This window comes from Phacochoerus africanus, chromosome 9 (genome assembly GCF_016906955.1).
Source record: "Phacochoerus africanus isolate WHEZ1 chromosome 9, ROS_Pafr_v1, whole genome shotgun sequence".
Taxonomy (NCBI): Eukaryota; Metazoa; Chordata; class Mammalia; order Artiodactyla; family Suidae; genus Phacochoerus; species Phacochoerus africanus.
This window is the reverse complement of record NC_062552.1, coordinates 12,116,408-12,188,496: the sequence shown is the minus strand read 5'-3', so window position 1 is coordinate 12,188,496 and position 72,089 is coordinate 12,116,408. Positions and strand designations below refer to the sequence as shown.

At 42.2% G+C, this 72,089-nt stretch overlaps 1 protein-coding gene and 1 pseudogene across 1 annotated transcript; both read right to left on the bottom strand.

Moving 5' to 3' along the window:
• Positions 1-17,722: 17,722 nt before the first annotated feature.
• LOC125137042 (uncharacterized) lies at positions 17,723-17,862 on the bottom strand (annotated as a pseudogene).
• Positions 17,863-44,620: 26,758 nt separating this feature from the next.
• On the bottom strand, positions 44,621-65,368 carry MYLIP (myosin regulatory light chain interacting protein). Its single transcript, XM_047795112.1, has 7 exons — positions 65,060-65,368; positions 63,753-63,943; positions 51,561-51,746; positions 49,883-50,080; positions 48,951-49,115; positions 47,573-47,993; positions 44,621-46,184 (listed from the first exon to the last, which is right to left on the bottom strand). Exons 1-7 carry the CDS (start codon positions 65,144-65,146, stop codon positions 46,095-46,097), a joined length of 1,338 nt encoding a protein of 445 aa, XP_047651068.1. The 5' UTR covers positions 65,147-65,368; the 3' UTR covers positions 44,621-46,094.
• Between the last annotated feature and the right edge of the window lie 6,721 nt (positions 65,369-72,089).

The following is a 72,089-nucleotide window of genomic DNA, read 5'->3' as shown; positions in this document are numbered from 1 at the left end:
CAGCTTCCCAGAAGTGTTCATTATGCCTCCTTCTGTCATTAACAGCTGCCCTTCTGATTTCTCTGAATTTTTTTTAAACTGTATAAATGGAATTATGTATTTGGACTCTGTCGAGACTGGCTTCTTTGCGAGATTCACCACACTGATATCTGGAATTATAATCTGTTCATTCTTCTTCCTGAGAGCATACCACCAAATGGATATGACAATTACTTTGTCCATTCAACTCTTCATGAATGTTTGGGTAGCTTCCAGGATGGATGGTGCTGCAGGCAGCGTTCTTCTACATTTCTTCTGGTGAACATACATACACGTTCAGCTGGGCATATGCCAAGAGTGGAATGGTTGTATCACAAGGCATACATATGTTGAGATTTAGAAGACAAGGACAGACTGGTCTTCGAGGTGGTTGTACCAATTTACGCTTCTATTAGGTGTGTACGATAGCTTTCTTTGTTCCCCACTCTTGCCAAAACAGCATTTTTCTTGTACATAAGTTTTTTATTTCTGTGGGATAGGTTGTCAGAAGTTGGATTATTCAGTCAAAGTATATACGTGTTTTTAACTTTAACAGATGTGACCAGACGGTTTTCCAAAAACGTCTGTGTAGCTAAACATTTTTTTACTAGGAATATAAAAGAATACATTTCTCCCTACATCTCTGCCAATAATACATATTAGTGCTCTTTTTAATTTTTGCCATTCTGATGGGTGTAAATAAAATAAAATAAAATATTATTTTAATTTGCACTCCATATTATTAATTTTTATATTTGCTGGCCACTGGATTTGATCTACAATGAGTTGTCTTTTAGGTAGAGGAAGGTTATTGCATTAGTTTTCTTTGAATATTTGAAAGCTCATATTCTAAGGGATTTCATGTAGTCTGTGTATCTTGTGAAAGTGGAGTTGGGACCAACAATGGACCTTTTAAGATCACATATTTTAAGTTAAATTAAGAAAGTTATAGTATTATACCATTAAACACACACACATTACACACACACACACACACAAAACACACCACCTTTCTGTAAAGTTGTAAATTCTCTAGCTCTGTGTGTGTCCATGATGAGGCTGCCTGCTTATATGTCAGGGCTGCGTTGGGGGTTCTTCTGCAGAGTTGGAGACAGACTTGGGTAAGGGGTTCCAAAACCAGGCTTAACTGAGAATCAATTTAGAAACTTTAAAATGCAGATTTCTAGCATCCTGCCTTGAAGATTTTGCTGAAGAAGGCCAGGAGAAGCCCAGGAATATGTATTTTTACAACACTAACCAAGTGATTCTAATTAACTTGTGTACTGACCAACATTTGAAAAACATTGGACCAACTGACTTCTAGAATCTCCTTGAATTTCAAAATGATCGCTGTTACCTGAAAAAAAGCCTAACAAGAATCAGATAATAAAGGGCTATATATAACCCGATCCTCAGTTCCTCACCCTCTATCCATTCTTAGGAAACACAAGAAAGATATTTTCCTCCTACAAGTGAATGTGTCTTAATAATCTTCATGCGAAAAACAAAAACAAAAACAAAAAACCAACTTTCTGTGAAATTATGAGTTGCAGCTTAATAATTTGTAGACAAAGCCTCTTTGGAATCCTGCAGTTGAGTGTTGAGTGAGGGTGCTCCTGAATTAACTCTCAGAAGTTCATTCTAGAAGGAGACAAATAAATCCCCTGTTTAAACTGAATAACTATTAAAGACAATGAGTTTGGGAATCCCAGATTTGACTCACTCTCACCTCAGTCTTATCTCTAAAGCAAGGACAACATTACAGCAATTACTGCTTTCAGGAGATGTGCCCTCAGGATTAAATGAGATAGGATAGAAAGGGCCAAGTACAGCACTTCGCACAAAAGAAAAATCTTCTAGGTATTAATCTCCTTCCATCCTTTCCCTTTCAATGCCAGCAAAAGTCACTCTGTTTTTAATACAGTTTATGCTCCTCTTTCTACAATTCAGTAAGTGAGAAAGTAAGTTTGATTATGAGACAGTTTAAAAATATGACAAGCATTTCAAAATATTTGGCTCCTTTTTTGTTAACTAATGACAGTACATAGTGTTTTTAGCTCTAGATGTTGATCAAACAGTTCAAAGATATTTAAAGTATTTATATTCAGGGAAGAGAAATATTTGGTCTTCATAGGAACTTTTTAAAGGTCATGAAAAGGAAGGTTATTTTCAGAATATCCTCATTTGTTCCAAAAGGATTGAGTAAATTCCTCCAACCTTTTGTGTGTGTGTGTGTGTGTTTAAGCTTGCACCTGAGGCATATGGAAGTTCCCAGGCTAGGGGTCTAATTGGAACTACAGCTGCCTGCCTAAGCCACAGCCACAGCAATGCCAGATCTGAGCCACATCTACAATCTACACCACAGTTCATGGCAACACCGAGTTCTTGATCCACTGAGCAAGGCCAGGGATCGAACCCAAAACCTCATGGTTCCTAGTCGTATTCATTTCTGCTGCGCCATGACGGGAACTCCCAAGTTCCTCCATTCTTTAACTTCCAACAAGTTATTTTGGGTTTCAGATTTTTTTTTTAAGGTCTAATATTCAATTACTCTTAAGCTTAATTTTTATTACTAATTTCTTCTATTAATCCAGGACATTGAAGCCACAGTTTGCCCAAATGTCCATTAAAAGAGTAGGAAGTTGGACCATGGTCACTGAGTCTTGGGTTGTGTAAGGAGCAGTTTACCTTTCAGTATAAGAGGAAACACCTAGAACTATTTCCCTTGGACTAGGTGAGAAAATAGGTAAGTCAGGCTCAGTTTTAACCAAGTTCCTGGAGATAGGGAATTGGTCTTATTCGTTTTTATAAAATAAGTGCTTGACACATAGTACGTGCTCAATAAATGTACCTCAAATAAATAAATGAATGAATGAATGAAATCAGAGGTAGGAACTAAGAATTGGAAATAAGGAAGTTAAAAAGGTAAATTAAAGCACACCATCCTGATTAATCTTTTTCTAAGAATATGGAAAACCAGAAGACCCCAAACAGGCTTCTTATATCATGGTCCAATACAATGGCATATTGTTAAGCAATGAACGAAGAAAGTAATCTCCAGAATTCTTCTTGTAAGATCACTGCATAGGCCTGGAAGAAATACTTCAATAAGCCCTTAGAGGCAGTACGTGAGAACCCCCAGGGACAGGATATGGGCATAGTTGCCTGTATAAGGCAAGTGAGGAGAGATTTATTTCTAATTCCAGAATGGTGTGGGGAGCAGAAGAGGGACTGTAGAGGAGCCCAAACTTGCCAGAACGCCCCTGTGCTACAGCCGAAGGATGGCCACAAAACTTTCAGGGAAGTTCAAACACTGATGTGGTTGACCTTCTTGCTGAAACAAGAGAAGAGACAGCTTGGCAAGCTGTTTAGAAGAAAGCAGACCTCGAGGTGAGAGCGTCTATGTTCAAAGCAAAATGAACAACCTACTCTGCAACTCATACTTTGCTTTCAAAAGCCTCATTATTTTAATGCATTTCCACAAGATCCTTCTGATGTGGCCCTTTTTGGAAATCTTTTGGTTGTGTAGAACTATAAGCCTCCATAAATAAAACTGAAAAATTTTCAAGTTGCTAAATTTTATTTTACTTTATTTTTCCCCCCCCTTTTTTTTTGGTCTTTTCTAGGGCCGCACCTATGGCATATCGAGGTTCCCAGGGTAGGGGTCCAATCAGAGCTGTAGCCACCGGCCTATGCCACAGCCACAGCAACGCCAGATCCGAGCCACATCTGCGGCCCACACCACAGCTCACGGCAACGGCGGATCCTTAACCCACTGAGCAAGGCCAGGGATCAAACGGGCAACTTCATGGTTCCTAGGTGGATTTGTTAACCACTGAGCCACGACAGGAACTCCAAGTTGCTAAATTTTAGATGTAATTTTTCATTGGTTCCAATATGGTTCCTTCTCTCTTGCTATGATAAAGTAGACTCTGTCATTCCCGTCATTCTTTTTTTTTTTTTTTTGGCCGTGGATGCAGCATGTGGAAGTTCCCAGGCCAGGGATCAAACCAGCACCATGGCAGTGACCTAAGCTGCTGCAGTGACACACTGGGATCCTTAATCCTCTGCACCACAAGAGGATTCTGACCCTGTCATTCTTATTTGGCATGTTTGGGCTCTATATTTTTTGGACTTTCAAATGCTTTCTCCGCCCACCTTGTACCCTTGGGCATCTTTTCTCAAAGACATTTGTTTGGCTATGAGCTTCATGATGGCAGAATTTTGTTGCACGAATAAATGAACAAATAAATGTTTATTCCTCAAGCATAAATCAGTCATCATTCTAAACATTTCAGTTCAATTCATTTCAACTCAATTCAATTTAAATTTTTATAACCAGTTAAAGAGCGAGAAACTGGACAGAGCGACCATATTTTTCTTTGACTCCACAGAGGTCCAGACCTGTTGGGAAGGTTCTGCCAGAGGAGCAGCCTTGGGTCACTATTACTGGTCAAGTATATAGACTTTGAACAACAGGAAAACCAGCATAGAATGCGAATGCTTAATTCTTTTTTTTTTTTTTTTTTTTTTTAGGGCCATACTTGTACATATGGAAGTTCCTAGGCTACGGGTTGAATCAGCCTTTGCCACAGACGCAGCAATGCAGGATTCAAGCCACCTCTGCAACCTACACTGCAGCTCATGGTAATGCCAGATCCTTGACCCACTCACCGAGGCCAGGGATCAAACCCACATCCTCATAGATAGGATGCCGAGCCACAACGCCTTAGTTCTAAATCAAGGACTTGTACTTTCTTATCAATGTTTCATGGAATGGAGATGAAAAGGAAGGCTGACCATCTAGAAAGGACAGGTAAAGGCTAAAATGGAACAACCATCAGGGAATCCAGTCTTTTCAGTGACGTAGGGACATGTGGACACAGACGACAGTCTACCAGGCACATCTCCCTGTCCAGTGACACTGCCATCTCTTATATGATCAAGACCAGGCCACCTCACAAACGTGGCATTAGCATAGGCCCAAACAAGCAGTGTTAAAATTCCTCAGGAAAGCTAGGCCTCATTAACACAGAGCCACAGGAAGGGAGAGGACTGGGAGAGAGCTGTACTCAGTAGTGGTTTTAACAGGACAAGAATCAGGAGCAGTGTCTCCAGTCACATTACATCCTGGACTGCCCTGAATCTCTCACTTAACAATGTGTGTCTCTGGTTCTAACAACGTATAAACAGTATTTCTGATTTCATGTTACAAAGAGGTGTCTGGGGACTGGTGCAGTTGGAAGTACCACGAGAGCATGAGATGAAAAAAATCAAATTCCTTAGTGCCAACAGAGAGCCCCTGAATCGGATACTTGGATACTTCATGTTGTGCCCAGAAATCCCCCCAAATGGTTATAATTAGCTAGGACAATCCTGACCACCAATCACCATCATCACAGAAGAGCAAACACTCCATCTGAAACCCTAGAGGAACGCTAGGTCTTCATATAATAAAGTCCCAGGTAGTTTTCAAGAGTTCTTATTTCTGCTTCCTCCTACCCTCAACCACCCCTCCCCCCCAAAAAAGCATCAAATTTCTCAGGCATTTCTGTTTGGAATAACTTTATTAGACCTAAGCCTCTCTAAGTTTTAGTCCAAAGGCTTCAACTTTCATGGTTGTAATTTACATGGATTCTTAGTTGTAAGTTTCTTAATCAAAAACATATAGTCTGGAGAGCCCTTAAAGGATGAAAAAAAGGTTATTCTAGGAAGGATGTGTATCTTGAAACTGGCCCCAAGGCAATGGATGGGCCCAAATCTCTCCTCCCTTTTCTCTTCTAGTTTTCCTAATAGGTGGCAAGGTTCCCCTTTCAACAACCAACCCTCAGTTCAGCTTGTGACTTTTAGGGCTTGTCTTGGTTTAGCCATGGTCAAGGAGACCTGTCTCAGACTCTCTTTGCATAGCACGAATTTTTCTCTTATTTCCCTAGTCTAGGCTTAGAACCACCAAGTGGACCTCAAGAGACGCCCATCTTCATATAATGCCAACATGATTAATGCCATTCTCATCCAACTGAGATCATGGGATACTATCTGGCATCCATGTGATACTCCTTTCTCTCTTATCCTGGAATTTTCACAAATATACAACATGTCCAACCCTCTCCTGTGGCATTTTCTTTACCATTCTCATCGTGATTCATTTTAAAGAGATGCCTCAAACCTCCCATCTGTTGCTTTTCTAAATAGCTTGTTTCGAAAGTATACTAATTCTTTCCATGGGCAACTCTGGTTGCTTTCATCTAAGGAGGTCCGAATAGTTTCCCTGTAAATGGAAGAAGGATGCTGGGCTCACATCTAAGAATTCCAGGCCCCAGGGCAGTTAATTACTAGCAGAGTGCCTCAGTGAACTGTTTGTCCTTGTGTTTCAAAGAGGCATATTGGGTGGAAGGCAATTTTCCTGAGTGGAAAGATGAATGCTCTGAGGCCCCTGGAGCCAACCCTGCCTCTGGCATCACCATAAAAGGAGAGAGCTTCCAACCACAGAAGACCATTCGATACCCCTCCCCAGTCCCAGACACAAAAGCGGGCAAACCTGGCAAAAGCACACACTTTCCAGTTACATGCAATGAAAACCATCTGCAGGCGGTCATTCTGACATCATCCAATTGGAAAGAACACTCATTTTGAAGTCTACTTCTTCTTCTTCTTTTTCTGTCTTTTAGGGCCACACGCAAGGCATGTGGAGGCTCCCAGGCTAGGGGTCAAATTGGAGCTATAGCTGCCGGCCTACACCACAGCCACAGTAAGGCCAGATCTGAGCTGCGTCCGAGACCTACATCACAGCTCATTGGCTGGATCCTTAACTCACTGAGGGAGGCCAGGGATTGAACCTGCGTCCTCATGGATACTAGTCAGATTCGTTTTTCCTTGAGCCACAACAGGAACTCCTGAAGTCTACTTCTTAATTTTGCTCACTAACCTCAAATCACTTTGGATGTGGAGCAGTCATTCATTATCCCACACACAGTACCCAGAAGACACAAGGAGGTCTGTGTGCCCTCTCCTTCCTCATGCTCTAATAGCCCATCCATTGGCATAGCTCCATTCAGCACCACACACAGTAGGATGCCCAGGGCAAGAGATAGGACCACTAGGTGGTACTATAATGGTGTGGCCCTCTGATGGTTGTTCTTTTTATAGACAGACAGACACACACACACAATTTTTTGGTCACACCTGTGGCACATAGAAGTTCCTGGGCCAGGGATTGAACCCACATTGCAGCAGTGACCCTAGCTACTGCAGAGAGAGCACTGGATCCTTAACCCACTGTGCCACAGTGAGAATGCCCCTATTTTATTATATTTTAAAAATAAAACATCTTATATTAACAACAGTTCATTTAAGCTGTCAATAATTTTAATATACAAATCTCTACATGTATACACCCCCTAGTTTATGATTTCAATGTCACCATTTTCACCTTTTTACATTGTATATCCATTAACAATTACAGTTCTAATTGTTTTTAATATTTTTGTCTCCACAATAGAGTTATAAGTGATCTACTCACCACCATCATGACATTATTCAGGATTTAACTGAATATTTATCTCTACCAATGACTTAAATACTTCGATGTGTTTTCCTCTTATGAATTAGTGTCTTTTTTTTTTTCTAATTAGCATCTTTTTGTTTAAGCTTGAAGAACTCCCTTTAATACTTCTTGTAAGGTCAACCTAGTGGATGAACTCCTTCAACTTTTGCTTGTCTGGAAAATTCTTTCTCTCTCCTTCAATTGTGAAGGAAAACCTTGTCTGATAGTATATTCTTGGTTGGCAGTTTTTTTTTTTTGTTCTTTTTTTTTCCTTTCAGCAATTTGGCTATATCATTCTACTCTTCTAGTCCGTAAAGTTTCTGATGAAAAAAATCTGCTTATAGTCTTATGAGGGGTCCCATGAATGTAATAAGTTGTGTTTTTCTTGCTGCTTTTAAAAGTCTCTCCTTGTCTTTAACTTTTGAAAATTTAATTATAATGTGTCTTGGTATGGGTCTGTTAGGATTCATCTTGTTTAAAACTCTCTTGGGTTTCCTGGACCTGGATGTCTACTTCTTTCCCCAGGTAGGGGAGATTTTAGCCATTACTTCTTTGAATAAGCTTTTTGCCCCTTTCTCTCTTTATTCTCTTTCTGGGACCAATATTATATATTATATATATATATAATATTATATTAATATTATATATTATATATAATATAATATATAATATTATATATTATATATAATATATAATATTATATATATATAATATATAATATATATATATATTCATCAGCTTAATGGTGTCCTATAAGTACCTTAAGCTTTCTTCTCTTTTTCATTCTTTTACTCTTTGCTCCTCTAATTTTACTGATCCTTTCTTTTTCTTGATCTAGTGTGCTATTGAACCCCTCTGTTGAAATTTCCAGTTCAGTGATTGTATTCTTCAGCTCTGTGATTTTTGGTCCTTTTAAATATTTTCTATTTATTTGCTGAAATTCTCATCTTGTGCATGTATTATTTTCCTGACCATGGTGGGCATCTTTACAGCTATTATTTTGAATTCTATCAGGTAAATCAATGATCTCTGTTTCATAAAGCTCCGTTTCTGGAGTTTTATCTGGTTCTTCCGTTTGGAACATACTCCTCTACTTCTTCATTTTCCTCAACTCTCTTTGCTGGCTTCCATGCTTTAGATAAAACAGCAATCTCTCTGGTCTTGCAGAGTGGTTTTGTGTAGAAGATGAACCTCATTAATCAGCTTGGCCCAAGCTCTGGGTTGTCTTTCTAATCTTTGTGATTGTCCAAGCTGCCTTCTTTGTTCTTGGTGCCTCCTAGTAGTTTAGGGTGTGCCAAGGCCTGTCAGAATCCCAGACGGGAGAATTACAGTCAGTACCTAGATGCAGGTTGATTGGAACTCAGGCTTTCAGAGAACACCTTGGAATGTATGCAGTTAAGCCTCTTCTAGGGAGAACCGGGAGATAGGCATTTTTCTTTTTCTCCTTTGGCTTGGTCCAAGTGGATAGCCACAGAAGGCTGTGCTCTTGTGCCTATTAAGAACTGCTTCTTTGTTTGCTGTGGTTGTATGAGATTTATAAATGCAAGCCCTTGTGGCTACCAGAGCCAAGCAATACAAGGGCCCATCCCTTGGGCAGCAGCCTCAAAAGCTGGGGTACCGGACATGTGTATAAACTCCCTCCAGGGAGATACTGGTGACTTGGAAAGGGCGAGAGGGAGAGGGCAGGGGAGGTACCCATGGGCTTCCCTGGTCTCCAGAGAGACTCTCAGTGGTCATTTATTGGCAACAGATTGGTGAGATTCCCTAAAAACTAAATAACAACCCACTCCATTGCAGTAAGGAGTCAATTCCAGAACCTCCATCAGAAGGTCTCTTTGGTTTGGGGAAGGGTCTTGGTATCTAATGGCTCAGAATCAACTTTTCTGTTAGTGTTCCACAGAGAAGAAGTCCACCCAAACCCAAAGAAGACCTAAGGTGGTTTCAGAGTCACCAGCAACCTGGTTGTGAAAATACAAAAAGGACCAAGACTCTTACTGAAAGACGAACTCTGAATCATAGAAGACAAGTTTGTTTTAAAGTAGTATGCAGAGGGAAAATAAGACCCTTTCTTATTCTTTTTCCTTTTCCTTTTCTTTCTCTCAAATGTCTCAGACAGGATGTTTTTGATCTGTTCCACAAATATTAAAAGAAAATGATTGTTTTTTCAAGGGAATAAAACCATGGGAAAAAATTAAATTTGCTTCTTCCAACCTTGCCTAAATACATCAAAAATGAACTAGCAATCTAGGTTCTAGGATACAGAGAACAGTGCAACAGAATTTGATAACAACAAAGAAAAATCTGGATATCAACATATTCATTTCTGTTTGCCTCTTACACCACCAGGAAGCAAGATGATGGTATTAATGGCTGCCTTTGGAGCACATGTTGAACATATGTTTTTCAAAATATAGTTGCTGGTACGGGAAGTGGCAATTTAAACTCAAGTCAGGAGTATTCTTGGAACAACCACTTTTTCCAGATGGTCTTCCCTGTTCCTTGACCTACTTTATATTTGGGAGGTTGAAAACCATCCCTTTTCTGAGGATCATCTGTTTCTCCCAGGGAGCTAATATTGTGTCAGTTCAATATAGTAATGGAAAAATCATAATAGGCATGGGACTATACAAGTCTCTTTAATAATGTTTTCCTTTGTTTTTGCAGTTCAGTTCAATGACCTCTAGGTGGTGGTAAAGGTTCCAACCAGTTTTTATGACCAGATTGTAAGAGCTAGTCCTCAAATTGCCCTACAGGGTCTTAAAGAGTTAACGGACAGGGCTCGATGAAGTTGACTATTGTCTTGTGGTTTCAGTATCACGAGACCGCCGCCTCCCCCAATCCCCTCATTCTCAGTAGAATGTGTACTGTGCATGTGAAGGAACTCTGAAAGCCAAGCATGAAATGGAGAGCTAGACTTAGAAAATGCTTTTTTTAGTTTAGATTTCACTTGAAGCTTTAAGACACCTCATTTCAAAGCAAATTCAAAAATCTTCAAGTTTTAATCTGTTTACAGCAAACAAAACATATGGTTCTGTTCTGAATGGAAAAATATTTGGTCATCAACTCCCATTACCTGGGCATAAGTTTGACGAATAAAGAAATGAGAATATAGATTAGATTTCTTACAGAATATATATGTGTGTGTGTGTGTGTGTGTGTGTGTGTGTGTGTGTGTGTACACACACACATATTTTAATTCAGGAAGAAAAATAAGAAGCACACCTTGGGAGTTCCTGTTGTGGCTCTGTGGGTTAAGTTCCGGACACTGACTCTGTGAGGATGTGGGTTCGATCAGTGGCCTGGCTCAGTAGGTTAAAGATCTGGAGTTGCTGTAAGCTGTGGCATAGGTCACAGATGTGGCTCCAATCCAGTGTTGCCTTGGCTCTAGCAAGCACCACACCTGCAGCTTCAATTCGACCCCTGGCCCAGGAACTTCCATATACCACAGGTGATGCCATAAAAAGGAAAGAAAAAAAGAAGCATATCTTGGGCTCAAAAATAAGCTTTACAAAGAGCAGTTGACAACAGTAGTTCGCAAGCACCTGTGTCCCCATTTGTCCTCCAATTTAATTTAGGAAAGGAGTAGACATAACCAACCTTGTCTCTCTGGGGGTCAGCCTGTCCCATGACACTGATTCCAGGATCACTGTGAAGATCTACCGACTATCTTTCATATCATCTCTTATCCTGGTGGTTTGAGTAACCAGAGTCTGAAGAGCACTTCTCATTGAGTCTTAAGCCATGTTCTGCGAGGACCTGACCCAGGGCTTTTGATAGATTCCTGTTCTCCTCTGGAATTAGGACATACAACACCTTACACTGAGTACCAGGCTTCACCTGCTCATCTTACTTGTTGACTTAACTAGACCACAGCAATAGGTGTTCATTTCAGCCAGTTTCATTCTAAAGAACAACTGCGGTAGCCAAATTAATTGTATGCATGGCAAGCTATAACTATTAATAGAATGGCCAAATGGAATGAGTTTTTCCACACGTTTTTTTTCAGCACCTACTATGTCCAAAGCCCTTTGCTGGCTAGGTTGCTGTGCTTATAAAAATAACAGCTTTTCAGATTTTATCTCTTCCTCCCAAAAAATCTTCTGCTTCCCTAATTTCAGTTCTCTAAATACATCTACTTACTATTTGGGATGGGGTGTGTGTGTCTATAATACTTTCCCCCCTTTAACATGGATCTATTAGATGTAGTTTATCCCCATTTAGCCTTTAATCCTGAATTCTGTGTGTATTCTATTTATCATTTGTGTGTGTGTGTGTTACTTTTAGAAACTGACTTGATGCTCTTTTACTCTGTAGTCTTGCAGGGGAAGTTCTTAGAATCTCTGGTCCTTAAATTATTGTATTCACATTCATCTCTTACCCTGGGGGTTTGAGTAACCAGACTCTGAACAGCACTTCTCAGTGAGTCTACAATACAGTCACGGATACGATGAACTGCGCACAAGTTTTGATGAAGGAAACAGAGGATTTAGAGAAAGTAACATTTACTAGGCACCTACGAAGAACTTTCTCGTATGTTGTTCATGTGTTGTCACCGCAAAGCAGAGTGTGGCAACAAGAAGAGTGTGGACTTTGGAACTGGCAGCCTGGAGTTGGATGCCTGGTTAAGCTGCTGACTCACCCATTGATCTCGTGCAGGCTACGCTTGGATATAAGATTCCTTGGCTGAAAAATGGGATTCTCACAACAATCTGATTTCATACTGTTGTATGAAGAATCAAGTGCTGAAGAAACACTCGATTTTGTTCTTGTTTCCTTTTGCTGATGGGGAAAAGTAGAGAATGTGTTATAGGCTCCATATGTACATTTTATAAAACCAATCTCTAGCTCTAATGAGACTACATAAACTAAATGCTACATTTCAACCATTTCAGTAAAACTGGATTCCAGCATATTTCTGCTTTCATGGAAATAAATTTAGGTTAATTCCCTTTCCCCATAGTTGCCTGAGGGAATCAGCCTTACACATCCTCAGGGATGCAATGACTCCTCAAAGATGTTAGACTGGGTCCTTTAGAAAAGATAACTTGTTTTCCCTAGAGAAAACCAGGTATAGATAAGCCAGCTCAGTCTATAAGATTTTGATGTTGCCATTTGTTATATGGAAGATTCATTTGCCTAGGAAAATTAGCTGAAAGCTTTAAACCTCTATTTTAAATTATTTTTTAAATGGCAATAATATATCCACCAGAGTATTTTTTTTTTCTTGCTTGTTCAAGTATAATTTTCAAAGTCTCCAAGAAAGTAGACATGAGGTATGAAATCAGAACTTATTTCATTTCAGCTCTGCTATCGTTGGAAAAGCTACGGCAGACTAATTCATCTTATTGACTCATAAATGGTTTACTCTATCACCCCTTCAGGGTGGGGGAAGGGGGAAAGGTTCGTGATCTAATATTGCTGATGTAGGTTGGAGATGCTATCTGATTTTTATCCTGACAACAACCCTATGAAGTCTATATTTCAATTTCCTCATTTACAGATGAGAAACCTGATGCTGTGAGAGGTTAACATTGCCCAAAGTAGGAAAGGTCATAAATGGCAGAGGTAGAATTTGATTCCAGGGTTTTTAAGATTCCCGATCACATACACCATTTACCACCGTACTGTCTGAGGCGTTGACATTTCTCCTAGAGTTAAGGCTTTGACCACCAAGGTTCATGGAGCACAAAGGCAGGCTGGGCTGGGAATCACACCTCTCATTGAACCTACTCACCTGAACTAACAGATATCAGTAGAAACTCATTTCTTTCCATTTCTCTCCTGTTCTAATTCAAGAGATGCCCTTTGTTTCAGAAGTAACACCGTGGGGACAGGTTCTTTGACCAATGACTCTTTTCCTTTGATGAACCAAGAATCTTTAACCCAAATGCAGCCCAGTGGGGAAGGAAAGTAGAGGCACTGGGTGTTGAAGGAGGTAGAGGGTGAGAGCAGAGTCCCCAGTTGGGGCAGAGAACCCCCCCCCCCCGCCCGCTCCAAGGAGCTCCTTGTTAACCTGCTTTGTAGTTAACCTGCTTTCACTGGGCACGACTAAAGGCTCTGCCAAGTGTTCTAGAAAAGCTCCTCTTCTAGCCCTACTTAGACTCCCAATGGCCACACCTTGCTCAAGAAGGAAGAAAAAATTAACTTCCTAGAGCTTTAGAGAACTGAACTAATAATCAGTCCAGAATGGAATGGGAAACTAGGGGGTTTGGACAACTGTCCTAATTTTTTTAGGTCAATGTTCTATCAGGTCAGGGGCTGAAGACCAGGGATCGGAATCAAATCTCAAACTGGGAAAGAGCTCAGCATTTCTGTCTCAACAATGCTGGTCCATTGCTCTTTTGTGAAACCATTTGGGGACTGAGAGACAAGTAAGGCAGGAAGGGGAGGGAAAAGAGGGGCGTGGAGTTTTGAAGGAGCCTATTGTGCCATTTGAGGATCAACACTGCAGACTGTTTGTGTTAAGTTTTGCAGTAACCTAAATGGGACTCACGTGGCAACAAACGAAATATTTCAACTTTCTCTTTTTTTCCCCTTGTGGCTAGATGGCTGGCAAGCAGGAATCAGGTGGGATAAGTGATTAAAAATAGATCTTTTTTTTTAAATGCTGCTATAAAGAAGAGTATGCTTTGTGTAGACAAATGCTGATTGCTTGAAACTCAGGACCCGGGTGCTTCTATTTAAAACTCTGGAAAATAAATAAGCAGGCTTGTTTTGTGCTCTGGAATTTACTGCTATCCTTTTGCCCTCCAGAAAAATTAATGGACTGGTGGGGCATGTGGGGAAAAGTGAAACACCAGAGACAATGCCTTTTCAAAAGAAGAACATATTCCGTGAAATCTACCGTCCTTGAGTTTTAGCTCAAGAGCTGAACCAACACGAAATCCAAGTTAAAAAAGAAGAACAATAAAAAAGATGGGGGTGGGGAGGAGGGAGCCTGTGACAGGATGGAGTAAAATGTTAAGTGATGTCATATAAAGGATATAGACAGCAAAATTCATACTATAGAACAATTTCGTCTAGTCCAGACTGAAGAAACAACCAGGTTTCTCTTGGAAAAGAAGTGGTGTCCATGCGGGGGGTGGGGGGGGAATAGAAAGAGAATTTTATATATCAAAGAGACTTAAGAGAAATTTCAAACAATTGCAATGTATGGATCTTATTTTGATCTGGATTCAAACAAAACATAAAAATATGTGAGTAAATGATACAAAAAAAATTTGAGGCAACAGGCAAATCTGAACACTGGATATCTGGACATATTAAGGAATTACTGTCCAACTCTTACGGATGATAACAGAATAGTGATTATGTTTAAGGGTCCAGCCCTTACAGAGATGCAAATCTTCCTAGATGAGGTTAAGGTCTTGGATTTGCTTCAGAGACACGTGGCAGGTGGAGGGGGAAGGTGTTCAGGGAGCAATTGGAAGTATATGTCCCATGAGATTGTCCTGGATGAGTTAATAGTTGAGGCTGGGAGTTCATTGCATGTACAATTGTCTCTACATGTGAAATGTTCCATAACAAAATGTTAAAGGCAAAATCCCGTTAGATCATGCTGTGATCTTGAGAACACAAGAGTCACCCCTTTAAAAGCCAGATGGCACTAGGTGTTGGGTAAGAAGACCCAAAAGACAAAGAGAGTCCCTCTTAAAATCATTTTTTCTATAAACAGAAAAAGCTGGAGAGGGTGCAGAGAAAAGGGAACCCTTCTGTACTGTTGGCGTAAATTAGTACAACCACTGTGGAAAACAGTAGGGAGCTTCCTCAAAAAACTAAAAGTAGAACTACCATATGATCCAGCAATCCCACTCCTGGGCACCTATTGAGAGAAACCGTAATTCTAAAAGATACATGCACCTCAGTGTTCAGTGCAGCACTATTTACAATAGCCAAGACATGGAAGCAACCTAAATGTCCATGAGTGGATAAAGAAGATGTGGTACAATTACTCAGCCATAAAAAAGAATGAAATGCCACTTGCAGCAACATGGACGGGACTAGAGATGGTCATACTAAGTGAAATAAGTCAGACAGAGAAAAACAAACATCACATGACATCACTTACAAACAAACTTACTTACAAACCAGAAACAGACTCACAGACTTTGGAAAACAAACGTGTGGTTACCAAAGGGGACAGGTCAGAGGAGGGATGGGTTGAGGGTTTCGGACTGGCATATACACACTATTGCACATGGAATGGATGGCTTATGAGGACCTGCTATGTAGCACGGGGAATGCTACTTAATATTCTGTGACAACCAATATGGGAAAAGAATCTGAAAAAAGAATGGATATATGTATATGTAAAACTAAATCACTGTTGTACAGCAGAAATTATCCCAACATTGTAAATCAATTATACTTCAATAAAACTTTAAAAAAATGAAAAAAGGAGTTCCCATCGTGGCGCAGTGGTTAACGAATCTGACTAGGAACCATGAAGTTGCGGGTTTGGTCCCTGCCCTTGCTCAGTGGGTTAACGATCCGGCGTTGCCATGAGCTGTGGTGTAGGTCGCAGACACGCCTCGGATCCCGCGTTGCTGTGGCTGTGGCGTAGGCCAGTGGCTACAGCTCCGATTCAACCCCTAGCCTGGGAACCTCCATATGCTGCGGGAGCGGCCCAAAGAAATAGCAAAAAAAAAAAAAAGACAAAAAAATAAATAAATAAATAAAATTTAAAAATGGAAAAAAAAATTTTGTCCTAATTCAAACTCCCTATCTCACATCAGAGTCAAACCACAAATGGTCCTCTTTTCATTCTACTCACAGAAAATATGATATGAAGGAACTGAATGGAATCTGAATGAAAAGGAGAGGGAACTCCTTAAGGACATTCTATGGCCAAGGTTAAGATGCCAATGAACAGAAAGATACAGCTGGCCCGGGGCAGCTGGCTGCCCCCTGCAGCTGTCTGGACAATAGCTGCTGGACAATGTTGGTGACATCTAGGCCTAAGTGATGTTAGTGCCTTTTGACTTGGTACTTGGATAGGTCATAAAACTCTGGATAGTTCTGCTTCTTGGTTGAAATAATTAACTCTTTCACAATGGATTTTGTTGAAGTTTTCCTGAACAAGCACTACATCCTTAAATGGCTCTCTAGAACAGAGCAAAGATGCCCTGTGTGTCTCTGAAATGCATCCGAGGAATAAGGCCTGGTCCCCCTTTATAGACATCTTGAGGAAGATGCAGTTACGTTTTCTGGGTGGTGCCTCTGGGCTGCTTACAAAAGGAGAGCTTTATCTCTAAGTTGGGCTAGCAGAATAAATGCTAAGACTCTTGGAAAATATTGACTCTGAGACTGAGGATTAAGGATTGAGCTGAGATGTTTTCTGTGACAGACTGTGGAAAACAAGCACCAGTGATAAACAGGAACCTGAAAAGTGTGTCACAACCACCACAGATGGACCAGAAGGCAGCCTCCCACATTCTCACAATCAGGAGCTAGAGAGGCCTCAAGGTGGTATTGTTTTTGTTTTACTTTGCAGGTTTGACCAAGTCCCCACAATTTAAAAAAAAAAAAGAGAGAGAGAGACAAAAAAGAATCAGCAAAAAGAAAAGAAGGCTGTCAGAAGGTTGTCAACCAGCCAATGCTTGTGAAAGGAAGAGAGTGGGTCTGTCTCTCCTGGGACTTTGGTTTTGTGTCTTGATTTTCTTCCAAACCACTTCCCCATTTCACTCCACCCACCACTCTTCTTCACCCAAACAAGCCTAAATATACTTTTTTGTTTTTTGCGTTTTAGGACTGCACCCGTGGCATATAGAAGTTCCCAGGCTAGGTGGTTGAATTGAAACAGAGCTGCAGCTGCTGACCTGCACCACAGCCACGGCAATACTGGATCCGAGCTGCATCTGCAACCTATGCCACAGCTCACTCACAGCAATGCTGGATCCTTAACCCACTGATCAAGGCCAAGGATTGAACCCATATCCTCATAGATACTAGTTGGGTTTATAACAAGCTGAGCCACAACAGGAACTCCCTATACTTCTAAATTGAAAAGCAAACTGCAACTTGTGCTCACACTTGTGGGTAGTTTGAAAAAAACTAATAGGGAATTCAAGAATGCAATTCTACATTTTCCCCAGTTTTATTGAGATATAGTGGACATATAATTTTGTATTAGTTTAAGTTACACAACATAGTGATTTGATATATGTGTATATTGCAAAACAATTACTACAGTTTAGTTAATATCCTTCGCCTCACATAGTTGCCAATTTTCTTGTGATAAAATCTTTTACTGATAATAACTGATAATACACTTGATCTTAGCCAAAAGGCTAAGAAGTGATGTGATGGAAACTTTTAAGATCTACTCTTAGTAATTTTGAAATATACAATATCATCTTAATAAGGGTAGTCTCTGCATGTATATTACATCCCCAGCACTTATTTATCTTACAACTGAAAGTTTGTACCTTTTGAACACCTTCATCCATTTCTTTCACCAAAGTCCTCTGCCTCTGGCAACCATCCATCTGTTCTTTGTTCCAATGAGAGTTTTCTGTTGTTGATTTCTAAGATTCTACACAGGCGATGCCATTTATTTTGCCTTTCTCTGTCTGGCTTACTTCCCTTAGCATATTGCTCTCAGGGTTCATCCATGTTGTTGAAAACAGCAGAATTTCCTTCTTTTTCATGGCTGAGTAATATTCCATTGTGTCTATATATCCATCTCTTCTTTATCCATTCATTCATTAGTGGACACTTAGGTTGTTTCCTTATCTTGGCTATTGAGAATAACACTACAATGAACATAGGAGTTCAGATATCTCTTTGAGATCCTGTTTTAAACTCCTTTGGATATATTACTAAAAGCCAAAAGTGGGATTGCTAGATCATATGGTAGTTCTTTTTTTTTTGGCTGCACCTGTGGCATGTAGAAGTTCCTGGGCCAGGGATCAAACTGATGCCACAGAAGTAACCTGAGCCACAGTAGTGACAATGCTGGATGCTTAACTGTTAGGTCACCAGCAAACTCCAGCAGTTCTAGTGTAAATTTTTGGAGGAACCTCCATACTGTTTTCCATAGTGGTTATACTAACTTACAACCACCAGCAATGCACAAGGGCTCCTTTTCTCCACATTTATGACTATCTTTTTGATGATGGCCATTCTAACAGGTATGAGGTGATATCTCACTGTGGTTTCAATTTGCATTTCTCTGATGACAGTGATGCTAAGTACCACTGAGTATATCTGTTGGCCTAATTCTATATTTTTGGGCATCCAGAGAAAAGGTGCAACTTTGTTATATTTTAAGCTCCTTTGACTTTTTTAAAAAAATATTTAGGCTGCACCCACAGCACATCCAGGCCAGGGAATGAATATGCCAAAGCAGTGACAATGCCAGATTCTTAACCCATGGAGCCACAAGGGACCTCCTCCTTTGACTTTTAAAAATACACTTTTAATTTTAGAATAGTTTTAGAGTTACAGAAAAATTGAGAAGATGGTACAGAGCGTCCCCCGAGTCCCCCTATTTATCATCTCCTTTTTCCTCTATTATTAGCAGCTTACATTTGTATTAGCAGCTTACATTTGTATTAGCAGCTTACATTTGTCACAATTAGTGAACCAATGATATTGTTATTAAATAGAGTCCATAATTTATACATATTTTCTCAGTTTTTACTTAATGTCCTTTTTCTGTCCCAGTAACCCATTTAGGTTACCACATTGCATTTAGTCTCCAATACTCCTTAGGCACTTCTTGGCTATGAGTTTCTCAGACTTTCCATGTTTTTGATGACCTTAACATTTTTGAGGAGTGCTGATCAGGAATTTTGTAGAATGTCCCTCAATTAGGATTCAGTGGATGTTTTACTTATGAATAGACGGGGGTTATAGGGTTTTGGAAGGCAGCTCTTTAACTTTTTCATCGTATCTTCTGAACATCAAAAAGCTGTTTCTTTAGCTCTCGTCAAAGCCTGAGGCAGCAAGAAACTTACTCTGGGCATGGGTCGCCCCTGTGCCCTCCACATTTATTATTATTTGCCTTTAATCACTTTTTGCTGTTTACTCTGAAGAAAAAAAAAGCATTTTTAGAAATTGTGGATGTGTTTGGCAATAGCTGCTGGAAAAAAAAAAAGGTGTATCTAGAACTCATTTCTAATTATAGTTGCTGTGCAGGGAGAATTAAAAAATTAAAGTAGCAATGGATTATTTTAGTCACAAACATGAATGGTATATAAATTCTCTTTCCCTGTCAAATAGGGGATCTGGGGTTTTTTTTTTTTTCCTCAAATAATTTGTGCCCTTTTTCATTTTTCATGTTAGTTGCTACAGGAATCAGGTTTATCTTTAACACTGTTTTGCAGTGCTGTTTTTGTACCTTCCAGATTTGGAAAGACTACACTAAAAAGTACACTAGATTGCATCAAAAAGAAAACTCTAGACCAAAATCCCTTATAAATATCACAGTGAAAATTTTAAATAAAATATTGAAACATAAAATAAAGTGCTCATTAAAAATAACACATACCAAACAAGTGAGATTTATTCTGAGAAGGCAAGGGTGATTCCTTATTAGAAGATTCAATAATATAATCCTTTATATTAAAAGAGCTAAAAAGAAAGATCATATAATCATCTCCATAGAGGTAGACAAGGCATTTGACAATGGTAGATTTCATTCATGTTAAAAGTATTCAGTGGAATAAAAATTGATAGCTCCTTCCTTTCTACAATTGAAAGCCAAAATCTTAGTTAACGTAGTAACACTAAAAACTTTTTAACAATGTAAGGAACCAGACAAAGATGCACATTATATTAACTACTATTTTACATGGGGATGTAAGTACTAGCCAACACAATTAGACAATAAAAAGCAATTCTAAGGACAAACATTTGAAAGGAAAAAGCAGCCCACTCTGTAGGCAACATGATTTCACATATAAGAAAATTCCAAAGAACCAGTGAAAACTACTTTAAATAATAAACTTTTAATAGAGATTATAAAATTAACAGATAAAACCCAATAACTTCATATACTAATTAAAATCAAATATGAAATGTAGTAAGGAGAGAGAAGACAATGTTTTTGACAGTAAAAGAGCAAAAACAAAAAACAGGTATGCCTAAACACCCAGAACTTAAATGAGGTCAATTCTAAAACACTGCTGAGGAGGTGTTCCTGCTATGGTGCAACGGGACTGGTGTCATCTCTGGGGTGCTGGGACACAGGTTTGATCCCCAGTGGCCAAGAGAAAAAACCAAAAACCGAAACAACAAACAAACTAAAAACCTAACAAAATACTGCTAAGGGTACAAAAGAAAACCTGAGCAAGTTGGAAAGGCAGGAAGACAACGGCATAAATGTGACAATTCTCACTGAGATGGTTTATAAATTATATAATACCAATAAAGTTAACATTAGGGCTTTTCCCTAGAATGAGACAACCTGATTACTCTAGTAGGGCAGAAACCCCAAGGATGGCAGGAAAATTCCAAAATGAAGATTGGGGATACGAGCCTAGCCCTTCCAGAAGTAACATATTATGAAGCCTCTATATTAAAACAATGTGGTATTGCACAGGAATGGACAAATAGACCAGTGAAGAAAATACAAAATACAGAAACAGACCTAATTACATACATAAAATATAGGATGCAACGAAGGTGATATCTCACATCAGAGAGGAAAACTTGGATTTTTATTGATAGTAAAAATCCAAGTATAATAAATAACCATATAGAAAAAGTTACGCCTTTTTCACCCCAAACACCTGGATATATTCCAACTGAATCAAAGATCTCAATGTAAAAATTGAAACCATGCCGGTATTAAAAGCAAAGATGAATAAATTCCTTTATAGTCTGGGAATGGGAAAATTCTCCTTTGCTATGATACAGATTCCAGAGCAATTAAAATTATGTTTTATTTCTTAAAAATACAAATTTGCATAGTAAAAAAGACATATTTTGTAACGTGGAAAATGACAAACTGGGAAAACATCAGCAAATGAGAATCACAAAGCTTTGTCAATGCCCTCCAGCCAAAGACCACTAAGCACACACCTGCCACTGAACAAGTTAGGATAAAGCCCCTTGAAACAAAGGGACACCAGAGTGGGATTGAGGAAGAGGATCTTGAAAACCACTTGAGGAGCTGGGCTTTGGTTAGGCAACACTGGCAAGGGCTCAAGGAAGTAGGGATTTGCTCTGGATTGGATGTTGTCAGGAAACAATGCAAAAATCTATTATTTGAGCATCTTATTAACCTTATCTTTGTGGCAGGAGAAATGAATCAGAGCTAAAGCCATAGTTGATAGAGAAACAGCAGCCATCCACATGAGCCAGCAGAGGAAGATGTGTGTGGGTTTTTGTTTTTTGTTTTGTTTTCTGTGGTTTACACAGTAACCTTGTTTTTGTCTATGCTTAGTCCAGACTTTCAAATGGTGTTTTGTTTTGCTTTGCTTTGCTTTGACTATCATGGTTGCAGAGTGACCTTATCTGATGCTGGTGCTCTGTCAGATTATTTGTAACCAACAAGGGGACAAGCACCTAGGCATCCGTACCAAGCAACTGCTGGCACTGAGGTCCAGCTGTGGCAGGCCAATTCTCAAATGTCAGGGGATGCTTCTCTTTCTCTTGGAACCAATACCTCTACCTAACATAGAAAGAGCTTCTAAAAAGAGACTAGACTAAAAACCCAAAACACCTGCGCTACCTAAAACAGTTGCCACCAGTCAATGAGATTATTTAAATTAATACAAATTAAAATAAAAAATTCAGTTTCCCAGGAAGTTCCCATCGTGGCTCAACAATAACAAGCGCAACTAGAATCAGTGAGGACATGGGTTCGATCCCTGGCCTTGTTCAGTGGGTTAAGGATCCAGCGTTGTAGTAAGCTGTGGTATAGGTCACAGATGGAGCTTGGATCCTGCGTGGCTATGGCTGTGGTGTTGGCTGGCAGCTGTAGCTCCGATTCCACCCCTAGCCAGGGAATTTCCATATGTCGCACCCATGGCCTTAAAAAGCAAATAAAAACAACTTAGTTCCCCAGTTCTTCCAGCCTCATTTTAAATATTCAACAGCACATGTGATTAGTGGCCACTATATGAATTCTATCTAGATAGTGCAGGTAAAGAATGTTTCCATCGCTGGAATTATACTGGGGAGCACTGCTATGGACAAAAGTCTAGAGAAACAAAGTTCACCAAAAAGGAAATGAAAATGGCTTTTCACCTTATGAAATGTTGCCCAAACTCATTCAATAGAAATGTACATTAAAACTCCACGGACATCAATTTCTCCCTAAAGGGTAAGCAAAAATCTCAAGTTTGACATGTACTGTATTTGTAAAGCCGTATTGTACAGGCATCCTTATACACTGCTGGTGGGAATGCAAAATGGTACAAGTTCCTGGATAGAGGGAAGCTTAGCAATATCTAGCAAAATTACATGGGCATTTATTCTTTAACTCAGCAACTTCAGAGAGTCCCACCAAAGATTCCTGCAAAAAGAGAAAAAGACATATGAATGGGGCTTGCCATTACTGGACTAATTTCAATAGCTAAAGACTGGAAATGAACCAAATGTTGATCATTAGGCCATTAGTTAAAGGTACACCCACATAGTGGAGTACTATGCAGCTGAGAAAGTATTAAGAAATCTCTCTCTCTGACAACACAGAGAGCACTCCAGGATATGTTTGTGGATTAAAAAACCAAGTAGAGAAGAATTGTAGGGAAAGATATGGGTTAGCTAAGAAATGGGACCTGTGTACATATGTGCACACATGCACATATTCTGCTCCTATTTAAAAACAAACAAGCAATGGAAGGCTAAACATTAAAAATGGAAATTTTATTAGGGAAGGGTAAAGCTATAGAGTCTAGACTTCTCTGAATAAACATGGTCTTGTGGTTTGACTTTGGAACCGTGCAAGAATTTTCACAAAATTACAAAATCTAGAATTGAACAATTTTGAATTGAACGTCATCAACCCTAAGAATTGAAAATAAAAGGAAAACACTAAGCCTGAATGTATATCCAGGTGGTGGCAAAACCACATGGTGAAAATTATCCTCAGTGATTTTACAGACAAGAGTCTGACAACATGTCCTTGATGGAAGACATGCTAGGAAAAAATAAAATCTTCCAAAACATGTAAACAAAACTCTCTTAAACTGTTTCCAAGAATTCTACTGCTGATATTATTATTATTATGAAACTGTTGGGTGTGTTTTGTGGGATAAAGTAAATAAATAATTATATTTGATTTCTAGCATTTCGGCTGTTCTGAGATTCAAGATTATCCAGGTGGGAGAAAGGAGGTCCAGATGAAAACCAAAGAAGTTAGACCAGAACCTGATGGGAAGTATCTGAATAAACTCATGATATAGTTCATCTTAAAGTAAGTATATATAGTCCAACTTTTTTACCAAAATAGCCTAGAAATAATGACCACCTAGTAGCAATGAGCATCCCTAACTTCCAGACTGAGTCACTTTGCTGTACAGCAGAAATTGGCACAACATTGTAAATCAACTATACTTTAATAAAAAGTAAAAAAAAAATTTAAAAAACATGGAAATTTGAACACTGACCTGGATATATATTGGCTAATATTAGTAAATTATCACTGCATTTAAGTATGATAATGGTACCACAGATATATTTTTTAAGTTCTTTAAGAGATACACATTGATGTGTGTGTGTGTGTGTGTGTGTGTGTTTAGGGCTGCACCCATGGCATATGGACGTTCCCAGGCTAGAGTTGGAGCTGCAGCTGCCTGTCTATACCACAGCAATGTGAGATCCAAGCTCAGTCTGCAACCTACACCACAGCTCATGGCAATGCCGGATCCTTGAACCATTGAGCAAGGGGGATCAAACCCGTGTTCTCATGGATACTAGTCAGGCTTGTTTCTGCTAAGCCATGATGGAAACTCCCCACATTGGAATATTTATAGGTAACCCATATGATGAAAGTGAATAGAGGCATGGCAGTGATATCCTCTATATTATAGGTAAAACAAGAGTTGACAGTTGTTAAAGTTAGTTGATGGATATATGGATTCATTATACTATTCTTCCTACTTTCATATATGTCTGAAGTTTTCTACAAAATATTAGAACAAGATCTAAAACAAGTAAGGTGAAATAAACAGACTTGGCAATATACTTATTCATTGATCAGTTTCTATTCTTTTTTTGTACTTTTGAATTTGCTCGTAATTAAAATCAAGGTCAACTGTAAAATAAACCACCATGAGAACAGCTATAGGGATACTTAATTTGAAGGAGGGCTTTAGTGCTATAAAATCTTATTTCTTTCCTAAAGAAAAAGAAAAAAGAACTGAAGTGAGGGAGTTCCCATTGTGGCTCAGTGGTTAACAAACCCAACTGGCATCCAAGAGGATGTGGGTTCAAGCCCTGGCCTAGCTCAGTGGGTTAAGGATCCAGCACTGCTGTGAGCTATGGTGTAGGTTGCAGATGCAGCTTGGATCCAGTGTTGCTATGGCTCTGGCGTAGGCCGGTGGCTAAAGCTCAGATTCGACCCCTAGCCTGGGAACCTCCATATGTCAAGGGTGCAGCCTTTAAAAAAATAAAAATAAAAACCAAGAACTAAAGTGAACAAGCAAAACGTTCAAATCTGCTTGCTCATGGTGATGGCACAAGGTGTTTGCTTATTATTTTCTGTGTCTTTTGTTACAAATTTTCCATAAATTAAATAAGCATTGTTTATTTATTTTGTAAGTGTCTGTGTAATACTGAGGTCACACATGCCCCCTGGGGAAGTTGCTTGTGGCCAGTCCCAGAGATCACCAGTAGATTTAGTGCCTGGAGAGTCTGTATCAGTGACAAGTAGATAGAAAAAGACAGGGTGTCTAGGGAGAAGGGGGCACCCCCACAGCCCCCATTCCACTACACGCTTTCTGGCGTACTCTGCGGATTATCTAGGAATGTTAAAGAGTCCTCCAAGTTGTCCATCAACACAAGGAAGAGATAGCTCAGGGGTTAAGCATTTCCCTCTGCTCCCCGAGTTGGGCCTAAGGCACCCTCCTCCACACCTGCCCCCATGCAGGTCAACACCCTGGGGCTTTGAGATGAAAACTGAACTCTCAGAACTGCCCTCTCCCCTGGGTCAGGCAAGTTCCAGCACTGCTGCATTCATCCAGTTTATCCACTGGCTGATGTGCTTGCATAGCTTACTTAGACATTCCCTATGTGTCTGGCTAATTCCAGAGAGCACTTCTAAGGAAGATCTGGTAAACTGCAGAGGAGTGCAATTCTGGAGGAAACACACAGAATATAGTTAAAATGTTTGGCTTCAAGTGGGAACACCAGGCATTCTTCCTATTTTGACACACAGAATTGGAGATAAACCTTGGGGAATGTTGGGGGTGGGGGTAAATTACCTAGAAGGCTGGTGACAAAGTTTAGCTTTGCTAAACTAGTCTGAGTCAAAATAAGGGAAGTTTCTGCAGGGAACTTGGAGCGTGGAGCCCTGAGACCACTGAAACTGTGGCCTTGCTCTGAATCCAAGACCGTTTGGGGGAAAAAAGCCATCAGATATTCCCATCTCAGCTGGTTTTGTCCCATCCATCTCTGGAGAGTCATATTTATGACCAAACACATTTATTAAGCATTCACTCATTCCTTCATCTTTTAAATATTTTTAAAGCCCCCACTATGTTTCTGATAGTGCTACCAGATTCTATCCTAAGGTGACCCACAAGACACAGTGGCCACTTAGAAGGAGATGCATTGGGTAAGGATATGCTCAGTCTTACCTCCATTAAATTAAATTTAAAAACCCATTGTTCTTTAAACATTTGTATAATTCCAGGCAGTCATTATCCAGGTTGTTTTCCAAAGGCCAGGTTTGACTCCGGGTGCCTTTGATCACTGACACAAGGCGTGGCAGCCACATGAAATATCTCTTCAGAACAAAGCACAACCAAGCGACTGTTACACAGGAGGTTTTGCTCAGGAAAAAAGGAACAGAGAAATAGCTGGGAGTACAAAGCTCTTTATCTCGGTTTCCAAAGTGCACTGGTTTAACATTTAAAAAGGCTACTTTGGGGTATATTTTCCCCTGAAAATTTCTTTCACACATTTACAGTCCAGAAGTACAACAGAGCCACAAACATCGTCCACTCTCTGGAGAGGATTTTCCTGCTTTTACTTATATATCAGATTAAAAAAGCTCTTTACTTCTCTTCAAGCCTAAAGACAGGATCACCTGTGAGTCTGGGCCCTTCCGTTTCAAATGTGAATTGTTAACCAAGAGATAATGAGACCTGACTTTTAACTAGGAAGCCCTGAGGCTGGAGGATTAGCATCTTCTGTCCAGAAAGGTCTCTGAAGTAAATGAGAACCAGGGGGTCTGTGAATATCAGCATTGCTACCTCCTTCCTTTTTGCACTAAAAACATTTGGTTGTTTTCCCTCCTCAGAGACAGCTGCCTTAGGAGATTTCGATATTTATTTATTTTTTTTACTTCTCTCCAGAGTTTCCTGAATTTTTTATTCCCTAAAAGGAGAAAGAGCGTGAAACAGACAATATCAGTACCTTTCAGGCAGCTCTCTGGTTGTTGACAATCTAAAAGAGGATGGAAGAAATGTTCCCCCATTACTGTGTATCTTATCGACATGTCCGAATTATGTCTTTTTTTTATTATTTTTATTTTTTTTATTTCGGTCTTTTTTTGCTATTTCTTGGGCCGCTCCCGTGGCATATGGAGATTCCCAGGCTAGGGGTTGAATCGGAGCTGTAGCCACCGGCCTACGCCAGAGCCACAGCAAGGAGGGATCCGAGCCGCGTCTGCAACCTACACCACAGCTCACGGCAACGCCGGATCGTTAACCCACTGAGCAAGGGCAGGGACCGAACCTGCAACCTCATGGTTCCTAGTCGGATTCGTTACTGCGCCACGACGGGAACTCCTCTTTTTTTTTTTTTAATCTTTTTAGGGCTGCAGCCGTGGCACACAGAGGTTCCCAGGCTAGAGGTCTAATCAGAGCTGCAGCTGCTGGCCTACACCACAGCTCATGGCAACACCGGTTCCTTAACCCACTGAGCAAGGCAGCCAGGGATCGAACCCGCAACCTCATGGTTCCTACTCAGATTTGTTTCCGCTGTGCCACGACAGGAACTCCTCAACAAGGCTGAATTATGTTCCCTACTTCATGAAAATGCTGGGATTGCACCTTTTCTTTAAAATATTTACTCAAAACACAGTGGATTCCCATAGACAAAATCATTAAAAGGGTATTGATCACTTAGATTTCTTCTATTGAAAAAAAAGATGTTAACTGCTGGAAAAGTCAAATAGTAGCTAGAGGGGTTTCTCACTGGTGTCCAGTTGGAACAAAGTGCTATTATTTCTGAGCTGCACAGAGCTTCTTGATGATCCTGCCTCCCTTGTTGGCTCCCATGGAAAGTGGGAGCAGAGAAGTAAAGAGACTTTCCCAAATCGCATCACTAGGCTTCAGCCTTTTGTTCCTTGGTGAAAAATATCTCTAATGGAGACAAAAGAAGGAAACATCTAAAGAAGCGACTGAGCATCTACTTAACAAATTACTACACGGGCATTTTAAGAAGAGCTATATGAAATAGGTTGAGTTCTGATGAAAAATGGTGGCTGCTTGATGTATTGCCTGCTTAGCACACTGCCTGCAAGATGCCAATAGCAGATCATTTTTTATCTTGCAATTGTGGAGCTGAAAGGATAGGGTAGGAGCCCTTTCTGTTGGATTAATATGGAGATCATCAAATCAAATCTGAGTTAGCCAAGGACAAAGGTGTTGAATCTGAGAGTTCAACAGGAATAAAGAGACTTCTGGTGACCTGAGGATAAGCATTTTCAATCAAGAGAAAAATATGGAAAACAAAAATAAAACAATAAGGTGATAAAATGGGTTTGTTTGTTTGTTTGTTTCGCTTTGTTTTCTGTTTTTCCTTTTTAGGGCCACACCTGCAGCATATGGACGTTCCCAGGCTAGGGGTTAAATCAGAGCTATAGCTGTCAGCCTACGCCACAGCCACAGCAATGCCAGATCTGAGCCACACCTGTGAACCATACCACAGCTCATGGCAACACCAGATCCTTAACCCACTAAGCGAGGCCAGGGATTGAACCCACATCCTTATGGATACCAGTCGGATTTGTTTCCTCTGTGCCACAACAGGAACTCCCAATAAAGTGGTTTTTAAAAAGGTATAAAGGATGTAAAGATCGTTTTCTTCACATGAATTCTCTCTCTCTTTTTTTTTTTTGTCTTTTTGTCTTTTTATGGCTGCACCTGCAGCATATGGACGTTCCCAGGCTAGGGGTATAATTGGAGCTGTAGCCGCCGGCCTACACCACAGCCACAGCAACACCAGATCTGAGCTGCATCTGCGACCTACACCACAGCTCATGGCAATACCAGATCCTTGACCCACTGAGCAAGGCCAAGGGTCGAACCTGCAACCTCATGGTTCCTAGTCGTATTTGTTTCCACTGCACCACGATGGGAACTTCTTCACATGAATTCTTAAATATAACTTTCAGTGGACCACTTCAATTTTATGTAAAAATGAGAAAAGAGGGGAAGGAAGAACACAGTTTTTAGATGAAAATAACTGCTAATGAATGATGAGGCTTTAGACACATGAAGTCAACAAAAAGTCATCAGAAAGCCCCACTGAGAGCACATGAGGTGAGGGGCTGAAAAAGGAATGTTCAGCATCCAGCAGGAAAGGACTCAGAAAAAGAGGGGGAAAAAATGTACCATCATAGACACCAAGACAAATTTTGACAGGACTAAAGGCATCGTTGGGTTAAGTTTCTAACATTTGTTATTGGTTGAATTAGGTACAAGTGGCTCCATAGGTAGAGAAAGCCAACTTGCAATCAAGAGACAATTCTGCAACAAAATAAACAATGTATCTTGGCAATGGCATAGCAGACACCTGCTGTGTGTTTATTGTTGGCTTAAACCCCACACGAGGACTCCTGACCCATTTCTAACAGAATGGGACCAGTGTACTAATCATGACGCTTTTGGCTGTAGGTAGGAGGAAAACCAAATAAAGCAGCTTTAATAACAAGAAAAAAATGTAATACCTCCCAGAGCAGTAAGTCAGGAGGTGTTAGGGGTGGGCTGGATGTCCAGGATCAGTGAACTCAGATGCCCTGTGCTGTCAGGACCACCTCGATTCTTTCTGTCTGATGTACCATCCTCTGCATGTGTGCTAGCTCTCCTCATCTTCACAAGATCGCAGTAGCAGCTCTGGGCATCACATCGTCACACAATACCAAAAGCCATAGGAGGAGTATGAGCCTCTGAAGCCCCTCCCTCCTTTTTCATGGCTGCACCAGGGGCATGTGGAAGATCCCAGGCAAGGGATCGAACCTGTGCCACAGCAGCAACCCGAGCTGCTGCAGTGACAACCAACACTGGATCCTTAACCTGCTGCACCACAGTGGGACCTCTAAAGCTCCCTTTTAAAGGAAAAACAGAACTCAAGCAGAAGCTTTCAGACCTTCACATCTTTTAGATTGGCAAGAATTATGCCAAACACCACGGTAATTTTCTTCTTCTGTCTGGTTAATTACACTTAGCGTTTTGACTGCAAGGTCCATCTATGTTGTCATAAATGGCAGGATTCCCCTCCCCCCTCTTTTTAGGGTCATGTCAACAGCACATGGAAGTTCCTGGGCTAGAGGTTGAATCGGAGCTGCAGCTGCCAACACATACTACAGCCATGGCCACAGCCACATGGGATCCGAACCACATCTGCGACTTCCCCCTGAGTTCATGGCAATGCCAGATACTCAACCCATGGAGCAAGGCCAGGGATCAAACCTGCATCCTCAAGGACCCTATGTTGGGTTCTTGACCCACTGAGCCACAATGGGAACTCCAGGATTTTCTTATTTTTTATGGCTAAACATTTTTCTATTACATATTTCCCACATCTTTATCCATGCATCTGTGGATGGACACTTAGGTTGTTTCCATGTCTTGGCCGTCATAAATAATGCTGCAGTGAATGTGGAGATGCTGATCTCTCTGACATGTTTTCATTTTCAAAGGCTGTTCTTAAACTAGCCAGTGACAAGAGGAACGGGATTACCAACTGGTTTAGATTCATCAAGATACATCTCCAAGAGCGACTGGGAGGGACCAGCCTCTCCAAAACCCAATAGATATCTGAATAAAATCAGGGTTTTATTGGTAAGGAAGCAGCGTATGTGGGAGAAAGCCCATTGGGTAGGCGACCATGGTGTCAGCCATAACTTCTGGCTCTTAATTTGCGCATAAAACCAGTCACTCTTTGTGGCATAGAGTTCTATGCGTTCTGACAAATGCAGCTTATGTAACCATCATCATACAATTGAGACACAGGAAAGCGTATTAGGAAAGGGGGTGGATCAACCAGAATGGACTTGCTATTGTGGCATAAACAAGCAGGAGAGAGAGGACTCATGGGTCTTCTGTTCTTTGCCCTTTATGAACACACTTCCAAGATAACAAGGCCATGTATAACTGGTTGTTGCCCTGTGGTGTTTGAATGTGTGACTCTTGCTCTGGGGTGGATCCGATGGTTTACTTTGCTTCCCAGAACTCATAACTCTTGCTTTATTTTGCCCATTCTTCTTAGCATCCCCCAGTTGGCCAGTTGGGACAGTTCAGTCCTTTGTTCAGATTCAGGACCTGTCTTCAGTCCAAAGGAGGAAGCTGGGTCCACAGAGGGCCCCATTCCAGGGAGGGCTGGCTGGCTTCAGGATGTCATGATGCTGACTTGAGTTTGCTTTCAGATCTTCATTATGGCATGCAGAGGATGCTGACAAACTATTTTAGGCGACAGGCATGGTCTCTGTGACAAGTTTGAACATTTTATAAATAGATATTAAAACGAAGTAATGATTATGGTGAGGACAGCAAACACAGTAGCTTACATTTACAAACCAAACGACTGCCCAGCGAGGAGAGCAGCTTTTCAACCCTGTTCAACAATACTTACAGTGTTTAGAGGCCTGTGAATGAGCCCAACTGTGGCTAAAACCAGTCATCTAACCCGGCTTGCTTTCATCCAGGGAGCTGGCGCCAATGCTTGTCTTTACTGCCCAGGGCCAGTGCTTGCCCATATAGTGCCTTTGTGCAAAGTAGAAAAAGTCTTCCTCACGATACTTTATTTCCATCTCTTAGAGAAGCACTGTAACGTACAGTCGGTTGTGATAGTCAATGTACACATCCCTGGAGGTATGAACTTTGAACAGTGTCCTTTAGGACACAGCCAGCCCAGCTGTAAAAAGCAGCCTCGGGATCCACTTGTTTGGGGCATGAGAATAAGCACTATTGTCTTGGAAATGTAGTGCTTTGGGATCAGTGGTTTGGAGGACAGTTTGCAGTTTATTTATTCATTGGGCATTTATGGAGTAATTACCGTGTGCCAGGTGCAGTGCTAAGTGCTATCGGAGTGTTCTCTCATTTAATCTTCGCACAATAACTGCGAACAGGTATTATTTTTATCCCTCCTTTACAGATGAGAAAATGAGTTATTTATTGCTTGACCTAATTCACATCGTTAGAGACAGAACCTTAATGGAGCCCATGCTAAAGTGCCCACTCTGTGTCTGAATACAAGCTCTGAAGGCATATATTTGCTTATAACAGTTCTGTTGGAATTTTTGTTGGTAATTCTTATGGGTATTCACAATATTGTATCTCGTTTATTTCTGATGGCTTTCTCAGAAAAAAAGAGGGGACTTTGTGCAACTGCAGAAGGTGCTGCAGAAAATGAGGATGGGAACACATTCAACTTGCAAATATTAAGGGAAAAAAAATCTATCTTTTCAGACTACATGACCAAAGAGGTGAATCACACAGTGCTTCTGTGTCGCTTGCTTCAGTGGGGATGGGTGTGATTTTGCTCAATTAGGAGGATTAGTTCTCCAAATTGGAAGCACACTGGCAAGGACTCATGCATCAGAGCCTGAGCTTTCACAGTGATAATCCTTTCCATCTTAAGAGAGGCGATGTGGCAGCTTTCTCTTAAGCACAAGACAAAGAGGAATCTAGTGGTGAAAGACCAGGTTTTCCCTGCTCTTTGGTTTCTGTGGTCACGAGAGCAAAGCTTTGGGGCCAATAAAAACTCCTGCTGTCTTGCCACCTTCTCTGAGGAAGCTGACTGGAGTGAGTGAGGAAGGGAAAATTTTGCCCAACCGCTTCTTATTTAGTTCTCTTACATGAAGGATTCTTAATTTAACTGATTTCCTCTTTCTAATTAGATTTAGCAATTAGGGTTGCCCATTAACCTAGAATTTTCCTATAAGAGTCTCACCCGCCATCGTGTCTGCCTGCCTTACAGCATCACAGCTGTATAATTGCAGTTAAATCCACATCTCCTCTTCAAAGCAGAGGAGCTATACATAGCCAGATCCAGGTGGCTGGCTCTCCAATCCAGCCGGATTCAAGAAGCATGTGTAAAGCACTGTGCCAGCCACTGTGAGGTGCTGGAAAGATGAGGGCAGTCTGGGACCCCCAGGTTCCCATGAGTCATTTGTTTATGAATTTTAAAAATGTTTATTGAGTACATTATATCTGTTAGGCGGTTCAGGCATTGGGGATACAAAGCAGACAAAATCCCTGTGCTTTTTGGTGATGCAGACAATAAATAAATAATATATACTATGCTAAATAACAGTAAGTTCAGTGAAGGAACTACTGTATCTATGTATTAAAAAGCAAACAGGGAGTTGCCATCGTGGCTCAGTGGAAATGAACCTGACTAGTATCCATAAGGACACAGGTTTGATCCCTGGCCTCATTCAATGGGTTAAGGATCTGGCGTTGCCATGAGCTGTGGTGTTGGTCGCAGACGTGGCTCAGACCTGGCGTCATTGTGGCTGTGGTGTAGGCTGGCGGCTAGAGCTCCGATTCAACCCCTAGCCTGGGAACCTCCATATGCCACAGGTGTGGCCCTAAAAGACACTCACACACATCCCCACACAAAGCAGACAAAAACCCTTTGATGCCATATGTTGGTACGAAGTGCTCTGGAATTATAATGGAAGAAGAAATTCATCTGGACAGAGATGGGAAGATTTGTGGTAGAATTTGTGCGAGTAGGGAGATTTAAGCTGGACTCTGAATTAAGTGTAGGGCAGGTAAACATAGCCACAAGGCAAAGAGGTAAGGAAAAAAAGCCCTCCAAGCATCATGAAACATTTCAGCAAAGGTCCAGGAGTAAGGAGTGAGGGGATGCAAACCACATTCAGAAGAGGTGAAGAGTTTAGACTCACACTGGTGGGTGACAGGTGGAACAGGAAGCCAGCCTGAAAAGTTAAGTAGAGGCCAAGTGATGAAGGATTTGGACTTTCATGGAGTATGGGTTGAACTCTGCTGGCAGCAGGGAGTGCCCTGAGCAGATGCGTTTATAGAGAGCAGTGTGTCAGGTGGATGCCTCGTCCAGAAGGTGCCTGGGGTGGTGCTGGTCTTGGTAGCTGACACCTAGTAGCATTGAGATACAAGAAGAGTCTTTGGTTTCCTTTATGACATAGATCATTCAGAATAAGAAGCTAGACATTTTTATTCCAATATGATCTTTTCTTCATTCCCAAGCCACTGAGATTCAAGTTCAAGGACAGTAAACCGAGGCTCTGACAGATTCACAGCTTCTTCCTTTTACAGTGTAGATGAGCAACTTGGGAGCTGAAAAATTGAGATCTATTGATAACTCAATTATTTCTTGCACCAAGTCTCAGTGAAAGCTTTCAGTAAGAGGTGTGGCTGGCATCTTGTCTTGGTAAATTGCACGGTCAACTCTCTGTATCTGTGGGTTCCCCATCCTAGGATTCAACCAACTCTGAATCAAAAATATTTGAAAAAACATAATTCTAGAAAAGCTTCAACAAGCAAAACTTCAATTTGTTGGAGTTCCTCTCATGGTGCATTGGTTAACGAATCCAACTAGGAACCATGAGGTTGCGGGTTCCATCCCTGGCCTTGCTCAGTGGGTTAAGGATCCGGTGTTGCCGTGAGCTGTGGTGTAGGTTGCTGTGGCTCTGGCGTAGGCCGGTGGCTACAGCTGTGATTAGACCCCTAGCCTGGGAACCTCCATATGCCACGGGAGCGGCCCTAGAAAAGGCAAAAAGACAAAAACAAAACAAAATAAAACAAAAACTTGAATTTGTTGCATGTTGACAATTATTCACATATTCGCACTATATTCTATCAGGTATTACAAGTAATCTAGGATTATTTAAAGTATACAGGGGGACGTATATAGGTTATATGCAGATACTATACTGTTTTATATAAGGAACTTTAACATCTATGGATTTTTGGAATCTGTGGAGGGTGCTAGAACCAATTCCTGTGGATATGGAGGGATCCTCTAGTTGGTCAGAGATAGATGAAAATGAATGAATGCCACTATCTTTACTCCCCTGACACTGCAGTTTACCCTCATGGCTCATAAATAATAAAGAGCCCTAAAGAAAAGGAGCAAATACTTTCATTTCACGAGTTTATTTCTCTGTCATCCCCTAGCTGACTCCTCTTTGCTAACTTAGCCAACAAAGATATTTGGTTCACCAGAGTTTAAAAAGATTTTCTTTTTCTTTTTGTTTTTTTTTTTTTGTCTTTTGTTGTTGTTGCTATTTCTTGGGCCGCTCCCGCGGCATATGGAGGTTCCCAGGCTAGGGGTTGAATCGGAGCTGTAGCCACCGGCCTACACCAGAGCTACAGCAACGCGGGATCCGAGCCACATCTGCAACCTACACCACAGCTCACGGCAACGCCGGATCCTTAACCCACTGAGCAAGGGCAGGGACCGAACCTGCAACCTCATGGTTCCTAGTCGGATTCGTTAACCACTGCGCCACGACGGGAACTCCTAAAAGGATTTTCTATTCCCTTGTTCCTTCTTCCACATTTTCCTTCCCTATATTTATTTGATTTTTTTTTTTTTTGCGGGGGAGTGGGGGGGTATACCTGCAGCATATGGAGGTTCCCAGGCTAGGGGTTGAATCGGAGCCACAGCTGCTGGCCTACACCACAGCCACAGCCACTGCAAATCCAAGACACGTCCGTGGCCTATGCAGATCCTTAATCCACACTGAGCAAGGCGAGGGATTGAACCTACATCCTCATGGATGCTAGCTGAGTTCATTACTGCTGAGCCACAGTGGTAACTCCTCCTTCCCTATATTTATTAGGCTCATTGTCTTGCCTTCTCTGTTGCTGTTTATGGTGGCAGGAAAGGAAGAACAGAGACGCTTACATGGGGGTTTTTAGACATTTTTGCCACATTGTATGTATAACATCTTCCCCCATCTTTCCTCAAAGTCTTGAGCCAAGTATCCATTTTTCAGGAATGCTTGGGGAGTTGGCTCTAGGATGCTGGCCTTTTTCCTAGTGGGCGTGGGCCTGGAACAGGGGCTGCTCTCAGGAGGTCCACTCTGCTGGCAACAGGAAGAGGATACACGTACATCCTCCCCTCCAACCCGAAGGCTTAACCAGCCGGGGCTCTGTTCTTTCCTCAGGGATTAGTGGTGGTAACATGAAGCCAGCTGAGGGCTGGCGAAGAAATGGATATTCACATTGATACTCTGAAAGCACAAAAAGCTCGCCAAGCTCAAGTCCTTCAATTGTTTTCTACAATCCTTTCATACATCAAAAACACAGCACTGGAAATCCAGACTCCTAATCCCATTTGGTTCTACCTGCATACCTTCTCGCTATTTAAGGGATTTTTTTTTCCTCTAGAAAACACACGATAGCTCCGAATCCTAGGATGCGGAACCCATGGATACACAATTTGGTAGGACTGGGCTGTTTTAAAAGGGGAAGTGTAAGAATTGTGGAGACGGAAGGTTCCTGCGATCCACAGATGTACCCCAAATTCAAGGGGTGGAGAGAATTTGGACTCATTCAAAACCAAAGAAGCAAAACCACTGATTTGCCCTTTTGTCCCCTCGGATATTCTGTGTGACCTTGCAGCGTGGCTGGGTGGGGCCAGCATCTGTAATTAATTCCAGTGTGGGTGCTGGGGGCAGAAGCTTCTCACTCCACGGCAAGCAATTCTCAGAAATCAGCCGGGGGTCAGAATTCAACTCGGTCTGACACTGTCTCCCTGGGGCTAGCTTCAGCTTTCACAGGTTCAGGGTTCAGCCCTACGAGACTGGCCCTGCCTCCGACCTCAGATGCAAGTCAAAAGCCCAGGTGGTCACCTCTGCCTCTGACTGGCTATAAACCACAGGCTGGCAAAACCCCCGCTCAGGCTCCATTAACTTGCTAGAGTAGCTCATAGAATGCTAAGAAACACTTCACTTACTAGATCATGGTTTATTATAAAAACCAAAACCATAACTCAAGAATAGCCAGATGGGAGAGATGCTTAGGGCCAGGTGTGTGGGGAAGGAGCGTCCCCAGTCCCTATGTATTCACCAACCTGGAAGCTCTCCGTGCTTTTCGTTTTTTGTTTTGTTTTTTTTTTTTTTGCTTAGGGCTGCCCCCCGTGGCATGTGGAGATTCCCAGGCTAGGGGCTAAATTGGAGCTGTAGCGGCTAGCCTACACCACAGCCACAGCAACACAGGATCCAAGCCATGTCTGCGACTTCTACCACAGCTATTGGCAACACCAGATCTTTAACCCACTGAGCGAGGCCAAGGATCGAACCCGCAACCTCATGGTTACTAGTTCGATTTGTTTTGGCTGCACCGCAAAGGACACTCGCTCCTTTTGGGTTTTTAGGAAGGCTTCATTACACAGGCATGACTGATTAACTCATTGGCTATTGGTAATTGATTCAAGCTCTACCGCTCTCGGTTGGATGGGACTGAAAGTTCTGACCCTCTAGTCCCATGGTTGCTTGGGGCCCCTGTCGAGGTGAAGTACCAGACTTACCTCATCAACATGACCAAAGACATCTTTATTGCTCTCATCAATTAGGAAATTCCAAGGGCTTTAGGAGCTCTGTGCCAGAAAAGGTGACAAAGAGCAAATATAGTTTTTTCCTTATGAAGCACATCACAACTTGCCTCCCAGTTCTCCCTCTTTCTAGCTCTGTGACCTTAGGAAGTCACTTCATCTTTCTGTGCTTCAGGCTCTCATCTATCAATGAGGCCAGTGAGAGTACCTACTTCACAGGCACAGGATGAAACAAGTTGATTCCTGTAAAATCCTTCAAATGGTCTAGCATCTAGTGTTGGATCTCTGTTGACACCTGCCACATTAAGGGAGCCTACCAAGGATTCCTAAGAAGCTGTGTATAAATTTAGGTTAAATACCAGAGAGAAGGGAAGCTGATGGCTTCTCCAAGGGAAAAAGAGCTTTCAAACATTGGTGTGACATGAGTTCCCGTCGTGGCGCAGCGGAAATGAATCTGACTAGGAACCATGAGGTTGCGGTTTGATCCCTGGCCTCCATCAATGGGTTAAGGATCTGGCGTTGCCATGGGCTGTGGTGTAGGTTGCAGACGCAGCTCAGATTTGGTATTGCTGTGGCTCTGGCATAGGCCAACAGCTGTAGCTCTGATAAGACCCCTAGCCTGGGAACCTCCATATGCCGCAGGTGCAGCCCTAAAAAAAAAAATTTGGTGTGACATGAAGAGGGAAAAGCTTTCCAGGCCTGATTGCTAAAATGGGGGCAGGGCTCATGGCTCCCACAGACTAGAGTGTGGGGTACATCTTGCACTTGTCCTGCAAAGAGGCGGAAAGCAAGGAGGGGGCACTGAGAAAGATTTTTAATTCTGCTTTGAGTTTCCTTATTTTGGTATAATGGGTTATTGGAAAAGTTACATTTGCTCTTGGTAGTGATTTCATTACATCTAAAACCCAGGGAAGACATGGCTATACAGGGGCAGGGACGTGGGCTTGAACCCAAGTGTCCATTTGAAGGCACCACTGCCTGACCCTAGGAGGGTTGTACCTGCCCCTCACCACGTATGGGCACGGAGCATCATGTCACGTGCACACGGAGGACCTTTGGAGAAGCTTAGAAATGAATGCCCCTCCATCAACTTTCTCCCACCTCCACTCTCCTAGCTGGTATCAGCGGCAGCCTCTGGTTTTGAACACAAAGGACATTTGTTGCATGCAATCATTGTCTAAAGCTGGCCTCTTTCTATTATGAATGATCATGAAATTGAGAGTGAAGGAGAAAGGCAACTCCACATTTGAAGCTACAAAAAGGCCGTGATTCATTTCTAGTCTCTTTATTAAGCAGCCTAGTCTCAGATAATTTGCAGCAAAGTTTTACCCTGGAGCAAGTTTCCTCAGTCATGTTAAATTCATGGGGAAAATCCTCCCGGGATTTAGAACTGAAAAATAGACGGCTTTAATAACAGAAACGTTGGTGTAAAGAGCAGAGAGAGGCAGTATGTTCTAACCATTTAGGGAAAAAATGGGTAAGATGTTACTAATAAGCTCTGCTATATTTTTATCCTACCGTTTTCATCATCTGAAGGAATACTGAGATGAGCTTTTAAAGTCTGAATGATTATCTGACAGCTTCCATCTTTAGGGCAAATTATTAGCAAGGGTTTTATTTTGCTATTACCTTTAGTCAAAACTCAGAGGACATACGCTTATCAGAGCTCAGAGAGAGAATCAAATCTACAGACAAGAGTGCTGTGAACGGAAATGCAGAACCCAGCTACTTCTAGGTCTTTCTAGGTGACCTCTGTGGACACTGTCTTTCTTATGGAGTGAGGCTGAGGTAGGGATTAATAGGGTCCATAGCGCCCTCCTCAACGTGGTCCCCACCTAACTTTCAGCTCCATCACTCGCCATCCCCCACAACCCATCCAAGCACACGCCCTGTATTCCCATTATGCCAAACTGCCCATTGGTCCCAAATATGTGGCATTTCCTATCTGGGTTTCAGCTCATCTTTTTAAGACTCATTTCCAGAATGAGTTTCTTCCAGAAATCTTTCCAACTGTGGACAAAGTTAGTGGCATCTTATTCTGCTCTCCCATAGGGCCTCGTGCCTGCTTCACTAGGGGAGCTTAGTCAATTGCAAGGATTAGTTTACAATGTCAGTTTCCCCAGTGACCTTGAAAGGGCAAGGATTTTTATCTGGGATATCGGTACCCTCTAGTTCAGTGTTTCTCAACAGCAGCACTACTGACATTTGGGGCCAGAAAATTTCTTGGAGTGGGGACTGTCCTGTGCATTGTACGGCGTTGAATATCATCCTTGGTCTCTACCCACTAAATGCCAGTGGTGCCCAATCCTCAGTGTGATGATTAAAAACCATCTCCAAAAGGGTACCCTCCTACACTGTTGGTACAACCACTATGGAAACAGTATGGAGGTTCCCCAGAAAGCTCAATATGGAACTATCATGTGATCCATCAATCCCATTCCTGGGCACATATCTGGACAAAGCTTTCATTCAAAAAGATACATGCATCCCTATGTTCATTGCAGCACCACTCACAATAGCCAAGACAAGGAAACAACCTAAATGTCCATCGACAGATGAATGAATTAAGAAGATGTGGTACATGGACCTGACCCCCTTGCTGTACAGTGGGAAAATAAAAAAAATTATTAAAAAAAAAAAGATGTGGTACATGGACACAATGGACTACTACTCAGCCATAAAAAAGACAAACAAATGCCATTTGCAGCAACATGGATGCAACTAGAGATTCTCACACTAAGAAAGAGAAAGACAAATATCATATGATATCACTTTTATGTGGAATCTAAAATATAGCACAAATGAACCTATCTACAGAATAGAAACAGACTCAGAGACAGGAAGAACAGACTTGTGATTGCCAAGGGGGAGGGAGTGGGACGGATTGGGAGTTTGGGTTAGTAGATGCAAACTATTACATTTAGAATGGATGAGTAAAAGGTCCTGCTGTATAGCACAGGGAAGTATAGCCAATCATTTGTCATAGAAAATGACAGAAGATAATATTAGAAAAAGAATGTATATGCATGTATAACTGGATCATTCTGCTGCACAGCAGAAATTGATAGAATGCTGAATAATTTAAAAAACAAACAAACAAACCATCTCCAGACATTGCCCAGTGCCTCCTGGGGGAGAAAAATCGGGCCAGATGAGAACCACAGCTCTAGCCCTAACAGAGAGCCGGACATACAGTAGGTGCTTAACATAGATATTTGCTGAGTTAATAAACCCATGTCCAAATTAATGAATAAAAACCAAGTGAAGCACAGATGAAGAAAGGCCTGACCATATCTTTCACACACTCACTGAATTCAACTTAAAATCTTTATTCCAGAAGTCTCCATGAATTGGCTCTATTCACTTCCTATTTTTTTCTCTCACACCCTTTGTCCCTCACCTTCAAGTTTTGTTTTGCTTTGTTTTCTTTCCTGACAAGCCAAATTCTGTACTGACTTCAAGACAAAGAAAAACCTACTCCGAAAAGCCTTCTCCAATACATCCAATCCAGGGACCTACTACTTCACATTCTCTAAATATTTATGAAAAACCACAAGCACATATATGCATATGTATGTATATACATACACACATGTGCAGTAGTTTTGGTCTTAGACCTGTTAGCTCTTTTTATTTCATACATGTATATAGGAATTTTCTTCTCAACTGGAAGAATCACTCCTTGATAGTGGGATCACTTATGCCTTTGAGGTTCTTTTCTTCCCCTTAACATTAGCACAAGTTTATGAACAACAGATGTTTAGCTTTTGCTTGAATTTCTTTTTCTGTATGCATCTGGCAGGTGTGTTAAATCTGTGTAGTTGGTGTGGTCCTAACATAGTTTTGTTTTTTAAAAGGCATAGTGCTAACTCTTTAACATCTTGCTGTTTTTAAACTCATTTGAGGAGATTCTGCAAATACGAATGTGCCACGTTTTAGGATTCCTATGAGGAAGCGCTAAAAACGATAAGCAATGAGAAAGACAAACAGCCCCATTTTGTTTCAATCCTGACTCTGTTCAAACTCCATCTGGGGTTCTCTTTCCATTGCCTGGTAAAGTGGAAAAACGTTGGATTCCTGGTTTATTCTGAGCTCTCCCAACACCAGAAGAACTTCCTTTGCACCCATCCTCTTCAGGCGCACCTGCAAGGACCCATACATGCACTTTCCCCTATGCTTGGATTTGGAAGTTTGCTCATACTTCTGGTCTGCCGGGCACTTGTGTCTCACATTCTTCTTCGAAGAGTTCATGCTTTGCCCAAGAGCAGTCGCCTGAGGGGCTTCTGATCCTCAGCATTCAATGGCAGAGTTAAGGAGACAACCCCAGAATGGACCTGCACTATGTTTGAGTTTCACGTCAGTGACAGAAACAATGTAGAAGAGGCATTGGAATGGCTTAGGGCGAGGAAAAGGGTCTTTAGCTGCACCACTGATTTTTGTAACCCTTAATAAAAAATGAAAGAATGCTTCTGCCCAAGAATCATAAATTGAGACTTTTGGCAGAGCAGCCTCTTGAATCTTCGGTTTCCCCAAAGATTCAGGCTCTCTGTTGATTCCTCTCTGCTATACCTTTTCACCTCCCCTCTCCATGGGCCCTTCCTTGATGCCCACCAAAGCCCTTCCATTTAAAATGCAAAACCTAAATGCTGCCCTTGAGCCCACCCCTGCTGTGGTACCATCCTGACTTATCCCACCGACACTCAGCCCCCACTTAGCACTTCCATATCCTTGTCTCACATGTGTACACTACAATCTGGCAACCCTGGAGTATCCCCTCAATCTCAAAATGCACCCAGCTCTTTCTTGGCACCCGGGACTGCCTAATATTGCCCCATATTTATGGCCCTTTCTTGGTATTCCATTCCTTGACTCTGCCGACCTGCCTGTTACAACGTTGCTGACCACCCCTTGTGAAGTTCTTCGGGCTTGGCTTTCAGTCTTGATTTTCCTGCATGCCTTCATCTTTCTCTGCCTCTTTCTTAGTCTCACCAGCCACCTAAGAGGTAAGTCATTTCAAGGTTCCATCTTTAGCTTTAATATTATTTCCTCTTTAATGCTCTCCTATGGATGACTTCTTATATTGTTGCAGCTTCAAATATCAATTAAATCTAACAGCTACCAAATGCTTCTCTTTACCTTTTCCATCCTCTGGAAGTTCCAACTCAAGTTTTCAATCGACTCCAGGTTTGCGCATCACCAAGCATCTCAAATGCATCATGTTCAAAACCAGACAGATTCAGTTCCCTTCCTACTCCCATGGCTTGCTCCCCTCCATGTGCCCCTCTATTAAAGACCATCTGTTCCAAGCGAGAAGCAGAATTGGGTATGACTTGTCTTACTAAATACTGATCAGACCTCCAAACCCTCTTGATTTGTCTCATTTTCATGTCGACAGATGATCAAAATGGACTTCCCTGCCCCTCGTCTCTTCTCATGCCATTATCTCCTTTCCTCTGTGGTAGCAGTTCCTTGTTCAAGAACCAGATCTGATTGCCACCCTCTCGTCCCAGAAGTTTCTGGTTCTGAAGGCAGTGGAGAACCCAGTCCAAATGAAACCTGGAATTCAAGGTCACCCACCACTGTGACTCTAACCACATTCCCTTCAGAGCTTCATTTCTTACCACGTCATCAACAACAGGGGCAGTCCAGCCTCACCGAACTTCGTTCTAACCCTATATGCACCATATACTCTTTTTCCACCTGGTAAAATCCAACTAGAATGTTAAGGCTCAGCTCCAAGGGCCTCTGTGAAGCTTTCTCACCCTTGGCTCTGAAGGAGGATTAACCATCCCCTTCTGTGCTTCCATAGCACTTTTCTTACAGTTCTACAAGTCACCTAGTAATACAGGAGTTTCCAAGTTAGTCACTGAGCTTAAGGAGTGCAGAGTCTAGTGAGGTGAACACTATCTTATCCATTTGTTGGCTGTCATCCATCCATCTATCCATCCACCCACTATTCTGGCCAGCATTTTGAGACTACCTCACTTAAGATCCCCTCCAGTGGAGTTCCCGTTGTGGCGTAGTGGTTAACGAATCCGACTAGGAACCATGAGGTTGCGGGTTCGATCCCTGGCCTTGCTCAGTGGGTTAAGGCTTCGGTGTTGCCGTGAGCTGTGGTGTAGGTCGCAGACATGGCTCGGATCCCGCGTTGCTGTGGCTGTGGTAGGCCGGTGGCTACAGCTCCGATTAGACCCCTAGCCTGGGAACCTCCATATGCCACAGGTGCTGCCCTAGAAAAGACAAAAAAACAAAAAAAACAAAACAAACAAAAAAAAAGATCCCCTCCAGTGTTAATATTCTATGATTCTGAATATTATATACTTTCTATATAGAAAGAAAAACTGTAAATTACAGGCTAAATACATGACATGGGCATCCTGTACCATTTACGTCTTCATCATTATTAAATTTCCAATGCTCAATAAAAACTTAGCAGGTGTTCCATAAATGTACTGCATAAACAAATGAGTTAATTCCTAGAAAGTGATGGGAGACTGACACAGAGGAAGAGTGGAAGACAAATCTTGTCTCTCAATTTTTAAAGAATTATTTACCTGAAATAATTGCATGTGTATGGAACTACACTTCTGGGGCAGCTGCAATTATTCAGCTGCTACAGATAGTTCTGAGTTACATATATATTATGTGCACTGTCCTCTACTCCACAAAGTTACTTCCTGAGCAACGCGACTGTGCACACATGAGCACACTTAGAGCAGTGAGGTCCTAGCAGCAGCAGGCTAGTCATCCTACAGAATGCAGCCCTGGAGTCTGTGGCCTGAGACTGTCTGCTGGGACCGAGCCTGGCACTCACCTGTCCTGAACGGGCAGTGCACTAGCAGCATCATCTGGGTTTACATTTTTACCTTCTAGCTTTGTCATTCTCTTCCTTCTCCAATACCTTCCAGTCCTTTTCCCAAATTTTATTTTTTGTCTGCTTGTGTATATTACCCCATTTTCATCTACATTTCAATCCTATAAACCAAAAGACACAGATGAGTGAATAACGGGGTAAACAGTCTCCTTGATGAGAGGCAATACACTAAACTTTTTCAAAATTTCCACGAAGGACCACATCAGATACCCACCAGGATGTTAGCAACACTCTTTTCTTTTAAATGAATAAAAACTGGTTTAAATGACAATAACTATGACGATACAGACACCGTGTTTGCTTTAAAGTCTTTATTATCCTGAATATAAAAGACAGAAGTCCTTTAGGATATAACAGAGTTCTTTATGTGGAAACATTTTTTTTTTTACAAGTGAAAAAATAAATACCTCTTGGAATAAAGGCTTATATGCTAATATGTGCCATAAAAAAGTAGAGTTTTAATATTTGACAAAATGTCTGTGCAAAGAAACAAATGCATAAACACATTACTGCTACATTAAGGCAATATGAAGAGTATACTCAGAAATCTCAGTAAAGTGACAGTGTAGATTTCTAGCTTTAACTTAGCTAGTATTGCACCCAATAAGCTCATCAAGGTTTCCCGACATCCTAGAAAACCCACAAGCTGACCAGCATCCAAAATGCCCAAGTGGGAGTGGAGAACAAGATTAGGAAGAGAGAAACAAAAAGACCCCGAAACCCCTCTAACACGTATAGAGGGACAATGAAAAGTTAACACTTAAGCATATAGTACAAAAAAAAAAAAAGCATACAATACCTAAGATATTTATGATAAGGCTGTAAAAGGCTTGATGGCTCAAGCAAAAGCAACCCCACTGGGTGAGGCTGGAGCAGGGTGCATGGGAGAACTCACGAACCACCCTCATTTGTACACCACAAAGCTTCGTCGCAGTAAGCAATGCTCTCTCTTCCCAAGGAACACACACCCCCCCTTCCCAGCCTTAAAATATTCTACCAACTCAAGAGGCCCAAGGAGTGCTGACTACTCCACAGAACTCATCTAACCAACCTGGCAGCATTTTATAAGTGAAAGGCTTGGGGAAGAGGAGAGGGAGAAGAGATAGGAAACCAGCCACGTGGTGATCTGTTTTCTACTAGCCAGACTGGTTTAAATCCGACAACTTGTTGTCTACCTTTAAAAAGTCCCCGAATAAAGTTTTAACTGTTGGCCTCCCAATTATTCTTGAACAAGTTAGAAAAACAGACATGACATGAAAACAATGACTATATCTTTGAAGAAAAATGTTCCTATTAAAAATGTCTGGCGCTCCATGACCCGTACTAAAAAACCCAAGTAAATCCTTAAAGGGAACTCTTACAAAATTGGCTTGCAGGTAGGTAACTTACCTCGGGATATGTTAGGGAGACTTACAACATTATTTTCTAAAAGGTCCCCACTCTTTGGCCATGTTGCCACGGAACCGACGTCCATTCCTTCACTTGATCCTGATTCCTTCGCTAGATCATAAAAAAGAAGCAAAGTTCAAGGAATGTGTTTGGGGCCCAGAGCTCTTCCTCGTTGTTACCCTGGAGGTGCTGATTCTACGTGTGGGACATGTTGGCGGTGAGGAGTAATCGTATTTTTATTATTCTTCCTTTTGTTTTGTCCCTAAACGTTGCATGGCAGATGTGTGGTGGAGTATTTATTCTCTCCACAGTCTATCATTTTTATAGTTTCTAACAGTGCAGTTCATGGAGACACGGCACGTCTGGTAAGTGCACAGCAGGTCAGATCACAGTCAGGTTCAGGAGACTGGTGTGGGTCGGCAGGTAGACATGCTGGACGTGGTCCACTTGCGACCTGCAAACGGGACATGACTGGAAGAGAGAGGATGACAGTACGAGTCAGGGCACCTTCGAGGATCTGTGTCCTCAGGGTTCACCCAGGTACCTGCACAATCTTGGTTTCTAAGTGCGCCGTGGTCACAACTACTTCTAGCTTTCTACTGGGAGAGATCTTTGCATTCTAATCAGTTTGGGAAAGTTTGCATTTAATAAGAGATAAAAAAAAAAAAGAAGACTACGAAAAACCATAAACTAAAGGAGATTAAGTTACTCTAAACAACGCACATGAGTAAAGGGATTACTAAAGGAATCTTGCTGTGCAATAAGGCTGTGGTCCCTAAGTGGGCTGATTCCAGAGCCTTAGGCAGGAATATGGAAGACCCTTCCAGAGGCTGAGTGTCCTTGGCTCAGCTGGCTCAGGGTGGTATTCCCAGGTGGATGCCTCATGGCCAGTGAGCATGGCTGCTCTAGTCATGGGTCACAGCTCCACATCTCTGGCTGGCTTCTCAGCAAGCATGTCCTTTCCTCAGCCACAAGGGGAACCTTAGGCATGAGGGTCAGATGATATGGGCAGAAAGGCAAATTGATGACCAACCACTCCCGGGAGATGACTCATCTGAGTATCATCGCCTGCTCTTAGGAAGGACACAGGCATCCTCCTGGCATGTGTGTAGGCCTCAAGAGTTCTGAATTAGCAGCTTCTGAAGGACTAGATGTTACTTAGGACTAATTTTACATAAAGCCACAATGAAATTTAGCCAACAGTTCTAGGAAATGAAAACCAATTGAAAATACCATTTTAAGAGAAAATGCAAGGTGCAAGAAAGGGAAAGATACTATATAAGAGGTACTTTTGTTTTTTTGGTTGTAGTAATATTACAACTAGTTTGACTTGCTAAATGAGAGCCAATCCACAAGGCCCCAAGGGAGCACAGGCAGTAAAAAAAAAAAAAAAAAAAAAAAGAAACGAATCACAAGTAATCAGTCAACAACCCACTCATGGATAACTGAGAGTTAACTATCACACCAAACCCTACTGTTCTTTCTCAAATAATACAAGTATGTAACAAAGACCATCCTCCTAAGTTGTCAGGATGTGGAGGCATCATGAAACGCAAGAGGAGTTGACCAGCCCTAAGAGGCCTGGATTCCAGTGTCTGGCTCAGCCACTAACTAGATGTGTTACCTTGTGAACTGGAGCCTCGTTTCCAGGCCTTGCAAAAAGCTTGTGATTTTGCAATCACATTATTGAAAAGAGTGTGCTAATCCGAACTGTTTCCAGAGAGCAACATCTCCTAAGTCACTAAATACAAAGACTCTCTCCAGGTGGAGATGGACATTCTCCATTGGTGTCCCTCAAGCCAGCACCTGGTCTGTGGTGGCCAGCTGAGCCCTCCCCTGGAGCCGGGGGAGCCCCTCACCTGGAGCTGAGTGGCGCAGCCCTCGCAGCACACAGTGTGGCCGCAGGGGCAGAAGGCCGAGTTGATCTCGCCCTCACAGCACAGCATGCAGAGCATGGCCTCCTTCAGCTTGCGCAGCTCCTCCTGGAGGGCCCGGGTCTGCTGGCAGCTGAGGCCCTCGCAGCTGCTGCAGTTCATGCTGCTCTCAGAGGACTTTAGGGGAGAACTTGGGGGGCTGTGGTCGCTTCTTGGTAAGAGGTCCATCACGCCTGCGTTGTACAGAGCCCTCCTGGCGTGGTCATATACCTCCTTTGAGGTTCTTTTAATATCGAAGACATACTTCTTGCCCAGGTTAATGTTTTCGTTCAGAAACAGAGAAGCCAGGTGGCCCTTCAGGTCTCGGCTGTACTGCATCATGACGGCACTGGTCACTGTGTCGCACCTGCGGACAGAGATGGAACACCCACCTCAGTACTGACAGGCCTGGGCAGCCCCGTGATCCAGGCCTTAAATGCTGCTGAGAACGAGAACATTTGTGTCAGCATTTAATATGCCTGTTTGGGTGCTTTCAAGTAAATTCTTCCAGTTTTACGTCTTAAGTATCGGAATAATCCCACCTCTATGCTCCTCCAGAGTCCCCAATACAAGGACCTCTGATCAGGGAGCTGTAAAGCCAGAGAGCACCTCCACCTCCAGGGATAGGAGCTACAGTGCAAAGCAGCTTATGGCAAGAAAAAGGACATTTTTCTTTGAAGTCCTGGATTTGTGTTAAAATTTTTCTACACATTTTCCATCCTGCTCCACACTGTGTCTCTTTTAACATAAATAAAGGGCTTGGGTTGCCTGCCAATTAAATATCTTAGCTTTTAATTGTGCTAACATTTGAGTCAAATCACAACTCTACTTTAAAGCACCCTCAGAAATGAGGGTATCAATACAGTTACAGAGAGACCCTTCCAATCCACTTAGGGGGCGAGCGTCTGCTGGCCCAGCAAGCTCTCCCAGGAAGGAAAGGTGACTTGGGGATATCCTGTGGGGAGAGGGCAAAGCTGAAGCTCAACAGGCCCATACACTCAAGTTCCTTTGGGGAGGGGGAGCTGTGAGGAATGAGCTAAGAGTTAAGCAGTGAAGCATGTCTGTGCAGGCAAGTACAAACACACACACACACACGTGCGCGCACACGCGCACACGCGTACACATGTCCTGAAAAGCAGGGTGATTATGAGAAAGACCCAACTGCTAGGGCAGAAACGAAGGGTCCAAAAAGAGCTGACTTCTTAAATTCTGTACAAGGTTCACGGACACAACGATACCAGGACCTGAAGGCGCCTTGCCCTCACCTGGAAACCCGAGTGCTATGGGCATTCACTGGGGCTACGGGGTGAACAGGGGTACGTGCCTGTAAAAAGCGTGCGTCTCGGTGATGGCTCGGTACAGCCCGCTGGCTGCCCTGGTGCTGATCATCTTAAACAAGAGCACGATGCTGTTCCCAGACTCCTTGGTGACGGTCAGGTACACATTCTTTCCCGACTGAGTCGCCATCTGCACCACAGGGTAAGCGATCCTGAAAGGCGGGAAGAGGAAAGTGAGCGAGCCAGGGGTGGGGCCGGGGGACCGCGCCTCATGCGCCCCTCTGCAGGGCCCTCACTGCTTCAGATCGCCATTCCATCTGATGCGGGGCCGGAGACAATCATAGAAGCGCTGCTCCCAGTCATCGAGGCTTGCTGAGAAGCAGCTGGGGGGAAGTGGAGAGGCTGCTGGAGCGAGTTTTGGAGGGGGGATGTAGGTGAAATGAGCTACTTATAGCCATGAATGACTTATTTGAAAAATAGTAACTTTGCCACATTCCTACACTTGAACTTATATTTAAAAAAAAAAAAAATTGAATGGTTATCAAGGCCTCAATAAAATTAATGAACCTACCAAAAATGAAACATGTTATTCCTAAAGGACGGCTGTCTAGCAAATCCCTCTCCATTTCCCGTTTTCATGATCAGAGTTACGACAGTCTACACACACTTAGGTCGAAACAAAAATTTCAGTCTTGGAGTTCCTGTCATGGCTCAGTGGTTAACGAATCCAACTAGGAACCATGAGGTTGTGGGTTCGATCCCTAGCCTCGCTCAGTGGGTTAAGGATCTGGCGTTGCCGTGAGCTGTGGTGTAGGTTGCAGACGCGGCTTCGATCCTGAGTTGCTGTGGCTGTGGTGTAGGCTGGCAGCTACAGCTCTGATTAGACCCCTAGCCTGGGAACCTCCATATGCCATGGGAGCAGCCCTAGAAAAGACAAAAAGACCCAAAAAAAAAAAAAAATTTTTCAGTCTTGGGTTACCTGTTAATGGGGCTAAAGTCGTCTTTACAAATTGAGATTCCTTCAGGTCCAACCCCAATGAGGAGTTTCTGCCCTTCGCTGTCCCTCACGGAATGCCACTCTATGCCATAGTTTTCCATCGCCGATACAATCTGCAAAACTTGGTATTCAGCCGAAGCCTGGCTGGTCCCCTCCAACTCTTTATGCTTTGCCACGATGCTACAAGACACCAAGAGGGCAGAGAGGTGTACAGACAGATTAACTGACATAGTCTGGAGAGAGAAATCTGCATCATTTTCACTTAGTGAATTATACTCACCCTGTCATTTATGAATCACAAAAACTTACAGCTATATACTTTTGATGTTCCATTATTTAGCAAGCTTATTGTAAAGTACTTCTAAGACACTGTTCAAGATTTCAACTACTGAATATTTAGGAGAAAAAAACTACTGGGGGTGACTTGAAAGAATTATGGAAAATCTGTAAACATATACATAAGAAATTTATAGGTAGGAAGGTCTCATGCATTTGTTTACATTTACTTTCTAAGTTTCATTACTCTATAGCATTTTATGGGATTGATCAGATCATTTGCAACTGAAACATGCAGGATTCACTGTATCTATTGGAGTGGAGAGTCCCTAATATAGTCCTTAAAGATCTCCACCTCCTGTGTCCATACCTTCGTGTAATTTCCTTCACTTGAATGCAGGGTGGATTAATGACTTGCTTCTAAAGAGCAGAACAGGGCAGAAGAGATGGGATGAGATTAAGTTATAGAGTCTTTGACTCTGTCTTGGGTATTTGCTCTGACTTGGATTCCTTGTCCTAGGAGAAGCCAACCCGAACCCTGGAGAGGCCCCTGTGGTGAGAGCACAGGCCAACTAACAAGCTACCTGAGCTGAAATGGAAGCAGATCCCTCTCTCAGTTAAGCCTTCAGATGAGACTGAACCCCACTGGTACTGACTGCAGCCTCCTGAGAGACCTGGAACCAGAGAACCCAGCCTGTGGCCAGATCTCTGACACAAAGAACTGTGAGATGATGTTTGTTGTTTTGAGGTATTAAGTTTTGGGGGTAAATTGTTACCCAGGAATAGAAGCAAGACACCTATGTTAGGTCTCTTGGTTTAAACCTTGCTTCAATAAAGAAAATACCAACACACATGATAAGACTTTTTTTTGCTTGTTAGGGCCACACCTCTGGCATATGGAAGTTCCCAGGCTACAGGGTCAAATGGAATCGGAGCTGCAGCTGCTGGCCTACACCACAGCCATAGCAACTCAGAATCTGAGCCATGTCTATAACTTACACTGCAGCTCACAGCAATGCCAGATCCTTAACCCACTGAGTGAGGCCAGGGATCGAACCCACATCCTCATGGATACTAGTTGGGTTCGTTAGCACTGAGCCAGGATGGGAACTCCCTACGTGATAGACTTTTTAAGAGATTCTTCAAAGGTCAGAGGTTTTTAGAATTCCTTTTATATAGCATTTCATATAAAGGCCTTTATTTGTGTTTTTAAGTCCCCCCCCAAAAAAGGCTAAGAACACTTTGAAAACAGCTCGTTATACTGGGCAATGGTCTAGTCTCAACCTCACAAACTGTCTTTATCTACCATAGTTTTATTTTTTCCTGGAAATTCTTATAAGTTTTCTAGATATATGATAAACGCGAGCCTGAACTGCAGCCTCACCTGTTCAAGGTGGCACTGGAGAGCTCCTTGGCACACAGTTCCTCATAGCTGTACTTGGCCGTGTTCTGGTTGTAGTCCCCAAACTTGGTCTGGGCCAAGAGAGCACTGAGTTCCACTGCCTGCTCTGGGGAACACTGGAGGTGGCCTGCCAGGAGGGCCTCCTTGATGTGCAAGAAAAAGATATGCCTGCAAAGCAACACAAGAATGGGGTTATGCTGGGGGACTCACCTGGTGTCAGACTTAACCTGCTTAGCCATTTCCTAATCCCTTTCGAGTAAGGAAAGCAGAACCAGGAAGAAAGCTACCTTGAAAATGCTTACCATTAAAGAGTTTTTTAATAAATCCTGAGTATTAAGGCAGAAAATAAGTATAAGGATTAAGTTTCTCTGGAATAAAAAATTTAACCCAAACAACACAAATCTAAGACAAGTTCAGTTAACATTCAAGTTACAAAATGTAAAATAATTATATACATGATGTTTGCTTCATTATACTTTTTCAAAGAAATTATCTTAATCAGAAAAACTTTATCTTGATGTGGAATTGATCTCTTAAGATCCTTTATTCAAATGACCCTCAACTCTCCAGGTTGCTTTTTTTGTTTTGTTTTGTTTGTTGTCTTTTTTAGGGCCACACCTGCGGCATATGGAGGTTCACAGGCTAGGGGTCGAATCAGAGCTGTAGCTGCCGGCCTACACCTCAGCCACAGCAAAGCAGGATCATTAACCCACTGAATGAGGTCAGGGATTGAACCTGCAACCCCATGGTTCCTGGTCGGATTCGTTAACCACTGAGCCATGACAGGAACTCCTCAACTCACTAGTTTTAAGGCTCACTTTCTCCTAAGGATCATATTCAAATGTCCAAGTGCTTACAGATTTCTCCACTGGATCTTCTTCAGTACCCAAATTTCACCTCGTTCAAAACCAAACTGTCTTCCTTCTCAAACCTACGTTTTCTCCCAGTGGAAACCAGAGACTGACTCGTCATTTTTACCATGCACGGACTCACTTCTGACTCTTCATCTTACTTCTAACCTTCTTTCTGTCTCTGAAAACTCTTTAAATCCAGTTCCATTTTTCCCATTTTTTTACATCCTTTGTCCTACTTGCAGCTCTCAACTGTCAGAATTTACAATATCCTTTAAGCTGATCTCTCTTCTGGACTCTGTGCTAATCCATCTTCCTGGCTGCTTGCTTCGGATACAAACCTGTCATTTCTCTGCTCAGAGCCATTCAAAGAATCCCTACTATTTGCCTGGAAAGCACAGTGTCAACATGAACCTTGGCTTCTCCACATCCGGTCCCAGATTTCCAGCCACATCTCCTGTCATTCCTTCCAGCCACTATGTACCCCAGGAAAGGGACAATTCCTCTTCCTGGAAACACCGAACATGTTCGCACCCCCACGTCTCTGTTCTTGCTATTTTCTCTGTCCTGAAGGCCACTCTTTCTGCCCCCTCAATTTAGATACCCTTTTGTCTCTATCACATGCAAACTATTTATTCTTCTATTATATCTGACACGTTCTAACTTCCAGCACATTTAGCTGCACGTAAGCTGACTTTGTTAGTGCCTCTAACATCGGGGAGCGAGCTCTATAAATGCACATAAAACTGCATACTGCCTGCCATTAGTTTATACCCCCATTCTGGTTTCCTTCCATGTGAGCCTGTCCTAACTGTATACAACACTACATTCCACATTTACCAAAAGGTACGTGAGGCTTAGAAACTCCCGGACAACTTTAAATGTTGTTGCCTGCCAATCTGTATTGCCTAAGATTCTGAACAGAGTATCTCAACTGCCACAGGTAGATTGGCCTAGGCTATGAAATTTGTCTCTGGCCAATGTATCAGCATAATCTTCCTTTGATGACTTGACACAGCCTCTCGAACATGCTGAAATGCCATAATAGTCCTCCCATTAACATATGAATTATGATCAAGAGCTCTGAACAGGGCTCCTAAATGCAGCTCCCCTCTTCAGCTGGATACCTGTATGCCAGTCCTCAACACACTTTTATTACTATGCTCGTCTGTGTCTGTCATCCAGGTAGAAAGGATAATGTGGGCAATGCAAGAAAAGGAAATATAAGAAGAGGCTCTGTTGAGAGTCTTAAAGCTTCAGGCTGACAAGAGCCATTAATCTTCCTTGAAGACATGTTTAAATCCAACGTTTTATGCCTTCTATAATGATAAAGAAATGTTGAAAATTATCAGACTCTGCCAAACACTGCAGTTTTTTTCTTTATTCGAAGCCCCCTGTGAAGAAATCACAGTAAGAATGCGTAACAGCACTGAAAGAAGATAAGCACGGTTTTCATTAACCCAAACATCTGTTAGTCTTTAAAGTATTTCTGACATGCTGCTAAACTGAGAAGGGGGTCCCTACTGGGGCAAAGAAATAACTATGAAAATAACTTGTTTTAAAATAGCTATCTGAGGACTGAGGTCTAGTAGTCTCATCAAGTCTTGGTGTTACTGCTTCAGCCTCAGAAGGCTTTTGAGATGACTGGTAAATTTCACCTTGGTTAACATACCTCGGTCTCTGGATTCATCAGGGGGTGTGTTAGTAGAGAACAAAAATCTAAATACATGTGTAAAGAAGTATGTGTTGAAAGATTTTAAGGCTATCACCCAAACTAAGTCTTTTCCATTTAATCACTGCTTAGGTGAAAGGATCTTTTAACTGATTTCCAACTATCGAGTTAGAGACGAGGGTAGCCTGAAAAGAAGAGGTTCAAATCGATCCAATTTCTTTTTCCACACTATCCACGCCTACTTCTCAACACACAGCTGCCAAAATCAAAGGCAAAGAAGCAGCAACAAAATATTAACAGGTGGTCAGCAGCCTGAGAGTAATGCTGTTCCCTGCTCAGTGTGTGAGTCAGAATTTTAAAAAGGGGGTGGGGGACAATAGCCTTTTCAACACTCCACATTCTGGACTGCTCTGCAATTGATACCCTGTAAGGAGAAAAATTCTCCCCTTTATCGTTTACAGAAACTTTCTGGAAGGACCCTTCCTGCATTTTGCCATTTCATGGCTATAAAGCAACCTTCTCATTTTAAGTCAACGAATTTGTCAGGCACTGCCTCTGTGCCAAGCCCTGTGTGGGGGTTCCAGGGTGAACATATGTGATAGTTGCTTTTTTGATGAACTTAGAGCCTTTTGGTGTGAAGGAAGATAGCCTATCAAAATAGCTCTGGCCACAAACTGGCTCTTGGGTGACAAGTGTATGCTCTCCAGGAGAAGAGCACAATGGTGCAGTGACAGCGAAGGTCACCAACAGTGCCTGGCCATCAGCAGACTCGATTGAAAGTGCTCCTTCTAAGAGGAGGGATAGTAGGGCTCAGAGCAACATTTCCAACAAGGAATTGGGTGATGGCTCAATAGTCAGGGGTGGTTTTGAGTCCAGTATTTTCTCCTCTTATTTTCTCTCAAACCATCTGGATTCTAACTGTCTGGCTCAGGAAGTTCCCCCCTCCCTTTTTGTGAAGTGGGTGAAAGGTTACCAACAATGTCAAAATAAACAGATGTGGTCAAGTAAGGCCTGCAATAAATAGCTATTTAAAAAAAAAAAAAAAACTAAAGATCAAAAGTGGTTGGCACATCTAGTTCAATTTAAGTTACATGTTAGAATAACTGGACAGAAAGCAAGCCTTTGGGAAAAAATTTTTTTTAATCTTAAGCAAATGTCTACCAATACGTCCTGTAGACATAAGCCCATTTCTTAAACATTCTTCTGGTTGTCCCTTGAAATTTATGATTCTTCAAGTTTTACCCAGTTACTAAGAAAAATGGTCACTTTCAATATACGGACAGGGCTCGGGGGCTAGAGTCGTATATCCTTAATATGCTTTTGTTTTGAAGTGTCTACTTCAAAATTCCTCTATTTTGAAAATTGATTCTTTTCCATAGCATCAAGGAACAAAGTTGGGTCATTCACCTTTTGAGAACTATAATCAGAACACTCTCCTCTAAATCTTGGCTTGTTTCATAGAGAAATCATCTCATAATCAAAGCAGAACTTTCTGCAAGTCAATCAGGCGTTGTCCATCTGCTCATCACGGACAGTTCCTCTCAACCGCTGCCCTCCAGGTATCTTCCCAGTTACATCATGCTGAAGAGCTTCTCATGACACAAACACAAAACAACTCGATCCACATTCACTGTTAAACGCAAAATTAAGTCGCTCACCTAAAACATCTCTGAAATGGCTAAGGAGCTATCTTTAAAAACTCTCCAGTCCCAACATCTGAAGTGAATTTCTCCCCCAGAGGCGTGCCTGAACCTGGCCATCCCCTGTAATGGCTGGTTTGTCCTTCACAGAGTAAGACACCGCCCCCACCAACTGAGACCACCAGTATGCCCGCCTCAGTCCTATGAGTCATTAAACCACCTCAGTTCATTTCACACCAAGCTCTAACCACCACATTGTATTTTAAAACTACCAAATCAAAACAGAATTGCTATTGGTTTGTTTTGTATCTTAAATCCCAGTGAAACAAAAATCAGTTCAAGACGGATCATAGGCCTAAACACAAAAGCTAAAAGACGGATGATAGGCCTAAACACAAAAGCTAAAACGGTAACACTTTTGCAACAAAACACAGGAAAGCATCTTCATGACTTGGAAGCAAAGGTTTCTCAGGATGCATTCAGCAAAAACTGTGAAAGAAAAAAGTGGTAAGTGAGACTTCAACATTAAAAACTTCTACTCATCAAAAGACATCAAAAAACAGGGAAACCACAGGAAAAAATTATTTCTGAAGCACATATTGTTTATTAAAAACAAAAGTCTACCTGACAAAGGACTCGTGTATATATATAAAGAAGTGCAGCTCAAAAGCAAAGGCAACTACTCAGTAAAACGAGTAAGTAACTTGGATACCTCACAAAGGATTTACAGAAGGCCAATAAGCATGTAAAAAAGTATTAAACATTATTACTAAAAACACAGAAATTAAAGCCACAATGTGCTACCACTACAAACCCACCAGAAGGCTGGCAGGGCTGTGGAAGAACTGGTCCCCTACACACTGCTGACAAGAGTACAGAACGGTACAACTGCTTTAGGAAAAGGTCTGGCGGTTACTTATAAAACTAAATAATTACCTCCTCTATGACCCAGCAAGTCCATTCTTGTATTTACTCAAGAGAAAAGAAAACACATGTCTACGAAAGAAAAGACTTGTGCTTGAATATTCAGAGCAGCTTTATTCATGAGAGCTGGAAAACAGGTGCCACAAGAGAACTCTATATTCTAATTCTTGGTAAGGATTTTGTTTAAACAGGTACATGCATTTGTCAAAACTCATTAAACGGCATAATTAGGATTTGTGCATTCATCATACATAAATTTTATTTTATTGTTTTTTTTTTTTGTCTTTTAGGGCCACACCCACAGCATATCCAGGTTCCCAGGCTAGGGGTCAAATCAGGGCTGTAGCTGCCAACCTACATCACAGCAACACCAGACCTGAGCCGTGTCTGCGACCGATACCACAGCTCATGGCAACACTGGATCCTCAACCCACTGAGCGAGGTCAGGGATCAAACCCGCAACTTCATGGTTCCTAGTCACATTCGTTTCCACTGTGCCATGACATGAACTCCCCCACATGTAAATTTTATATCAAAAGAAAAAAGAACTGTAGGCAAATACTGAGTTCTAGTTAACAATATGCTCACTGAAGTGTTTGGGGGATGTGTACTTACGACTTATTTTAAAAAACATCAAATAATAGATTGATGGACAGGTAGAAGTTTCAAAAAATGGATAAATATGCAAAAAAGCAAGTATATGAAACTGTTAATAGTAGAATCTAGGTATTGTTCACTGTAAAAATCTTCAACTTATCCTTCGTTTGAAAATTTTCACAGTAAGAGGTTGAGAAAATAATACTAGTAAAAATCCCTTAGAGTTCAAGTTCAGAATTCAAAAGAAGCGCCATTCCTAAAGCAAACCATCAAATCCGCCACCCCTCCTGGAAGAAACTGAGAAATACAGGCCAATAATTACCAAGTCAGGTCTCCATCCAGGCTTAAGGAAATCCTTCTCAAAGCCCAAAATACAAAATGGGAATTATTGGTTAAATGTGCTTCCTTCTCAGGCTCCAAAGCCATTAAAAGATAAGGAGGGAGAGTTCTCTTGTGGCTCAGAGGGTTAAGGATCCAGCACTGTCGCAGGGGTCACTACTGTGGCGTGGGTTTAGTCCCGGGCCCTAAAACTTCCACATGTCACAGGCAAAACCAACAAAACGAAACAAACAAACCAACAAATACGGAGGGTACAGGTAAGGGAAATTCCTAACTTCAAAGGTGATTACAACTCACACCAGAAAAATACTGGGAAGCATAAAATCTGCACTTTGAAAAAATATGATTACTCATTCAAGATAGATAGCTGTTCCTAAGCAAACAACAGTCCAGGCAATCGTGTGGTTAAAAAGCAGTTAAAAAGTATTAACTACATCTCTTCCTCTACCATCTAGATTAGAGGGACTATCAGGCCCAGGAGAGACCTGGGATCCGGCTGCTGTGAGTCATGACTCAAAATAAATACACCTCAAAATAAATACACCAGTGGGGTCAGTGGAGCCTGACCCCACTGGTCACCCCGAGTCTGACCCTAAGTGCCAGCTAAATATTCAAATTGCATTCATGACATTCAAAATGAAAAGTTCATTTTGGTTACATAAGCATTAATTTCTCAAATGTTCTCTGGTATTTCACACACCTGTATAAGTATCAGAAATGCACCTGCATGTTCATTGCAGCACTATTCACAATAGCCAGGACATGAAAACAACCCAAATGTCCATCAACAGATGACTGGATTAGGAAGATGTGGTATATATACACAATGGAATACTACTCAGCCATAAAAAAGAATGACATAATGCCATTTGCAGCAACATGGATAGAACTATAGAATCTCATACTGAGTGAAATGACTCAGAAAGACAACTACCATATGATATCACTTATAACTGGAATCTAATATCCAGCACAAATGAACATCTCCACAGAAAAGAAAATCATGGACTTGGAAAATAGACTTGTGGCTGCCTGATGGGGGAGGGAAGGAGTGGGAGGGATCGGGAGGTTGGGCTTATCAGACACAATTTAGAATAGATTTACAAGGAGATCCTCCTGAGTAGCATTGAGAACTATGTCTAGATACTAATACTGCAACAGAACAAAGGGTGGGGGAAAAAAATGTATACATGTAAGGATAACTTGATCCCCTTGCTGTATAGTGGGAAAAAAATAAATTAAAAAAAGAGAGAGAGAGAGATTGAGGGTATCCAGGTGGGAGATCTGTGGCTAAAGTAAATATATAACGACACAAACATCCCATATTCTGAGCAAAAGGGAAAATAGATAAATTAGAATTCAGAAATGTAATTAATACTTTCTTTGGAAATAATGTACAAGTCTGTTTTTATCTTTTTTTACCTTCCTGGGGTCTATGTTATGTTTGGGCATACCAAAAAAAAAAAAAAAAAGTGTCATACTTTTAGGCATGAAGTTGAGATGAAAAACATAAATACTCCTGCAATAGCACCCTGTGGAATTTACCCATCCTGAATCACACTATGGCAAACTATGTAATCAACGTTTACCATCAATGACAATGTTTTATAAGACTGAACATGATTAAAGGCACTGGCTAGTATCAATGTGGTTCAGCTCTGGACGGTTTGGAGATTATCACTTCCCATCTGTCTATAGTTTGCATGTGGTATTTGCTTTGTGGGTTTCCCTCAGTTTGCAATGTTTAAGTGATTTGAGAGATAGCAAAAAAACAAGTTTAATAAGTACTTAGGACTTACAAATTGGTTGAAATTAGATAGTAAACCTATAGCTTGAAAACTATCTGAACTTCGTAAAAGGTCCGGGCTAGTGGTAGTTCATTCCAGATAAGAGCTAACAGCCACAAGGAACAAATGGCTTGGAGTGGGGTGGAGGGGATGAAGGAAGGAAGCAAGCAAACAAAAGAAGGCCAAGCACCAAGCAAATTCTTAACAGAGAAAAATCACTACAAAACATTTAATGAGGAGATTTCTTTTAGATAGTCCCAGACTTTTCAGGTTATAGAAGCAAATGAACAAACATTTCAGTATCTATATAAGAAAATTCATAATGGAGTTCCCTGGTGGCCTAGCAGTTAAGGATCCAGCATTGTCACTGCTGTGGCTTAGGCTTGATCCCTAGCCTGGGAACTTCTGTATATTGTGGGCATGGCCAAAAAAAAAAAGAAAGAAAGAAAAAAAGAAAATTTCTGTTATTCATATTGGTTAACACCATTTTAATGTATATCCAAGTTCTTCATTCATTAATTCAATAAATATTTACACACCAGGCACTTGCTAGACTCTGGGGATACAAGGCTGATCTAACGGAATTTAGATTATTAGAGTGACTGACAATATCTAACGGAATTTAGATTATTAGAGTGACTCACAATAACCACGTTGTCACATAAGTAAACGGCATGTTACATGCTCATTCAATGCTATAAAGGGAAGCTACACGACGTCCTGGGAGTTTAGCCTCCTGAGCAGGTCTAGAGAAGGCTTTCCTGAGGACTGATGAGTGAGCTGGGGTCTGAAGTCAAACTCATCACTGCTCGAAACTTTAAAAATTTTTTTTTTGGGGGGGGGGGTCTTTTGTCTTTGTTGAGCATCCAGTCTCCAGTACCTATCATCTTCTTTTTGTTTGTTTGCTTGTTTTTTGTCTTTTTAGGGCCGCACCCTCGGCATATGGAGGTTCCCAGGATAGGGGTCTAATCAGAGCTGTAGCCGCCGGCCTAGACCACAGCCACAGCAACTCAGGATCCGAGCCATGTCTGCGACCTACACCACAGCTCACGGCAAAGCTGCATCCTTAACTCACTGAGCAAGGCCGGGATCGAACCCGAGTCTCAGGGATACTAGTGGGTTTGTTAACCGCTGAGCCATGACGGGAACTCTGCAACTTTAAAATAATGAGATTCAATGTTTAGGGTTATAGCATTTTGAGAATATGGAGTTCAGGACTCGTGGAGCCCTTGGCTTGGGATTGTTTTCTGGGATAGAGGATTCAGGTGGTGGGTGTTAACGAAGCAGGGTGCCCCTAGCAAAACCCACAGAGCTCTGCTAAAATGTGGCAAAGTCAGGAGAAACAGACTTTATTGACTGTGGATGGTATAATTACCATGCCTAAAGATGAAGCATATAATTCTCTAATCTCTAGTTTTGAAGATGTTGACAAAATCTCATCTGAATTTCTGTGAATAACCTTAGAAACCTGTGAAGAGCCTTAGAAAGGCAAAAATTTCAAAGACCATTTATGATTTCAGATCTATTTCCAGGATATATTACTTTCACTTTTAGCTCTAATCCGTAACATGGCAAACACCTGCTGAAAATACCTGCTGTCTCCATCTCTGCAATGTGCTAGCTGAGTCTAACAAAGCTCTCAGGTGACTTTCCAGAATCCCCATTCAAGAGCAAACATAATAATCTGGGTCCAGAATCAAACCTAAAATTTGGCCGTATCAGAAGCCAGAGTAACTCAATCTACTCATCTTAGCACACACTGGATATGTTTTTCTTCTATCTTCAGAGAAATGTATTTAGAATGCATTAGGAGAATAACATGAGAGGAAGCAGAAGCAAAGACGAAAAAATCTACCACTAGAAGGGATTTTAAAGAACCTCTTTCAGGGTTTTCAGCTAGTCTCAGTCTTGGAAGTCTGTAAATGCTGGTTAGTAGCTGAACTGGATCTAGAATGCAGGGCTTCTGCCTCACCCCTGGAACACTCCTGTTACAAACAGGCCTTCTAACTGTCATTCTCACAGCAGCCTCCCTAATCTGATGCAAACTAATGTATTAACTGGCCCCCAGTTAGGCTAGCTCTACTACGATCAGGCTGCTTTAATTGTACACAGAGGACCACTTGGCCAGGATATTTCAGCATCATTTAATAAACTGTCCAGACACTTTCAGTATACTAAATGTACCCTCATGACTTCAGAGATGGTAAAAGATCACCTCTCCTAATTGGATTGGCAAAGCTCAGTTTACTCACTGCATAAACAGGTCTATTTTATTTTCATGGCACTATAAATATTTTATAACAAATAATTAAACATCAAAATGTTTATCTACCAGCTTCATCTTGCTAACATTACGAAAAATAAGTATTTCTATTCTATGGTATCATGCACGTAAAAACAATGCTAACTGTAACTAAACTGGACCCAACACAACTTCTGATCTCAATGAAAAGGTACAATGCTAATTATAAATCGCTACCTAGTTACTAAAGTAGAATGCTATACAAACTTTGGGTGGTATTTAAATTCTGTATTTCAGACAACACCACGAAAAAAAGTAAAATGCACTAATATTTTAAAAGTCAAAAGTTTAGCTCACACATTTTCAATACAATTTCTAAAGGAATGAAAATCAATGAAAATTATCCAGTCTAACTAGGTATGTGCATTCTTTGAGTGCTATTAGGCATGAATCTCAAGAGTCAGAGTCAACAAAGTAGGAAATGTGATCCCAATTCAAATTCATAAAATGGCTCTATTTCTTGCATGAAAAAAATGCATTTTTGACAGTGGTTATTAACTCTTATTACAAAAAAAGCACAGGTAAACACCATCTAGTAATAAATTTTAAAAGTTTGTAAGCATTTATAACACAAATATACACATTAGGTTATTATGACTGAGGCCATTGTTTAAATGATGTCTTTGGTCCTCCAAGCTTCTGCAGATTAAATTTATGTCATCAAAATAGATTTGCATCTGGAGCCCTTGAAATAACTGCCAAATCATGATAAAGCTACACAATGAAAATTCCAAGACTGTTGTGTTTCTTTCCTCTTACTCAACTGCAAGTTATCACACTGAAGTGCAAAGTGGAAGCATTTGCAAATTAGTCAAAAAAAAAAAAAAAAAAAAAAGCCTAACCTATTCTGATTTGTATAAACAGCTAAAACATCCTTAAACATGGAATCACTTGAATATCTTGCAAGACATTTTCAGAAGCACTAAGCATTCAATATACTAGCTTCTCTCAGATACCAAATTGAACATTTCCTTCACCCTTTAAAGTTTCGTAACAAGGCAAAACAGATTTCAAATTCAGGTGAACAGTATTTCAAAATGTTTCTTTCCGTCCTTTGGTAAACAACCAAAAAATTGACATGCTAAAAACTCTTAAAGGATATGTATAGCTCACTCATCGTTACTCAAAGTTGTCACACTCACATTTTTCATGTGCTGGCAAATTTCCAAGCCAAAGGATTATGAAAAAACATCAGAACTTGGATCCAAAGTTTGCTGTGCTTAAAAGTAGTCATTTTCTTTTTTTTTTTAACATGCCACTGTAAGATTTAGGTTTCCTGTATTTTAGCAATAAATACTAAATACTGGTTTCCTAGTTTGGCTCTCTTTGAGAAAAGTATTATAGACAGTCTAGAGGAGAAACCATTTTTTGTGTGAAAAAAGAAACCACATGCTCCAATTATCTATCACTATTGGTGGCTTCCTAGAAATAAAGAGATAAATTTAACAATCCAAATTCAACAATCATGCATAACACATCCGTGGAGTGGAGTTTGATTACTACTGGCCTTAAAAGAAGTTTTCCTACTAAGTTTTCAAGAAACTGAAAAACTTTTAAAATTCTGCATTTACTCGGACAGAGCTCCTTCCTACAGACTGTAACCTGACACTAGGCTGAAGAAGTTGACCAAGTTTAAGTAACCCAAGAGGAACTGTTTCCTGCTTTCTGTTAGAGCAGTCTGCAATGACCTATAGTAACACTGCTGAGGCAGAGGTTACTATCGGACAGTAGATGCTGCTATCAGGAAGTCAGTTAGTCCCTTTCTTTCTTTTTTTGATTTTTTTGTGTGTTGTGGCACTGATCAAGTGTAAAAAGTCAGCCCTGCTCACCCACTGTTTATAAAGACAAGAAAAACACCAGAAGAGTTGGAAATCATACCCCAGGCGAACTATGCACCTCTCTTTTCATCTCAACAAAAGAACTGGAAAACTTCTGAGTTAGGAACCAACTCACTCTGTAACAAAACAAATTTGCCTGTGAACATCTCTGGGAGGTGCAATGGCCCCTTCCTAAACAGAACCAAAGATCTATTTGACATTGGTTTATTTTAGGGTCACTTTACCTAGTCTGTTCCTGTAAAATGAGATGAGGCTCCACGAAGAACTTGACTCTCAGTTTAAGCCGGTAAGGGGCTAGCCCATCCATCTGCTGGGAGATCCGATTTCTTAGATTTAGCCATAAACTTTCACCTTTGCTACCCGTAAATTGCAGTCCAAAATAATCAACTTCTATAATTCCCAATCGCCTGCACACCTAAAACAAAAACAAATGCAGCATGGATGAGCAAGTGGACCACGGGATTAAAGCAAACCCAAAGGCTTTAACATTCCTGCCTACTTTTTTTTAAAAAAAAACAACAAAAAAAAAACACAAAAAAAAACAAAGTTCAACAACGGTGTTACAATTCCTGTTGTTAGCTAGAACAAGGTTCTAAGGCTCCAGGGATGTTAAACCACTACTAGATGTAACATAGAGGCACAAAAGGAGTTCTCAAAATGCAGCCTTCCAGAAAAGCTGAGGAGGGGAATCCACGGGGTATTCTCCTCCTCATTCCAATCACCGGAATTCCCTCCACCAGCACAATCCGCACAGCTGATTTGGCAGCTTATTATTTGGGCAATTTTAACCATCTGGACTCCAACAAAACAAACACATTGAGCTAACACGCCACAAGTGTCAGCTAAGCTTGTAGGTTTTCCAAACATCTCAGGTCGAGGGGGTTTGAGGGCAAAGCGTTTCTCTTGAACTGAATTTGCCATCTGCCATACTACTATGTACACTATGTGGAACCGTTCTTCTTTACTCTTAAGGAAACGCGTGCTGAAAGACAGCCGTGAGGTAGAAAAGCCAAACCTGTGGTCCTCTCGTCCCCCGCAATTGGGGAGATGCAGGTAGATGAACGGTCCATTAGACAGGTAGCAAGAGGCGAGGGCCTGGCTTATCTGCCAAGCAACCCACGGGACCTGCGACTGCTTCCAGCCACCGCAACCCGGGGCGCAGGTGGCGCTGCCAGGCCCCGCGGGGACCCGACAGGAGGCATCACGCACACACCTGCGGCAGGTGTGCTGGGCCCCCTTCTTCCACGAGAGTGCCGGGCTGGGGGGCAGGGTGGTAGGCCCGCCGCGCGTCCCCCGAGACCCCCACCCCCACTCCTCCAGGCGTCCCCCGCGCGCCGGGAAGGGGGCCGCGCGCCCCACGGCCTCGAGGAGGAGGGGGCGCGGGCCGGGCGCCTGGGGCGCACTCCCTCCGCCGCCGGCGCCGCCGCGATGCCGGCCCCCGAGAAGCCCCGCGTCCGGGCTCCTGCAGCGACCACGAGGCCCCTGGGCCTCTGGAGCCGGCTGGGGCCCCCGCCTGGCCCCTGGTCCTCACCTGGTTGAGGCAGTCCTCGCCGTTGGCTTTCGCCTCCACCTCCACCTCCATCAGCACCGCGTCCGGCCTCGTCACATAGCACAGCATGGCTGGGGCCGCCGCTGCCGCCACAGCCGCCTCGTCTTTGGTGTGCGCGGGGATCAGACCCAGTTCCCGTCTCGGCGAGGCTGGCCCTCAGGAGGCTGCAGCCTTGCAGACCCCTGCCCTGCACACCGCAGCCGCCGCGCCCTCGCCGCCACCCCCTCGCCAGCGCGCCCGTCAGCCGGCTCGCTGACTCCCGCGGTGGCGCCGCACTCCAGCAGCCCGACTGCCTGCGCCGCGACAGGGACTCCTCAGATATAGCGGCCCCGCCCCCCTCGGCTGGGAGCCCCCGCCAATCACGGTGGCCCCGCCCCTCCACCGCCGCCCCACCAGCCAATAGCGACGCCCGCTCCCCTGCCGCCCGCCCTTCCAGCGTCGGCTGAGTTCCCCTCAGCCTCCCCGGGAGGTGGCAGCTCGCGGGCGCCGGGTGCTGCGGGAGGAGGAAGGACCTGGGACGCAGCCTCTATCTCTGCCCGCTGGGCGACGCTGCTCCGAGCCAGCGATCGCCCGGGGCTCCCAGGCTGGGACGCCTTTCAGTCGGGCTTGAATTTACACTGATTAAACGCCTCCAAGCAGCCACTGTTCTTCAAAAGCCTTGAGGTGAAAGCGGATAGGAAAGAGAACCACCCCAAAGCCTAAAAAGAAAACTATTTCCCCTGTGGTTTGCCACAGTGGGTTGCTGGAAGGCGGAATTCTTGTTCTTTATTTTCGGCGCCGTCATTGAAAAAACAAAATCTGAGTATAAAAGTTTTTGCGATTGTTCAATAAGCCAGGGAGCTTGATCTAGCACTTTCTCCATGAACCCTCTCCAGAGGCTTCTATTTACCCATTATGCTGAATCAAAACACCGTACTGGGCACTAAGGCCCTCCCTGGGGTTGCTCATCCTATCTCACACCTCATCTCATTTATTCACTTAACATTAATTGAGCACCTGCTCCCTTCTCTCAGGCAACCAGGTGTTATCCCCATCTTGGGGTAAGAAACTCATCTCAGAACCTAACAGGTGATTTAACCTCAATTGTAGCTATTAATAATTAAAGGTCTACAACTCTCCCCTCATTTACCACTTGTTTCTCTTAGTGCATTATTGAGCCTACCTCTTTGGTTTCTTCACAGGAGAAGCCAGAAGATGTGGGTTTCAGCCTTGCACCCTTGAAAACTGACTTCATCTCTCCGCAGCTCAGTGTTTCAGCAGTAAAATGGAGACCACAGTGTCTGACCCGCCTTTCCCCAGCATTGCTCTGAAGAGCAGCAGAGATAGCGCTCATAAAAGCATTTGAACGACCCCTTATATGTAAGGAGATATGTACTGTCAGCTCTCACTGCCTGCCAATGACTTCTGTCCTGATCCCTTTCTTGGAGTCCCAAGGATGTCTGTCCCAGTGGCCTTTATTTCTGAAAAAGCAGGAAGGATATCAGGGCAGAAAGACTACTGCAGTCTTTCACTAAAGTTAACTACAGCCAAAACAAGTCCAAGTCCTGAGCCCCAGCGCTGCAGAGGGACGTGTGCACTCACATCTTTGTGTCTTAAGAACATCCCTCACAATATTGTGCTGAAATAGTCCCACCTTGTATCCACTCTTGTTCTTCATTCACTTAATGTCATTTGACTGATCTGGGAAAATTTATCTGGGAGATAACATTTGGATAGTTACCTAAACCATGCTTAAACTCTAGAAATTTTAGAACTGGGGGGGGGGGGGGGAGATGAGGAGTAAGATGGAGGCCAGGTGGATTGGTTAATATTTTTGTTTATTGAACGACTAAGCTAGCTAAACCAACGCCAGCTAAACAAAAGTTGGCTGGTTTAAGCAAAAGGGAGTTTAATGCACAAATGTGAGGCGCTTACAGAATCAGTGGAAACTGGTCATGAAGATGAAGGAAAGCAGGACATTGGCCAACAACCAAAACTCAAAAACCAAAACCCAAACAACCAAACACTGAAACCGAATACTCGTTGTGTGGAGAAACTACTTCAAAGATGGCATATTTGGGGGTTTGGCAGGGCTGTTTCTTAATACAAACCCAGATTATGCTCTGGCTATGCGATGGTAGGTACAGATTCCAATCGTTTTTGAAACTGAATTACCAGTTAAGTCTGAAGAGGAGAAGGATGTCTTTAAAAAAATAAGCTAAAGATGCAAAAAACAGCACTTGGGGAAGGAGTAGAAATCATGATGTCCAAGAAGAAAAAGAATATTGGCTTCTATTAGCATATGTGTGAAATATGAGACTCTAATTATACCCCCCTCCTCCCCCACCTAGTTTCTTTGTGAGTAGAGATAGGGAGAGACTGATTAGTTAGGCATGAGAAGGCTTGAGTTTGGTGGTAACAGAGTGGGAAAGGAGATTATGCTCAAAGACCTGGTTAGGGAATAGAAAGCCCACAGCAGAATTACTTCCTAGAGGATCCTACCATCTGGTAATGCTTTGAAACGTCTGGAGCCAGTTTCAAGCCCCAGCTGGGTCTAACTCCAAAATAAGCCTGCACACCCGGGCCTGGGGGTGGTAACGGTATTAGATTGAGCTGTGACTAAGGCGGTTCCAGATTAGACAGAGAGGTGCTACATTTTATCCGCTTTCTTTTGCTCTGGATTAGCTATCACCTTTAAAAGCATTAAAGTTGACCAGCAGAGTAAAAGGATCAGTTGCATGAAGGTAGATTTAAAAAATAGAAACCATAATTACATAGCTATTCAAAGACACCTGGGCTCCACACTTGCCTCACATACGAGGGCTCAAGATGAGCATGAGATATTTGTAGGCTGTGATGTGATGATTGTCTGGCTGAAAAATTTTTCTTCTGCTTGAGCACAAGGTCCGATCCGGCTGGCTGGATAGCTATCTGTGTGGATGCCCCTCGAAACACTACACACACTGCTGCAGAAACCTTGTGCTCTGTCAAAGGAAAGGCCCACCTCTCTCTTTACCTCGGAAACGTTTATTTCTAGGAGCACAGAGAGAGAGAGAACACTTAGCAACTGCTTAAAAAACTGTCCGTTGGCTTTCACACGTTATTCAAGCTAATTATTCTATAAGCAATGCTTCATCGAGCACAAGTGTGTTAAAATGCGTGGAGGGAGCCGAAATCTCTCATTTGAAATATTAGACTTGTGAAATTCAGGAGTCGTTTAATTTGATCTTGGCCTACCATCAAAGTGGAGCATCCCATTCCAAAGCTGGCTGTTTGGAAGAGGCAAAGAGGGAATGCAGAGAGAATGGGTGACGCCCATATTACAAACTCTGGATCCTATAAAATGACATGGTCTTAGTTAGCAGGCAGCTTAAATGATTTTTTTTTTTTCTTGTTGTGAGAGTAGTTTAGTTTATGGTTGTCTACTTGGGAGAAGACTGAAAATCACAGGGAAAGATGAAGTAGCTGTATTTTATCAGATTTCCAGTTAGTACTGCTATTTTACGTTTGTACTTTGAGTGCTATGTGCTGTAAATTTTGATTGTGATATAATCAAACACCACACAGAGACTTCTGGAGACAGGTCAAGAGAGCAAGAGACACGTGCGGGGGGTGGGGGTGGGGGTGGGGTCCTAATCTAAACCTAGTGTTGGGAGTGTTAGGGAAATTATAAACAGAAAGAACAACCTCCATGAAAAAAATTCCAACTACTACTGTTTCTTAGCTCTCTCTTTTTTTTTTTTAATTTTATGAAATATCACCCTTTCCTCTGTTTATTTTCCTTTTTACTCCTAGAATGCCCTGAAACATCACTGTTTGGGACACGCTTACTTCTTTGGCATGCATCATTTAGGTGAGAGATGCCAGACCTGGGAAATAATTTCCAATTTGGCATGTTTTGTGTAACTACAAAAATATTTTGTTGGCGTTCTCATTGTGGCACAGTGGGTTAAGAACCCGACATAGTCTCTGTGAGCATGCGGGTTCAATCCCCGGCCTAGCTCAGTGGGTTAAGGGTGCTGTGGCATAGGCCACAGATGGGGCCCGGATCCTGTGTTGCTTTGGCTGTGGTATAGGCTGGTGGCTGCAGTTCTGATTCACCCCCTAGCCAGGTGTGGCCATAAAAAGACAAAAAAAATATTCAATATTTTCATACTTATCTGTTATTTATGGAGAGGATCAGTGATTAGGCAGCTGCTTCTCAAGGCTAGTGATACACAGGTGCTAATCCATCCACAAAAAGGTGTATAATCATTCTCACCTTGAATGAGTTTGGGTAAATAGATGCTGGGGATACAGCTGGGAGTCATGGAACAGAAGACAGATTCAGTGTTCCTAGGGTTCAAACTCATAAACCTATCCTAGCTGGTAGGTGTTCCAACCAGCTGATCTGTAAGGTATTCTAACCAGCTGCTCTGTAATGACACCTCTCCCCTACCGCTCACACCGTGTCTGAGGATGCCTATCTTACTCCTTCTTCTTACTCCTTACTTTTGTTCTTTGGTTATTCAATGTTTTGTCCTTGCTGCGTTTTCTGAGAGTGTGATGATTTGAAAATGACTTCAAAACAAAAGTCTACTTTCTCCCTGGCAATTTCTCACTAACTGTAAGTACCCAGCATCCTCCATCCATTGCTTATCTGTCCCTCTCCTCTACCCTGGTCCAGAATTGCTGGGAGAGCTTGGACAGGAAGCCACCTGCATTCCCTGAGCAAGAGGAAGCAGCCTTGTCTCTCCCTACTTGCTTTGATGGATCTGAGCCTCAGACCTTAGCCCTCTGTGTCTCTCCATCAAAGACATTTTAGCTACCAGAGCCCAGGGACACAGCAGTGATCAAGTGGGGGTTGTGGGAATTTCCCAGATTGACATAAGCAAAAGACCCTGCCTTCCTAGGGCCCAGACTTCCTGGAGCAGAGGAGCCTGAACACATGCTCCTCAGTGATTGGTGTGAATCTGGTGGCCACCAGAACTTGGGCCCAGATGGGCACTGTGAAGCCCAGAGACCAAACCAGTTCTTGTGCTAAGCTACACAGTTTTTGTGTAATCGCCCTTGGTTATCCTTAATCATTTGTAAAACTTGTCCAAACAGCCCAGTCCTGTCTCAGCTTATACAGGATATGGTGGGAATGGCCTCAGGATCTCTCTTGCATCTGAGTTTTCAAGTAAATAGAACCACTCCTGGGACAGTGTGGAGGCAATAATAGTAATTACAAGGAGTAATTCTAGAGAAAGGAGAGAATTTTACTGTCTGTGCTCTATGGAACGTTTACTCACATTGAAGGATCTGGTTTTTAATTTTGTTCAGTGTGTTTTAATTGGCTCAGTCTGCTATAACAAAATATCACAGAGTGGGTAGCTTAAGCAACAGAAATTTATTCTCTTGGAGTTCTAGAGGCTGGGAAACCCACGATCGAGGTGCCAGTTTAGTCAGTTTCTGGTAAGGGCTCTCTTCGTGGCTTGTAAACAGCTTTCTTCTCCCCAAGTCCACACATGGTGGAGAGAGAGAGTGAAGAAGCAAACTCTCTGATGTCTGTTTCCATAAGGGCACTTACTCCATGGTGAGGGTCCCACCCTCATGATCTCATTTAACCCTAACTGCCTCCAAACATCCCACCATCAAATACCATCACAAGGAGGGTTAGGGCTTCAAGGTACAAATGCGAGGGAAGGGGACACAATTTAGTCCATAGATTTTAGGAAGGCAGCAATTCCATATACTCCCCCACACATTTCACATCTTAATACATTTTCTATATAATGGATAAGTTCAAATATATAGCTATTCATATTGGCCTGCGGAAGGAATTATTTTTTTCTTTTTCTTTTTTTGTCTTTTTGTTGTTGTTGTTGTTGTTGCTATTTCTTGGGCCGCTCCCACGGCATATGGAGGTTCCCAGGCCAGGGGTTGAATCGGAGCTGTAGCCACCGGCCTACGCCAGAGCCACAGCAACGCGGGATCCGAGCCGCGTCTGCGACCTACACCACAGCTCACGGCAACGCCGGATCGTTAACCCACTGAGCAAGGGCAGGGACCGAACCCGCAACCTCATGGTTCCTAGTCGGATTCGTTAACCACTGCGCCACGACGGGAACTCCAGTGGAAGGAATTATTAATAACTTCAATTGAGGTTTGGTTCACATTTTCATTGAGCAATATAGTAACATGTTACCTATAGTAAAACTCTTTCTAGTACATGCTTACAAGAGATATAAGTGTTAACTGAGCTGAGGGTCTGCTGTGGAACTTACAACTGTAAAATTTATAAAACTTGAACATGGTCTTTTATTTATCCACACTAAAAGTAAAAAAAAAAAAGGTAGGAGTTACCACTGTCGTGCAATGGGATGGGCTGTGGCTATGGCATAGGCTGCAACTGTGGCTTGGATCTGACCCCTGGCCTGGGAAATCCATATGCTGTGGGGCAGTAAAGAAAAAAAAAAAAAAAAAGGAGCTCCTGTTGTGGCTCAGTAGGTGAAGAACTCAACACAGTGTCTGTGAGGATGTGGGTTCGATCCCTAGTCTCACTCACTGGGTTAAGGATCCAGCATTGCTGCAAGCTGTGGTGTAGGTTACCGACGTAGCTCTTGGATCCAGCTATGGCCTAGGCCTGCAGCTGCAGCTCCAATTAGACCCCTAGCCCAGGAACTTCCATATGCTTCGGGTGCAACCTTAAAAAGAAAAAAAAAAAAGAAAGTAAATATACACAAACAAACAAACCAGCAAAGAAAATATTTCTAACTGAGAACTTTGGTAGTGCACAGTTTATAAATTTGCTCATTGCTATTATAATTGTTACTATTATTATTACTCATTGCTAAGCTATTATTATTGCTATTATTTATTTGGTCTTTAGCATTCACTCATTCATTTATGCAACAGATGAAAGACACGCCACAAAAGTGTTAGGCACTAGGGACAGAGCAAATAACAAAACTACCCTCATGAAACTTATATGCCAGGAAGGGAAATAGATCATAAACAACATAAGCAAGTAAACTGTAAAGGAAAATAGATCATAAACAAGCAAGTAAAC

Excerpts from the sequence above, each read along its gene's own strand:
- MYLIP (XM_047795112.1), bottom strand. The coding sequence starts at position 65,146 with ATGCTGTGCTATGTGACGAGGCCGGACGCGGTGCTGATGGAGGTGGAG. Across the intron at positions 51,747-63,752 it reads ATTTTACAGGAACAGACTAG|GCATATCTTTTTCTTGCACA; the intron begins GTAAAGTGACCC and ends GTTGCTTTGCAG. Across the intron at positions 50,081-51,560 it reads TCCAGTGCCACCTTGAACAG|CATCGTGGCAAAGCATAAAG; the intron begins GTGAGGCTGCAG and ends GGTGTCTTGTAG.